The sequence below is a fragment of the Mandrillus leucophaeus genome, unplaced genomic scaffold, assembly GCF_000951045.1.
Source record: "Mandrillus leucophaeus isolate KB7577 unplaced genomic scaffold, Mleu.le_1.0 Scaffold1777, whole genome shotgun sequence".
NCBI classification, from domain to species: domain Eukaryota; kingdom Metazoa; phylum Chordata; class Mammalia; order Primates; family Cercopithecidae; genus Mandrillus; species Mandrillus leucophaeus.
Genome location: NW_012101784.1, coordinates 1 through 65,885, shown reverse-complemented (window position 1 = coordinate 65,885; position 65,885 = coordinate 1). Strand labels below are relative to the sequence as shown.

The window sequence follows — 65,885 nt, the reverse complement described above, 5'->3', positions numbered from 1 at the left end:
ACAGGTTTCTATTCATCTAAGTCTTCTTTGTACCTTCCTGAAAGATCTATATTGGAAACTTTTATAGTTAAAAACAAAAGCGTTCCCTGCTCATTTTTAGTTGAATTGCACTGGGATCAAAGAATGCAGTCGTCATAGTTCTCTCTGCCTTTGGTTTTTGTTGGTAGATTTTATGTAGATATTTTGATGGTTGATTATTTGGCCAGTGTATTTCAGGCATGTTGCAAAGGAAGGCATGTTTTTGTTCATACAATTCAAGGTTTTATTGCATGTATTCATACTTGCCCTTCTCACTTCTCTCTCTCTCCATACATACATACACACCCAAACACAATGTTATTAACAACATATTTAGAATAGTTATTGCCTGCTTTTTTGCCTATTTTGGTCTATCAAGATTGTGAGAAATAAATTATAGTCCTCAATTAGAAGGGTATGTTCACAAAACTCACTCATAGTTCTGAAGGTTTTTACTTTCTATATTTAAATGCTATGTAACTTGGTACATAAAATGTCATGACAGTTTGGTTCTCCTTATCCCATGCCATGCTTTTTGTCTTATATACTACTGAATCTGGAATTAATATTTGGCCCATGCTCTCCTTCTGATTTTATGTTCTGGTATGCTTTTTTTTTTTTTTTGAGATGGAGTCTTGCTCTGTCACCCAGGCTGGAGTGCAGTGGTATGATCCCGGTTCACTGCAACCTCTGCCTCCCCAGTTTAAGGGATTCTCCTCCTGCCTCAGCCTCCTGAGTAGCTGGGATTACAGGTGCCCACTACCCTGTCTGGCTAATTTTTGTATTTTTAGTAGAGGCATGGTTTCACCATGTTGGCCAGGCTGGTCTCGAACTCTTGACCTCAAGTGATCCACCCGTCTTGGCCTCCCAAAGTGCTAGGATTAAAGGTGTGAGCCACTGCACCCAGCCATATTCTGGCATACTTTGATTTTTTAGAACTTTGCTTCAGAACATCTCTTACGAATAGTATTCAGCTTGATTTTGTTTTACTCAATATGAAAAGATGGACTTTAATAGGGCTTGCTTTAGACTTACTGTTAAACAAAAAGTTAAAAAACTATTGTAGTTAATAATTTCAAGCTTCCTTCTCTCATCTTTTCTGATTTTCTGCTTTTTGCCCCCTTCAGATTCTGTTGCCATTTCACCAGATTTTTATGTACTTCAAGGTTTTAGAAAGGTCATGTATTCTATTCTTAGCTTCAACTAATTTCAGCTTTTTGGACACATTCTAACCCTTATGTTTCTGGCTGCCAGATTCAAGAGTAAAACATGGCATATATTGAAGTCCTCCTGTTTAAGACTACTATTAGGATATTTTGGTTGCAAGAGACAGAAGTTCCCAATGAAATGGCCTTAATTCCAAGTGGAATGCATCAGCTCCCTTAAGTGCCGAACCCAGGAGTATGTCAGCTTCTGACAAGGCCACTCTGGGGCTCACCTTTAGTGACGTGCATTTGTGATCGTATAATTATCTGCTTGGCTGTCTGTCCCCCACCGGTGGTGGGCTTCTCGGTGAGCCTGTCAGGAATGCTTCTGGCTGACCAGCAGTGCACTCAGGTGTAGGCATATTTGATGGTCGTGTAATAGCTGTAAATCAGGAGCCAGGCAGTTGTGTGGGCCTGAGTGAAGGAACTGTTTACAGAGGCCTGGACAAGATGCCAAGGACTCACCAGGGACAAGGAGGCACCCAGAAGTCAGCAATGCTGCGAGCTGTTGCCACTCCAGGCCTGAAGGTCTAGGAAGGAAACAGTGTTGCCAGAGCTCAGGGGAGGGGCCTCAGACAGAAGGTGCCGCTAGGAGGGAGGGGTGCAGCCTCTCCAGATAAGGGTGCCCAGAGCAGGGAGGGATGCGAGCCAACACCCAAGCCTCTTTTACTTCCCTCCAATCTCTCTCCAGCACCCACACTGGCCAGTGTTGCTGCAAGGCAGCCAAACTGGTTGGAGTCTGCAGGGGTCAGCCTTCTAAGCCCTGCGTGTCTGGATGGGTTATGGAGAGTAACCAGCCGGGGTGGCTTCAGAGAGCTGACAATACCAGAGTGCATGTGCCGGGTATGCTGGCTCATGCCAGCACTGTGGGAGGCTGAGGTGGCCAGATCACTTGTGGCCAGGAGTTCGAGACCAGCCTGGCCAACATGGGGAGACCCCATCGCTACTAAAAATACAAAAATTAGCCAGGTACGATGGCGCATGATTGTAATCCCATCTACTTGGGAGGCTGAGGTGGGAGGATCCCTTGAACCCAGGGGGCAGAGGTTACATTGAGCCAAGATTGTGCTATTGCACTCCAGCTTGGGTGACAGAGCGAGACTCTATCCCCCCAGCACCCCTCTAAAAAAACCAGGGTCCATGTGAGTGTCTCTGCCTTCTCCTGCCTTCTCTCCATGGTGGGGGGAATGCCTGTCACAGCTCCAAGCCTCCCACACTCCTGTGACACACTCGCACCCAGGGAGACGTAGGGTGGGCATGAAGTCCTGCCTGTGTTATTGTGTGTTGCACTAGGGGAGAAGCTTTCCCTGAGACCCCCAGCCAACTTCCCCAGGTAGCGTTGGCCACAGCTGGGTCACAAGCCCACCACACTTTCCCAACTACAGGTCAATATGATGGAGTGCCCTGATCACCTTAGACCATGGCGATCCACACCAGGGCTCTTAAGCCACCCTCTCTGGCCCAGGCTCACCGAAGGGTGCCGCAGGGTTAGCAGTTCTCAGGCCCCATCCCTTACCTGCCTGCAGGAGTTGACATGATCACTCTTCTCTGTTGTTTTTCTTAAATTGGTTTTATTGAGGTATAATTTACATACAGTAAAATGCTCTCATTGGAAATGTGCAATTTAATGAGTTTTTACAAAAGCACTCACACTTGTAACGACCACCATGGAGCCACAGAATACTCGCATCAGCCCAAAAAGTCCCCTAGAGCCCACCTGCAGTCAGTTCCCACCCCAAAACCACAGCCCTGGGGAACCAAAGCTCTGCTTTCTGTCACTAGGATTATTTTGCATTTTCCAGAATTGCATATAAATGGAATCCTACGGTCTGTGTTCTTTTGTGTAGAGCTTCTTTTGTCAGCACGATGGTGTGAGAGTCACTGGTGTTGTGGCTCGTATCAGCAGCTAATCCCTTCTTACTGCAGAGTGGCTTTCCGCTGCACGAACCTATCACTGCTGTTTATCCACTTCTTCCATTTTGATGCAGTTTCTTGGCTTCTAGAGAAACCCTCCTTTTCTCATTTATCTCCTCTACCTTACCTCTTAACTTGGGGGCTCCCAGGGTTCAGGCAGGTCCTTTTCTTGTACTCACCCAGTTTCAGGGCTTCACATGCCTCCTAGAGGCAGACCCCCAAATCTCAGCCTGCCACCGGTCCTCATAACTTGTGCACACAGATATCTTCTAACAGCTCCCACTGCACACCCCTGCATGAGTTTCTTCTCCCTGCTGTGACAAATGACCACAAATCTCACTGCTGAAGCAAAACAAATGTGTCCTTTCATAGTTCTGGAGGCCAGAAGTAGTGGCGTCAGGGTGTGGCAGCTGGTTATTCTGGAGGGAGGACGAGCTTCTAGAGGCCTCCTCCGTCCTTGGCTCGTGGCCCCTGCCTCTTTCTTCAAAGCCAGCAGCGTAGGTCCCTTTCTGACTCTGACCCTCTGGCCTCCCTCTTATAAGGACCCACTTTGTAATCACATTGGGCCACCTGGATAATCTAGTATAATTTCCCAATCTCAAGATTCATAACTTAAAAAACCTGCAAAATCCCATTTGCCACAGAGGTGATATATTCTGGGGACTGGGATAGGGGTATCACTGGAACTCATGATTCCACCTTCAACCAGATAAAACCCTAGAACTCTGACCTTCCTTCCACCGTTTCTTCCCATCTAAGATATTGCCCCGGGCTGGCCTGACCTCCCCTCACCCTCACCAGCCCATCAGTAACGTCTATTGGTCCTCTCTCTGAAATACACCCAGGACCCAGACACTCACTCCTCTCACTGGCGCTGGCCCAGACCTGCACAACTTTCTCCTGGGCTAACGTGCTAGCCTTCGTTGGCCTCCCTGCATTCCAGCTCCTGTCTCACTCAGAGTCAATGCCAGGGCCTCAGAGTGGCCTGTCCAGCCCCACAGGGGTGGCCTTTGCGCCTTTGGGGCCTTCTTTTCAGCTCCCTCCCATCCCCCACTGAACTGGGCAGGCGGCCCCTTGCTCCTGTCACATGGTGCTCCTTCTGCCTGGAGCCCCTCACCTCCTCTCAAACGGGCCTTCCTACTCCACCCCCACCGCTGCCTGCTGGCGCTGGTCCCTCCCCTGCTCTGGACTGCTTTCCCCAGCACCAAGCTTCTCATGCACGTGTCCTCTGCTCACTCCCCTTCTTTCCCATTAGAAGGAAAGTCTCATGAAGGTGGGCTCGCCACCCGTGTTGTTCACCCGTGTATCCTGAGTGGCACGCAGCTCTACAACATGACAGGGGCTCAGCACACGTTCACTGAACCAGTGAACCAGGGGAGCCAGATCTCAGGGGAAGGCGGGCGGCACAGGCTTGCCTTCCTGGTAGGTGGGGTGAGGACAGGGCTTCCTGTGGGGAGGAGCTCAGTGAGTGGGACGGTGGTCCTCAGAGCTGGGCTTCTGCTGGGGTGGGGTCTGGATGGGAATGAGGTGAGACTGGAAGCAGGAGCTGGGAGAGGGAGGCTGCCCTAGGCAGCTGAGGAGGAGGGAGAACATGCTACAGGGCTGGGATATTGGGGGCTGGGGAGGGGTCTCTTCACGACAGCTGTGCTGCCCACGGTGTGTGTGTGAATGGGTGCCTGTGGGTGCCTGTGTGGACATGCCTGTGGCGGGGGAGCGTCTGCTCACGGTGCCCTGAGGTGTGCTTCTGGCAGTGTGTGTCTGGAGGTATGATTTGTGTGCATGTGTGTGTCCTTGTATATTTATGAGTATCTGTGTGTGTGAATGTGTGTCTATGTCCATGTTCATACGTGCATTCATACATGAATGTGTCTGAGTGTGCCTTCGTGTCTGGGAGTGAGTGCGTCACCATGCATCTTTCCATCTGGATATCTGTGCACATGTATAAATGTGTGTGTGTCTGGAAGTGAGCGTGTGAGCGGGTATGGCTCTGATTATCAGGTCTGCATGTCCTGCTGTGTCCCCGGGCTGGGCATCTGTATATGATGTGGTGGCTAGCCGTGCATGGTCATGTCTGGCCCCACGCGTGGCCCCGGAGGGTGCACACTTGTATCCATGCACCCGGTGCCTCTGCAGCCAGGCCCTGCCAGCCCGGTCCCCTCCCCCGTCGGGCTGACGGCTGCCTGGGGCGGGTCTGAGGAGCCAGAGAGCTCTTCGCCCTGTCAGTGTTAGGGAAATCTGTGTCATCACGCGCAGGATTGGAAAACAGCCAGCGCAGGGAGGCCCTTGAGCCCGAGCCCTCCCCTCCCGTGCTGTCACCAGGGCCACTGGGCTCGGGTTAACTGATCGCAGGGAAAAACCCATTAAGCGCCTGCCTCTCCCAGTCATCCGTTATTGTGCGGACGGTCGCCGTCCCGGCTGGCACGCGCTCGCTCTTCTTCACGTAATTGGAGAAAGTTTTCCCATTAACCGCTGTCTCTGCGAGGCGGCTCTCCCGCCCCCGCACCCTCCCCGCGGCCCCTTTGCCGTCACGCGGGTTCTTTTCCTCCTCCTTAAGAGGCTGACCTAATTTCCACTCTTTGTCATTTTCTCCCGACCAAACTCGGAGTCGGCTTTCTCCAGGAGCTGCTGGGAGCCTGGGCTCCCACTGAGCAATCCCGAGCAGGATGAGTTCGTCCGAGGTGCCTACAAGATGAGAAACAGAGCGCCGGGTGCAGCGCCAGGCACCGAGCTGGGCTCCTCAAAGGCAGGCTCCAGTCCCTCTTCCCTGATTCTTTCCGTGGGAAGGCAGAGGTGACTGTGGTTTCCAGAGGGGCAGCAGCAAAAGCGAAAACCTACTGTCCTCCTCCAGCGGCTGGGTCCTACCTGGGGAGGGCCTGTGCTCTTCATCAGCTCGGCCCCCAACCCCAGAGGGGAGCCCGGCTGGAGGTTTTCTCTTGCTGCCTGGGTGCCTGAAGTTGGCAGATTGGCCTCCCAGGTACCTTGCTGCACCCTCACCCTGCCTTGAGTCAGCCTCTGCACCTCTTAGCGTCCCTGAGAGGAACCCCCTTCCTGGCACCCATCATGCACACCACAAACTGGACAATGTCCCAGCCACCCTCAGCTCTGCTCCCTGTGAAAGGCACGGACCAGGCGTGGTCCTGACTGGGGCTGGGTTCCCTGGGGTATGCGAGTGCCCGTGGGGCCTGTGGCAGGGGGTGTCTCACCCGGTGCTTCAGGCCCAGAAGCCAGGGTAGAGCCTCAGTGGACACAGCCTCATGGCAGAGGAGCTGCAGGAATGCCCTTGGACCTTTCTGCTTCCCGAGGCAGGCAGACTTAAGGGGAACTGAGCTGGAGAAGGCCTCCATAGCTCAGTTCACCCCCTGATGCCAGCCTCCCAGGAGGCCCTGGTGGGTGAGACCCGAGAGTGCAGGTTGCCAGCAATTTGGGAGCTTTCTTGGGATTTCATTCCGCTTCCCCCTGACCTCCTAACCTTCTGATTCCCTGACCCTCTGACCCCTACCTCCTGGACCTTGGGTAACCATTGCCACAATCCCTGCCCTGCAGACCTCCACACCAGCCTCTTTCCACCCCTGTGCCCCGCTTCCCTGCACTGCCAGAATGATGCTCCTCGCCCTGGGCTAGGAGATGGCTTTGGTCATGTCCACTTGTGACTGGACTTGCTAGTGCCCCTCGATTCTGTCCCTCTGGGGAGGGTTAGTCACGGTTCCTCTGTCCCCCAGCTCATCCTCACCTGGTGCCACCTCATGCCCATTGGCACCCACAGTTTCATTCCTAAACTTGGAGCAGGAGGGCAAGCTGCCCCCTGTGGGTCCCAGCCCATTTGCAGATCGCTTATTCTCTTTGGAGAATTGGTTTCAGCTTTGCTTTTTGACGTTTCTAAGTTCCATGTACTAAGCCTGCAATTTTTCATGCACATATCCACATGAGTGACATCATCCAGGCCCAGAGAGAGAACACTGTCTGCACCTGGGAGGTCACTTGTGGCACCGCTAGGGAAATATCTGCCCCTACAGGCCAACCACTATTCTGATTGGAGATTAGTGCTACCTACCCTTGACTTTCATAGATGCGGAAGCAGCCAATAGAAGCTCATTTGTATCTGGCCCCTCTCACCGCACCTCATGCCTGTGAGCATCCCTTCTGGGTCAGTGCGTCAGCCATTGTGTGCTATGGTATTGTTATACAATATTGCAAGGTAAGCATACGCTCTGTAGCATTGTGGAAAATTTTAATTAGTTGACAACGCTTAAAATTCAAGAGATTTTACACAAAAATACAGATATCTGACTTCTATGGAAATATTAAGAGCTCTGGCATCAGGGTCTGCATTTCTGTGCTACGGCAGATGGTGGTGCTCAGTAGGGCGGCCTCCCAGGTGAGCCACAGTCCCCACCTTGCCCTATGGTGGGCCACAGCTGGGAAGGCTCACCCACATGCATTGCCAGTCCAGGCTCTAGTAAGCATCAAACAGGAAGCTGCTGCAAGGGCTCCCTTCCCTCCCTTGCACTTCCTGTGATGCCCTGACCCAGCTGGCTGGATGCAGACACCTGTGGCTTGTTCTGCTGTTTTCCTTGGCCAGCTGCAATCCATTATCAGTCCCTGGCTGGCCATGAGTGTTCCTCTGCTTGGACTTTGCTCTCCTCTGCCTTTAAAGGGCTGAAAGCTCTGAGGAAGGACAGAAAGAGGGATCCAAGTGAGGTTCTGGGGTGCAGTTCATACTTTTCTTAATTTATACGCATTTTTTTCAGCCAATAGCGCTAATGCTAAAGAGGAAATGCCAGATTAGAGGAGAAGGAACAAGGGAGCACACACAAGAAAGGGTTTTTGCAGCCAAAATATGACTGCACTGAAGTTTGTTACCATAAATGCCAACGGAATTAGGACACTGTTAGCTCAAGAAAAGGAGAATCTTACAAACCATCAAATCATCAAGGTCAATGTAATCCTCTGGGAAATTAGGCTGGGAAGGCTTAAAAATATAGACATATAGAGGGAGAAGGTCTGCTGACATATTTATGACTAGTTGAATCTTAAGCACATATGAATTGCTTACTCACAAATGAGTACCATAACATTTGCTGACCAGGATTGGCAAGATACCTTACCAAATGACTATGTTAGTAAATACAGTCATGCATTACTTAACGAAGGGGATACATTCTGAGAAATGTCCTTAGGTGATTTTGTCACTGTACAAACATTATGGTGTACAATTACACACACTTAAATAGTACAGCCTACTACAAACCTAGGCTATATAGAGTATGGCCTACTGCTCCCAAGCTACAAACCTGTACAGCATGTTATAGTACTGAATACTGTAGGCAATTGTAATGCAATGGCAAGTATTTGTGAATCTAAGCACTTATCATGAATGGAGCTTGTAAAACTGGAAGTTGCTCTGGGTGAGTCAGTGAGTCAGTGGTGGGTGAAGTGATGGGTATTGTACGCTATAGTAGACTTTATAAACACTGTACACTTAAACTACACTAAATTTATTTAAAAATCTTCATAAATTAACCTTTCGATTTATGAACTTTTTAACGTTTTGACTCTTGTAATAACACTTAGCTTCAAACACGTACAGCTGCACAAAAATATTTTCTTTATATCTTTATGAGCTTTTTTCTATTTTTGATTTTTGTAATTTACTTTTTAAACTTTTTTGTTAAAAACTGAGATACAAACAGACACTAGCCTAGGCCTACACAGGATTAGGATCATCAGTATTGCTGTCTTCCACCCCTACATCTTGTCCCACTGGAAGGTCTTCAAGGACAATAGCACACATGGAGCTGTCATCTCCTATAACAGTGCCTTCTTCTGGAATGCCTCCTGAGGGATCTGCGTGAGGCTGTTTACAGTTAACTTTTCTTTTAATAAGTAGAAGTACAATCTAAAATGACAAAAGGATAGTACAGCAAGTACATAGTTGTTTATTATTATCAAGTATTATGTACTGTACATAATTGTATGTGCTATACTTTTATGCGACTGGCAGCATAGTACATTTGTTTACACCAGCATCACCACAAACGTGAGTAATGCGTTGCACTCACAATGTTATGATGGCTATGACATTACTAGGTGATAGGAATTCTTCAGCTCCATTAATATCTTTTGGGACCACTGTTTTAATTGTGGCCTGTTGTTGACTGGAATGTCATTATGCTGTGTGTTACTGAACTGAATTCTTACCTAACAATGCTTAAGAGAAAGGCCTCTCTTTAAAATTAGATGGGATGTTACTTACACTTTGAAAAAGGACACTATCTTGACATCCTGAAATAAAAGATAATGCAGAGAATATTCAATTTGAAGGAAAGCACTTTTAAATGTTTCATGGACTTGTGCTCCCAATTGTAAATCCAAACACACACAAAACAACAGAACTACCTACACAAAGCCATAGATTAATGCTTACGTTCTGCCCAACCTTATAGGCATAAGGACCTTGCATCAGAAATAGGTCCAGGACAGACCCCATCCTGTGGCAGGTGCTCCTTACCTACTGCAATCCTTGGGCATTAGAAAAAAATCAGTCCGGTTACCATTTGGGCCCATTTTAACACAATTCCCTGAAGGGCTTCTTTTGGGTCTACATGCATTAAAATCACTTAAAAGGGACTGGAACCCCCTAATGGCATAACCTAGGTAGTTTACCAACAGTCAGTCTAATAAGACTAAAACTAACATTCAGACAAAATGACAGTTTAGGACTTATTTTTCTTTCCAGAGTTCACTGGAATTGATTTTAACTGATCGATTTCAGACAGATCAATTCCAAATTGGCCAACATTGATTGTATTGGTCAGCTTGGCTGCAGTAACAAACAACTCCAAAATCTCAGTGGCTTGCCTTTCAAGAGCAAATGTTTCTTTCTCACTCACGTCTATCAGCAGAGGTAGGTCTGCTGCAGTGGCCCTGTCTCCAGGTGTCTGAAGGACAAAGTGTTCTCATGACAGAGGGACACAGCAAGAGGCAGAACTGAAACACAATCATTCAAAAACTTCTGTGCATACAAGTCAGCTGTCACATCCTTTCAGTCAACACAAATTCTGAGGCCAAACCTGACTGCAGGACATGGACATATCTCCACCTGCGGAGAGGTGCAGCAAGTTGCATAGTCATAAGCAGGAATATAGAATCTTCTTTCAGGGAAGGAAGTGAATAGTTGGGAACAAGAATAAGATCCCCCAGGCAGCTGAATCCCTGAGTGAATAGAGGCTGTGTAGCAAACCCAGATGGAAGGGAAATGGCTGTGCTTTAGTCAGGAGTAGGCTAAGGCGGCCTTCCGGTGCAGCATGAATCAGCAGGTTTGGAGCCCAGGTGCACAATCCCGCATGTCATGTAACCATGCCATGTGAGGCACATAAGATGATCACCCATGTGAGCTCGCACTTGGCTCAGAGCTGCTATTGTCTGTAAAACGTATAATTACCCTGCTAACGCTGTACATACAGCTCACTCGTGCCCAGAGAGAGAGTAAAGTCATGTCGAAACTGTCTAAAATTCCTCGAGTGTTTTTCCAGCTGCCTGCCACTCACCCACCAACTCCCCTCGGACTTCAGTTAGAATGTGACAATTGGCATCACAAACAGGATCCTGAGGTGAGTGAGCCTTTGGTCCCCTCTGATTCTGGGTTGGCCATGTGGCCGCAACATGGGTTGTGGTAGCCGGTGGCAGCTGTGCTGCTCAGACAGGTTCCAGTGGAAACCTGGGAGGCAGTAGACGGGTCTGCCATGAGCATGGAAAAGGCGCTGAAGCAGTGAAAGAGCAGAGCACCAAGAGGGAGCAAGCTTTTGCCTGCAGAGTTGGATAGGCATTTTTAACTGTGCTACGAGAAGTACACACCCAGTCCCTGAGGGATACAGCACTGGTAAGGGCCCTCCAGGCACAGGCGGGGCACCTAACACCTGGCTACACAGCTCAGAAAAAGAGTTAGAAGCTACCATGAATAGGGACTTCCAGGTGCAGATGGAGCACTTGGAGGCCGGCTACAGAGCTTGGAAAAGTAATTAGAGGCTGCTGTGAATCCCCGCCTGGGTCTGTTGTCTTGGCTGAAGACCCCCCACTGAGTCTGATACCGAGGAGGAAGAATCCCCGTTGTGGGCTTGCCCAGTGGTTCATTAGAAGGTAGATCATGAAGAGCCGTTGCGGCCCCAAGGGCAGGCTCAGGGACCCCCCGCCATAACACAACATACTTCATATACTGCCTGTACCCCAACTGAGTTGCAGGAATTAGGCAAGCAGTGTCACAGCATCCAGGGGAAACTGCCCACATGGATGCTTTGTTTGTGGAACGAGGGAGCAGATAGTATCTCCTATTCCACGTCTGAGTTGGAAAAGCTAGTCTTTATCATTATTCACTCCTCTCTTTGTCAGCAGCTGCAAGCGAATAGGTGGTTGGCACAAGGGCAAGGTGGCCGCACCCTGACTGAGCGGCTAAGGGCAGCCATATGCACTGTGTGGAATGATGCCCGTGAAATACCCCAAACCATGAGTAAATGGCAGTCGTATACCGATTTGGTGCAAGTCAACTGGGAGATGGGTGTGCGGCAGGCTGTGTTTGGCCTGAATACTCAGGGGCCAGATGATGAATGTTTCACCTCCCACATGAGGGATCTCATATTGGGTTCTGCCCCCCTGAGTGCCTTTGGCTTCCTAGCTGCTGTCCTCACCCGGTACATAGGGCACAGCATACATGAAGTGACCACTGCTATGGCAGCTCTCAGGGAAGCTGAAGGCCATCCACAGGACTAAGGAGTCTATGCCATAAAGAAGGGGAAGATGCTCCACCTGAAGGGCACCCCCCATAGGAGAAAAGGGGACCCCAATGAGCGACACACTCAGGGATGTGGATAGATTTGATTTTGGCCAGGGTTGACTGAGGGAAAATCCATAAGCAGCCCAATGAAGGACTCTTAACTTTGTGGAGACAGTTGTCTCCAGAGCAGCAATTCCAAAAAATGTCCAAGGGAAAGAAGGACATTGCTGTGTGACCCAGTCCCACCAGGTGCTTCAGCTTAAAGACTACTTGCTGCAGCCAGGCAGACATGTAGAGCCTTTTCTCTTCGATTAGGGAACCGGCCAAGGTGCCCAGCCTGGGAGGACACCAAACAACCGGAGGCCACATGTGGAATTAGTGATCCAATGTACAGCGGGTGCCAGCACTGGTGGATACTGGCGCAGATGGCAGCCTTGTTTATGGGAACCCGAATAAGTCTCTGGGCAAACCTGCTTACATTGATGGTTATGGAGGCTGGTCAGTGGCAGTGAAACCTGTATCTCTGTACCTTGGCGTTGGCCGTTTGGCTTTCCGTTTACATACTGTGTATGTCTCTCCCATACTTGAATACATTGTGGGGGTGGACATTTTACATGGCCTGGTGTTACAAAGTATGGCCGTGGAATTCAGACTCCGAGTGCATGTGGTGAAGCCAGTGCTGCATGGACATACGCATCACCAGCCTCAGGTCCTGCCACAACCCTGATGGGTTACTTCCACCTGTCAATACCATTTGCTGTGTGGGCATACAGAGATAACTGAGACAATTAAAATGCTGGAGGAGGTGCAGATAGTGCGTGGCACCCACAGCCCCTAGAATTGTCCAGTGTGGCCAGTTAGAAAGCCTGATGGAACTTGGCAGATGGCGGTGGACTATCAGGAACTGAATAAATTAACACCCCCTTTGCATGCAGCTGTACCATCAATCATGGATTTGATGGACCATTTGACAATGGAACTGGGACAGTACCACTAAGTAGTGGACTTGGCCAATGCATTTTTCTCCATAGAAATCTCTCCAGAGAACCAGGAACAGTTTGCCTTCACGTGGGAAGGGCAACAGTGGACTTTTACAGTGTTGCCACAGGGCCATGTGCACAGCCCCACCATATGTCACGGTCTAGTTGCCACGGATTTAGCCACCTGACAATGTCCAGAGGGGGTCTGCCTATTACTGATATTAGGTTAACCTCTGCTTCTCTTGCAGATTTACAAGTGGTGACGCCCCTCTTGCGGCAACATTTGGCAGCGTGCGGTTGGGCTGTCAATGAATCCAATGTCCAAGGGCCTGGATTATCTGCCAAATTCTTGGGAGTTATCTGGTTGGGTAAGACAAAGGCCATCCCAGAGGCTACTAGTGATAAGATTCAGGCATATCCCCGGCCCACCACGGTGAAGCAGCTGTAAACTTTTGTGGGTCTCCTAGGATATTGTTGGACATCTGTGCCGCATTCAGCTCAAATGACAAAACTGTTGCATGGTTTAAAAAAAAAGAAACCTACTTGGGATTGGGATGATGCAGCTGAGACAGCCTTCCTGGCAGCCAAATGGGCTATTCAGCAGGCACAAGCCCTATGGGTAGTTGACCAGGGGTGCCTGTTTGAGCTGGATGTGCATGTGACCACAGATGGCTTCGACTGGGGCCTCTGGCAGCGCACGGAGTGCTTGAGAATGCCAGCAGGCCTTTAGTCCCAACTAAGGAAGGGAGTTAAGCTCTGGTATTCCTTGATAAAGAAACAGCTAGCAGCTGTGTATGCCGTCCTTCAGGTTTGTGAGAATGTGACAGGGCAGACTGCAGTCATCATGCAGATGACTTACCCAATAGCAGAATGGGTACATTCATGGGTAATGACCTCCTGGACTGGGATGGCACAGACATCCACTTTGCCAAAGTGGGGTGCATACTTAGAGCAGTGGAGTACATTGAGTACAAGTCCCTTAGTAGCAGAGTTGCAAGAGGTCTTGGAAACTGTAGTCCTAATGTAAGATAAGGCCATGGGGCCTAAGGCGCCCCTAGACCCTGAGCCTTCACTATTTAGGGAAGGGTGTCCCCCTATTCCCAATGGGGCATGGTACACAGGTGGGCCTAGTCGAGGTGCTACTGCTGCTTGGACTGCTGTTGCAATTCAACCTAGTACTGACACCATATGGTTTGAAACCAGGTATGGACAAAGTAACCAATGGGCTGAACTTAGAGTAGTATGGATGGTGATCACCAGGGAGGTGACACCTATAGTAATCTGTGTCAGTAGCTGGGCAGTCTATCAAGGCTTAACCTTATGGTTAACTACCTGGAAAATACAGAAAGGGTTAGTCAGCCACTGACCCATTTGGGGCCAAGTCATGTGGCAAGACCTTTGGGAAATGGGTCATCAGAAAGAGGTAACTATTGATCATACATCAGGCCATACGCCTTTGGCTACCCCTGGCAATGATGAGGCAGATGCCTTGGTTAACGTCCGATGGTTAGTTGGCACCTACATGAGATGTAGCCTTGTGGCTACACTGGAAACTAGGACATGCAGGAGGTAAACTGATGCAGTGGGTCAATAAGCATTGGGGTCTATTCCTGCCCAAGCAAGACATTTGGGAGGTTTGTCAGAAATGCCCAGCATGTGCTCATAATACCCTAAATGGAGGTAGCTACCCAATGTTACACAACAAGCGACGATAGGGTGACTGCCCACAAGTAGATTACATTAGGTGGCTGCTGAAGTTGCAAGGGTATACACATGTGTTAACAGCTGTGGACACAGTCATGAGCCTGTTGTTCACCTACTCTTGCAAGTGGCCAACCAACAGAACACCATCCATGCCCTGCAACACTTATGGGCCCTGTATGGTCACCCTCTGGCTGCTGAGAGTGATAAGGGAACACGTTTCACTGGACAACAGGCACGAAAATGGGCATAACAAATGGACATAAAGTGGGGATTCCATGTACTATACAACCTGCAAGCTGCACATATAATTGAGTGGTATAAGAGGCTCTTAAAGAATGGGTTACGCTTGCATGTCACACCCCTGTCTTTGTGGGGCTGGAGTTCCAGGCTGGACCTGGTACTTCAAATCTTGAATGAACAGTCACAGAAAGTTGACCTGGCCCTAGTGGAGGCTTTGTTACACTGGGCCACCATCCCCATCCAGTTGCAGGTACATACCAAGGATGACCTCCTCCAACCAGGTATGGGGATGAACGGTAAACTGTTGTTACCAACCCCAACGCCCTTGAAGGCAGGGGAACAGAAAACCTGGCTGTGGCCATGGACCCTCCAAGCCCCCTACTGCCGGTGGTTGGCCAGCGTGACTCCCTGGGGGTAGGGCATACACCATGACTTGCATGTCACTCCTTGGGTAGTCAATACATGGCCCCCACGGTTGACTGTTTTGTAGGGGAATGGCCAGGGAAGGAACCCTCCTCCAGGGAATATATGTATTGCTTGTGTGACCTATTATGAGTTCCCCCATGACTTTGGCACAGATACAGGACTCAAAAGAACCATGGGGAGCTGAGAAGATGTGGTATTATTGCCCAGGGCAAAATCCCTTGATGGTTGCATTGTTATCCAGGGATGAAAGGTTAGCCTGTATTTTGCTTGAGAGATGTGATTTACCTCTGTTAGTACCTGTGCGTGCTCTGTCATTTCAACCATAGGTTAACATGCTCCAACTGCATCGTGAACTGGGCCCACACCTATGCTGTGGTGACCAATATTTCCAACTGTTGGATCTGCACCACCCTTCCAGCAGCAGTTGCAGACAACTTGCTTGGCACATGCATTCAGCATCTGCAGAGAACTGTACATGGCTGGAGACTTGGGGTCCCATGGATGACACCTGGAACGCAGTGTGGCAAGCTTCGGACAAAAGACACTACAAGACCCACGGCGCACCTACCTCTGGCTGGCCCATAGCATTTACGATGAGTGGGGCTAGCTAGTGGGGGAACATGTAGTACCCCTAGCCCAGGTGCCACGGTGCATCGAGCAACACTGGGATAACACCACTGTGGGATGGGTACCTGTCATGGCCTGTGTAAACATAACACATGTCACCCCACTGAAGTTATGGTAGGCATTCCTGGGCTCTGGCCTATGCTGGGCCCTAACAGTCATAAGTAGCATAACTGGGATTCTAGTAGTGAGCTGTTGCTCTCCGTATTGTTGCTGTGGGCTATGGATTCAGGGCTCTGCCCTATGGGCGTGTGTCCCTGCCCAGAGGATGCCCTCAGCCTAGGGGGTGGAGTGTAAGGGAAATGGCTGCGCTTTACTCAGAAGTAGGCCGGGGTGGCCTTCCAGTGCCGCATGACTCACGGGTTTGGAGCACAGGCGTACAACCCTGCACATTATGTAATCACACCACATGAGGCATATTAGGTGATCACCCATGTGAGCTTGTGCTTGGGTTGGAGTGACTATTGTCTGTAAAACATATAATTACCCTGTTAATGCTGTATATATGGCTCGCTTCTGCCCAGAGAGAGAGTAAAGCCATATCAAAACTGTCTAAAATTCCTCAAGTGTTTTTCCAACTACCCACCACTCACCCACTGACTGCCCTTGGACCTCAGTTAGAACCTGACACCAGGGCACCCATGTCCTTCTCTTTCCTCAAATTCATGTCAGACATCACTAATTGGTACTCTTCCAAGCTGAACCCAGATTTAGCCTTAAAATTTTCAACATATTTGCCTATATAACCTACCACTCAGAAATGGCACTAGAAATAAAACTTGTTAGCCATCCCTGGGCTGGAGCAATAGTTGTCAAACCAGGTTATTATCACAATTGTCTGGGGGAGAACCTAAAAATTATAACTTCTCAGGACCATTCCAGAAAGTACCAGAAAACCTTAAAAATCTCCTATAAATCCCTGACAGATAGCATATAGCACTGTAAAATCTAGTTCTTCCTCCTTCCTGGAACTTGGACAAAGAGAATGTGTGCGTACAGCATGTGTTTTTCAACTGCACTGGCAGATAAACTAGCTGACCTTGAGCAAGTAAGGCAATCTCTATTATCTTATGCATCAAATGGGGTAAATATAGCATTTACACTATTCTGAACACCAAGGGTTCTGACGTCAGCTTGGCTTAAATCTCCCCTTCACCCTTTGGTAAACATGTGAACTCAGACAAGTTACTGAACTACTGTTTCTTCACCTGAAGTATCTATTTTACAGAGTTGTTATGAGATTTAAACAAGATAATTCATGTAATCTGAATAGAAGAGCACCTGACATAAAGTCCTCAAAAAACACAGTCTATCTAATTTTATCATTTTTTCTATAATACTTATCTCTCAGAATAGGTATGAGCATTTAATGAGAATATATGTGAGTATATGAGAGGTATCTGGGCACATAGTAGATGCTCAAAGAGTGGTAAGATTGTTATTATTCAATGTGTTTTAAAAAACTTTTACCAAGGGATATATTATTTTCTAGTATGGTAAACGGAGCACAAAATATTCCATTTAATTATTCATGTATATGGCATCACATAGAACACCCAGAGGACTGGTGCTAAGGAGGTGCAGGGTGGGCTTAGCGAGCTCCTCATTCAGCTCTATTATCTCCCTTCAAACCACCCCTAATAAACATACGCTAACTAAAAACAGCTTCCAGATACATCCCTAAGCCATCCCTAAACCATATGTCATCCCTTAACCCCCTCTTCCAAGCTGATTGCCACCTCAAAGTCTCTCCATCGTCCAATTCCATAATTACCCTTGGGGGCAACTGAGAGCACTACAAAAAGTATATTAAATTGATATATATGAAAAGAGCCTAGAATAATTACATCTTTTAAACACCTGTATACACACACTGAATAGTCACAATTAGATGTTATTGAATGCAGTATCGCTCAACCATTGAAATTCTCATGTGGGGAAATGAATGGAGAACTGATTTTTCTAAAACACTTCAGTGCATGTAAAGTACGCAAGCTGGTACTGCTTTCCTTCATCACAGACACCTTTAAAGGTGAATCATCTCGTAACACAATTCTGAGCAAGACTTTTTATAACTTTGATCACGGGCTTTGGGCACCAGCCTGCCATGGAAACCAAACTGGGTGCCTTTAAACACCAAGAACCCAAAACAAGTAAACAGCTCTTGCCAAGTTGTTTACACAATTCCCACTCTAGAAAGGTCCTTGATGCCCAAGTTAGTCCCAGCCAGTTTGCCAGGAACTGTCCCAGTTTCAACACTGAAAAGTTCTTTGTCTCAGGCAAACCAAGACTGTTGGTCCCCCTAGCTAAAGCAGAGACAGCAAAGTAAAAGCCAGTAAGTATGATTCTGAATTCCTCCCCGTAAACACAAACACAGATACAAATAATGATTAAGTGGCCTCTGCATGTCAGGTGCCTTACAGAGAAAGGCCTAATTATTTTGTAATTAACACACTTCCGAAATGTGGGGGAGTGTACAACTCCAACTTTAAAAAGAGGAACCAAGTATTTCTTGAGCCAAGGCTTTTATAAGCTAAAATAAAATTTTTAAATGAGAAATTTCAGGAATTCAAGTCACTGAACTATGCTGCCCACCTCTTTCTTCCTGTTTGATCTTTGAAGATTAGCGTTCAGTATTTTTCATGACATTTATATTGAGGAAGGAATATAAGATTATTAAAAGCAGAGAAACTCAATATTGGGAACTCACATCAAAAGGTCTTCAAGACAAAGAAGAGATCATAGGATTTGAAACCAGAGTTACTAGAAGCATGTGTGCTGCACTTCATTTTCTAGTTAACAACATAACCTACGTCAAAATATGATTTAAAACACTTCTCACAGCTGAGTTGACATTTGGCAATCCCCAGCCTTCTTTTGCTCTCGAGGATGGGGGTTCAAATCCACACGACGTTAGCACTTTGTACTGCTACATATTCCTGGTGAAGGAGGAAAACAGTCTTTTAGTTTAAGTAAAATGAAAACATCTGTTTGAGTCCTGAGGGAAAGAATTATTTTTACATAGTGGAGAGAGGATGCCTGGTTGTTAAAGCTGGAGTCAGCCTCAGTAACATTACAAAAGGGAAATAGTTACACTGTTAGTTGCCTTCCCTTGCTCACTTGCCTTGCTCACTCTGTCCGTCTGAACCGGGCATGGCTTGACTAGATTCTCTATACAGGGTCTTACAAGGTATTGGCTGGGTTCTGCTGTGATCTGGAATTCAGGTACCTTTTCCAGCTCATGTCGTTGTGGCAAAATTCAGTTCCTTGGAATTCTAGGACTAAGGCCCCAATTCTCTTGCTGGCTGTCAGCCAGTGGTCACTCTCAGCGCTTGGAGGCTACCGACATTCCGTGCCATGTGGCCCCTTCCATTTCCAAAGGTAGCAACAGAGAGTCTCCCTTACATAGAATCCCTCTCATGCTTTGAGTCACTGATTTCAGGAAGGGTCTAGTCCCATTTAAGGGCTCACCCGATTAGGTCAGACTTACCCAGAATAACCTCCCTTTCTTCAAGTCGAATGTGCTACATATAACTTAACCACAGCAGTAAAATCCATCATCTTCACAGTCCTAAGGATTGTACTAAGGAGCAGGGATCCTGGAGGTCACCTTAGAATCCTGCCTACCATAAAAATACAATGCAAGATTTTTCTTTTCAAACTTGTAGTTCTATTTTTAGAGGGAAGAACTGGGAGAGAAAGTCCAAGAAAGCATATAGTAAGACTTAATTAAATCTACTTTCCCTTAAGGGTACAAATTTACTAAAAGTTAACATTTTAAAATTATTTTTATAAATAATAATAGTGGTATTTTCTGAGCTACATAGAGAGTACTATAAGTGTATTCATAAGTTGCAGAGGTCAAACTCAGTTCTCAAGATATTTACAATCTAAAAGAGAAGATAGGATACACATTTATTAACAGATATGTATTTGGGCACTGTTTTTATTTTTTAAGTTTTCAGACTTTATTTCACAGGGTTCAACACAGAAATGTACTGGAGTTAGTAATGCGGTGCCCAGCCTTCCCGCCGCCTGCTTTATCTGATCCTGCTCCTAAGGTGACTGGGCTGGGCCTGGAGATGGGATGGGGCATTGCAGTTTAAGGCATTTCTGGCTTAGGAGCCATCCCTGTCACCCCTGCACCTTCCCCTTGACCTTGGTCAGACACGGGCTGGCCCTTGGTTATTCTGAGACAAGGACGACCATCACTGACACTGGAGGAGGGTTTGCAGTGAGGCAGCTCTCTGCCGCTCTCGGCCAAGACGGGAGAGATGAGACCCACCACTCCAGGGGTCAAATACAATCAACACATGAAGAACACGGCTGGTGGCCAGGCCCAGATACCCAGGCAGGCAGCAGAGGTTAACGCCATGGTATAGTGGGCTCCCCTTGGGGACTCCTCACAGGGCCTGGGGTGTGACAGAGGGACAGAGCCGTGTCCAGGGTGGCTGGGTGACTGGGCAGGGCCAGCTGAGGGTCAGGGTACCCAGACTGGCCCTGATCTGGCCTCTGTTCCCCAGCAGCCTGGGGCTGACGCAGGCAGCACGGGGAGGAACATAGAGCTGCCCAGCAGTAACATTGTTTCTAAGTCACAGTATTGGCATAGGAGGCTCAGCCAGGCCCCAGGGTCCAGCCAGCCTAGGAGAAGGCCAGCCGAGGATGGGCGCTATTTTATACAGCAGTGGTCTGGCTTTCTTGGGTTTACATTTTAACGGCAGGTAGAAATGCAGTCACAATAGTCAACAAAAACAAAAATAACAGCTGGACAAAAATATTCTCACAACTATTGAGAGCAGCAATAATTTACTGAAGAAGACCAGAGAGCTCACTTAGTAGAACATGAGTTCTACTCGTGAGGCAGGGTAGCTTAGTGGCTAAAAGTATGGACTTAGGTTTGCATCCTGGCTCTGTTGCATTCCAGCTGTGTAACCTTGGGCAAATCATCTAGTGTCTCTGTGCCTTGGTTTTCCTCATCTGTAAATTAGAATCCTAAGAGTGCCTACTGTACAGAGCTATTAGTGAGGATGAAATTAATTCCCATACAGCACTTAGAACAGCATGCTCAGCATGTGGAAAGTGCAGGTGTTGGCTATTACTTACTCTATGCCAGGTGTGACTGAGTCATTGGCAGGGATTATATCTTTTAATCCTCATATGATCCTGCAAAGTAAGTATTACTATTGGCTCCAAATTACAGATGAGAACATTTGTAGGTACAGGGAAGTTAAGTAACTTCTTCAAGATTATCTTTATAGGTTAATAAGACACAGAACAGAACTCAGGTCTGCCTGCAAGGCACATTCTATTTATCAACAGACTTACTAATAAATTAAAGCAGTAGAAGGACGGAAGATGGGACTTTATTTTCCCATTTGAGTTGGTTTGTCTAACCTACAACCAAACACAACAAAGCTGATGAACAAGGCAGAGAAAGACAGGGCTCAGGAGTGAGAAGTGACAAGAAGATCATGACAGCAATGATATCATGTATGTGAAAAGTTTACTAAAACTAACATTTGTTGTAATAAATGGAAGGTGATACCATGCAGAGAAAATATTTTCAGATGGGCCTCTCCTTATAAATTTCCAATTTTGAGTGACTCAGATGGCTGAACAGCTGATGCTATTCGTCTTCAGCTCCTGCTGCTATAATATTAATTGTAGGAGGCAAAGCTGGCTGGTTGCTACACAGATGCTAGATGCTAGGCACACACACACATGCACACATAGGATAAGATATGCTATGATTGCGCCAAGGCACTCCAGCCTGAGCAACAGAGGAAAACTCTCTAAAAAACAAAAAGAGAGAGAGAGAGAAATACAAGATGCTGGCCAGCCAGTGAGTACATCTGTGATCTTGTTTAGTTAGCATCTCCAAACACAGCAGTGCCAAACCCCCACATTGGCAGGAAGCTATTTATTTCTCAAAAAATCCATTCCCAAAATATTTCTGGAAACCTTAACCTGTTTGTCCCCTCAGCCCCTCCGGGTGCGGGACCTTCGTAAGTGTCTTTCCCTTCCTTTTTGGCGACCTGGGGATTTTGCTTATAATCTGTGTCCTGGCTGCAGCTCTGCAGCCCCTTCTGCTCTGGTGGCTCTTGCTCTCAAGGGTGCTTCTGCTTCACTGTCTACTCTGTCACTGTCCTCCAGATTTTAGCCTCCTATGTGTCATGGAGCTGGTTGAGCTTCTCTGTATCACCCAGCTCTTCACATCTCTGCAACCCTCTTTCTTGGCTTATGCCTAGTTCTTTCATGGAAGGTCACTCTCCTGGCCTCAAAACTTTCTATTCTGCTAAGTTCAATTCAATCAGAATATACTGATACCGCCTCTAAGCCAGATGCTTGGTGCTGGGAACGCAGCGATGAATAAACAGGTCTCCATGGCCTTAAGAAATGATACTCTAGTGAGGGAGAAAACCCCATAAACAAATAGTTTCAAAAGAATGTGGTGATAATATACAAAGATGAACCCAGGTCAAATGAGAACACAACCCATTCGGGCAGTTCAGGATGGCTCCAAGGAGGCATTTATGTCTTTCAGGATGTGTTAACAGTTTTTAATTAGATTTAAAAAGAGGAAGAAAGGTCAGGGAGAAAAGATGATGAGCCTAGGCAAGATGGGTACATACAGGAAAAAAGATACACAGTTTAATGGAGTGAGTACCTCAAGTATGAAGCAGAATGAGTGTCAATAAAAGTAGGGATAAATAGGAAAATATTATGGAATGCTCTGCTTTGCCATGTTAAGAAACTTATATTTAATTCTGTAGTGTGTGGTTTATCAAGCAAAAAAAAAAAAAAAAAAAAAAAAAAAAAAGGGTTGCAATCCTATACAAATGCACAGACAGACCCATATAAAGTTGCCCGTGATTTCAGCCATCCCACCTACACCCCTGGAAGTAAATCCACATGTTGAAGATGGGATAAGCTGGGATGAAGGGAATCCCTTGAAGTATTTTAAGTAGAGAATTTCATGATCACATGTTAGTTTAAATACATTACCATCAAGTTTCATGACAGGCAAGTCTGGAGTCAGGGAGTACAATACAAAGATGTTCTGTATCTAGGCAAGAGATGACAAGGCTATGAAATTGTGCATTAGTGGTAAGACTTGAGAAGAAGCTATGACAACAGCATGTCTTGTGAGTCATGGAGAAGAGGAGGAGTCAGAGATGACTTCGAATTTCCAACTGGGACAGAAGCTTGGTTGGGAGAAACAGTAATTAGTTGATTTCAAACGTTTGAGTTTGAAATGTCTTTGGGACAAGACAGCTGGGTGATAACCAGGCAATATAAATTAGGAGGCATATTAGTCAGAAGTCCCAAGAAGAGGTCAAAGCTATTAATATAGGTTTGTTGTGGGGAGAGACATATGAATATCTTCCAACTTGATTTTCATTGTGCTAAAGTATCGTATAAATTCCATCTTCTAAAAATTCACAACAAAGAATGTTTTTCCTTACCTTAATTTTCTTTTCCTTTACTTACTTTTATCTTTCTCTTACTTTAACATAATTTTCCCTAGAATGAAATTTTAAACAAAAATGGAGGATTCTTATTGTATGACATGATGGCTACAGTTAATAAAAATGTGTTGTATCCTTGAAAATAGATGCAAATAGATTTTAGGTTTCCTCAGCATATGAGGTAATGCTTATGTTAGTTAGCTCAATTTAGCCATTCCATAATGTGTACATATTTCAAAATATCATATTTTCCATATTAAATAAATATATATATATATTTTTTTAAAATACAAAAGATTCTGAATTCATTATCACAATAATCCATTAGGGTGGAAGAAAGGACTGTGGGACCACAGTGATATGGACAAACCTAGTTAGGATCTCCAAACTGGGTCTATTCCCTTCTCACTGAAGGTCTATTCCCTTTACTCATGTTCACCTGACATTTCCAGTCCTACACAAGACCATGTTAAAATCTTATGGGATGGAAAGAAGAGCCAAAAAATTCAATCCCAGATACTAGTTGATGTTTTCACAGGAAAAAATCCTTTACATTTAGTTATATGAAACATAGAATAATAGCATTTTATTGTGCCAACATTTTAGTACAGTTAACATGTTTTTGGTGATTTCTAAGCTACCATACCTGGAGATGAAATTTACTGTGGGATCCTTCCAGGTGGTCTCCCCAAAATTCATTCTTCGTAGAGCAGCCAGAGTAATCATGTAAATATAAATCAGAGCATGACACTCTCCTGTTTAAACCCATCCAATGGAATCCCATATCTATTCAAATAAAGCCCAAACTTCCTACTGTGTAGTCCCCCAACTTTATCACACCCCTCCCAGGCTCCTCCACAACCTCCCCGACCTTCCCTTCCCTTGTTCCCTTTTCAAGACAAGATCTTTCCTGACTCAAAAATATCCTGTTTTCCTCTTCCTAGAGCTCTCTGCCCTCAATATTTCATGTAACAGTCTCCTTCTCATCTTTCATGTATGAGTTCAAAACTCCATTCCTTACAGAGGCCTTCCCTGACCACCATTTCTAACCCTTAATGACCTACCCCACTCTCTATCATGTTACTGTTTTATTATTGTCCACATAACGTTTATCACGATCTGAAATAATGATTTTTGTTTTGTATACTTGTTTATTGTATATTGGAGCCATAAAGACAGTTACTTCATTTGAATCTTTCACGTAAAAGAAAGTATTTAATAAATATTTGTAAAATGAATGGACTAAAGGAACATCCGGATTCCATAAAATAAGTAAGTAAATAGTAAGTAAAAAAAGAAAACACTCTGAACCAAGATGCCAGGCTCTGTAGTTGGCGCTGGCAATGGAACCGTGTCTTACAGTAGTTCTCACTTTGGTGAAAACAATAGACAATTGTGATGCCGTATGACAAATGCTAACTAGGAGGCAAATAGAAGGTCCTGTGGGATCACAAAAGAAAGGATCCCTTAAAGAGTCGTTAAAATCTGAAAGATGAGTGAGTGAAGGGGAAATGAGTGCTGAAGGGGTGGAAGGAATGTGGTAAACACCTAGGTAGCAGGAACAGCAAGTGCGAAACTCTGTGGGAAGAGATGGGAATCTGAGAAATTTTAAGGAGTTCCCTGTTTCTGGAGCACTTTCCTAGGATGATCGTAAGATTTGATAACATAATAGCATGCACCACTACTGTGAATGGTAACTCGCCATGTAAGTTAAGATATTGTTATGAATAAGCGCAGACCTGTATCTACCAGTCACTTATTATATCTTTTGATATTCAAAGAAAAAGGAAGGGTAATTTCGAAGGGGGACATTGTGTGATGGCTTCTGTGACTTACACGCTGGGTCCTGGGAACTCAGCCCATCCTCTACATTAGTTGTGTAGAGTGCATGTTGGTGGGCTGAGAAGGCGTGGTGTCGCCTTGACCACGAATCTCATTGGCCTTTCAAAGGGGAAACTGTTGTAGGATTGGCTGTGGAGAAATCAAGAGGCCTGCCCCCTGCTGCTGATTGGGTGACAGTGGCCAACCCCCTGCCTCTGTCTCGCGGCTGCCCCACGGGGGCCTGTTGCTTGGCAACCGATTTGCTTCCTCCTGTGAGTGGCTGCGGGGTTGCACCTGTGAAGCGGAGACAACCTGCTAGGATCTTGGTAGGCGTACACCGCTCACTCCCACTCAAGCGCCGACGACTCGGGCTTGTCTCCGTTGCTCATCCAAGTTTGTCTTGAGACTGGGCTTTGAGCTGGCACTGCAGTGAAACGCCGCAGATGAGGAAGTGTCCAAGTTTTCCTTCGGGAACTGCTCGTTTAGAGGAGTCAGGAGAAGAAGTCATTGTTATATCCCAAATTTAGAAGCCACTTATCTTGGGAGCGTTCCGAGTCTAAAAAGCAAGTAACTTATGTCAATTTACTAAGTGTGGGAAAGTGACCCATAACTTCAAATATCCGCCTCAGAGTAAACCTGAGGCATTTGGGGACAAGTGCCAGACCCTCCGCTGCCTATCATGCACGGCAGAGCTTACCTCTTGCTGCAAAGAGACTTCTATGATCTCAAGGAGAACAATTATAAGGTAAGTACTGGGCACGTAGAGGGATGTGTTTCATTGTGCAACAATTTTTAAGAGGCAGTTTAACCAATGTTTATTCTATAAGTGATAATTTAGTTAAACCTGATTTGCAACTACAGTATCGTTATTTAATGAATCCATTTCACTAAAGTAATGTATTTCATATTAATAACAATTATTATTACTTCAAAATAATAATACTTAACTTTATCGAACATATTATGCGGAGTAATTTAGGTGGATCTAGGCACTGAATATCAGGGTCTGTCATGTAGCTAGTGACTAGTAGGTGCAGGCTTATGCTCATTGATTCTAATACTATACAATAAGTAGTATTTCATTTTACCTACCAAAAACCTAAGCCTCAGAAACATTCTGTAAAGATTTGACCCCATGATCCCATTATAGGGTTTTCGGACTTCAAAGCCCTAGTTCTTAATTCTTGTGTTCCACTACTTACTGTCTAGTGCACTTTTACCAGCATGACACATAAATGCCTTCCCTTTATAGTTTTAACACAAAAGAAGCAACGTCCTTGGCCTTAATGCCACCAATGAGGTTATCAGTGTCCATGGGTGCCACAGGATGATTTACGGAAAATGAAAAATGGAAGAGGGGGCGAAGAGGGAGTGCTTAAGGGAAATAATAGAAAGAAAGCTGTCCATGGAAGGTATAGAGTGCTTCCCACAGTTCCTTCAGATGTAGCTCAGTGGCATTGTTCAGTTTTTACCTGTGCTATAAAAGTACTGCCTTCACTGGAGATGTTAGGAACAATTATGGAGTCCAACAGCGAACATTCCAGGGGCATGGACCTAACATTTGATATTGTTTCTGCTCATCCTGAGCTTTGTAGTTCTTTGTTGAAAGAGAATCCAATGAAGGAATATGTAAATGTAGATAATGGAGAGATAGTGCTCACCCAGACAAGCACTAACATACTTAATAACTATGTGGGTGCTCAGAAGTGTTTTTGTGTGTATGTAAATGTGTTACTTAACATAGTTCATAAGGTTTTCTATGAAATACATTCTTGTCCCTCCATTGGAACAATTCCTCAAGTATAGAAAAACTTCGCTTTTATATACAAGTGTAATTTTGGATTTTTTCTTTATATACAAGTGTAATTTTGGATTTTTTCTTAATAAAAATGTTCTCACTTCATGCCTTTCATATAGCATTCATATAGCTATAAAATGTTTTGAAGAAACATGCACTTTCCAACTATTTCTTTCTTTTAAAATTTGAATCTTAAGTTGGTTATTGATTTATACAAACAGTATATAAGCCACATATCCTAACCTTGACTTTCTAGTCCCACTTGTGATTTCCACACTTATGATTTATTTTTATTTACTATTGTATATGTTTTCTTGGATCTATATTAACTTCTGTGTAATAAGACATATAACACTTCCCCAGAGCAGCAAATAAATAAAGTTATCAAGAAAATTAGAGTTTTTAGAATTCAGTGTGACCTGGTATATGATTTTCAAAACTTCAATAAATGTTTAATAAGTTTTACCTGATTTAATTTTGTTTTTAACTTCAAGGGCATCACTGCTAGGCCTGTAAGTGAAGACATGATGGAATGGGAAGTCGAAATTGAAGGTCTACAGAATTCAGTCTGGCAGGGTTTGTATTTTCAAAACCAATCTATTTTTTTAAAAGTCTTTATACCATTATTAGCCCATCCTCTTTTTATGTAGGATAAGGTTGCATTATATAAATTTCCTGAAATTCTTCTTTGTATGCATAATAAGTTTGTATTATACCAGTTGTCTAAAATTCTAAAAATATTCCCATTATTTTTTCATTATGTGACTTTTTTTTGCCATGTGTCAACATAGATGGAAATTTGGGGTATTTTTCTTTATGCCAAATCTTAATTTTATTACATTTTTAAGAAGCAGACACAATAAAGCGTATCAATTGAGAATATCTTCTGTCTTCCATTAGCTCAGGTACTAACTATCAAAATTCCTATTGGCTTCGAAACCCCGCAGTTACTTCTCATTTTTTCCTTTATGACTTTCCCCCAAATTTTCATAAATCAAAAAATCTCAAGAACACTAAGCCACTATAAACTTTAATGATCATGTTTTCTTTCAATCATGGATTAATAAGATAGATTCCTCACTCAAGGAGTGAGGTAGGGGAGAGAAACACATCAGCTGATAATTACAATAAAATATACATTTTATGGATTTTGAACAGAATGCCAAAAAGGAAGAGGATTAGTTAATTATGCCTGAGGGAGTCAGGAATGTCTTCCCAAGGAGATCACATTTGAGTTGAGTCCTGAAGAATGTTTAAGAGTCTGCCAGGTTCAGAAGAAGGAGAAGGAAATTCGGGCAGAGTAAACAGCACAGCAAAGACTTGTAGACAAGAAAGGGTGTAGCAGATTCTGGGAATGTGAGTTCAGTCAATACGAGATACAATAGAAGGGGTGGATGTTAGAGGGACAAAGGTAGTAAATGGAAAGGACTAGTGGGAAAGAGACTGAAAACATGTGATTATAATAGATTGTGAAGTGTCTGTTATACTATCCAGAGGAGTCTGTGCACTCTATGAATCAATTTACTTAAAAATAAAACTGTGCAAAGACTAAACCATATGGAGAAACTCCAGTGTTAATCAGGTTACAGTTAATCAGTACAACATGACACTTTATTAAAAATGTTTATTTCTATATTATAGGTTTAGTCTTCCAACTGACAATACATTTTACGTCGGAGTACAACTATGCTCCTCCAGTTGTGAAATTTGTAACAATTCCTTTTCACCCAAATGGTAAGAACTAAATGACATTTTTATCATTAGAGGCTTTGTCCCTATTATCCTTGTTTCTTATAATAATCATGTTTCTTTTTAAGAACTTTATTATGATTCTTAAAGTAACAACTCTCTTTGGGGAAAATATGAAAAGGCTGGAGAAAATTAACAATCACCTTAAATCCTAATACAAAGAGAAAATACTGTCAACATTCTGCCAAATTTATTTTCTTTTTTCCTATGTATGAGTTTTTTCTATACAGTTGAGGTATTACACATGAATTTTTGCCTCTAGGTTTTTAATTTTATTTATTTTATGGTGTTTTTTTTGAGACAGAGTCTTGCTCTGTCGCCCAGGCTGGAATGCAGTAGTGTGATCTTGGCTCACTGCAATCTCCACCTCCCAGGTTCAATTGATTCTCCTGCCTCAGCCTCCCCAGTAGCTGGGACTACAGGCATGCACCACCACCCCGGATAGTTTTTGTATTTTTAGTAGAGACAGGGTTTCACCATGTTGGCCAAGCTGGTCTTGAACTCCTGACCATCCTCCCGCTTTGGCCTCCCAAAGTGCTGGGATTACAGCCATGAGCCACTTCACCTGGCCTAGGTTTTTAATTTTAAAACTACATGTCTTTTTGCTGCACTATTAAACATTCTTCAAAAGATCATCTTAAATGGTTCAACAATACACTTCACCATTCCTGTACTGTTCAATATTTTAGCTGGATCTAGTTTTTCATCATTATAAAAAAATGATGCACTGGACAGATTAACTTTTTTTTTTAAAAAAAAAAGGTAAGTTAGATTGCTACTTAAAGTTATACACAAAATGAATTCCTGAAGGATCAAAAATCTAAAAATTTTAAATGCTGGAAAAGAAGGAAATCTAATAGAATTTTTATGGGCTTGGTGAGGAAGACCTTTCTCTGCATGATAAAACCCAGTAACTGTTTGGAAAATATGACACATTAAACTGCAAAACCTGTTAAAACTTCTCTACAGCCCAGGACATCATACTCAGAGGTCAAAGACACTGACTTTTGCAAACTGAGGGAAAATATTTGCAATGCACATAACAGAATATGTATATCATATGAAGAACACTTGTCAATCAATAAAAAACATAAAGCAATAAAAAAATGGATAAAGGCTATAAACAAGCACTGGATAGAATAAACAACAAAAATAAACATAAAAAGATTATCAGTCTCACTAGTAAGAAAATAAAAGCAAATTAAAACTAAAAATATTGTTATTTACCACATATTCCTAAAATGTCAAAAGATAACATACATATTTAGTAGGCATGGGTAGACATTGTTCCTCTGATATAATCATGACCTTTTGAGGAAGTAGTGTGACAGTTTCGAATCAGATATAAAATGCATATATCCCTAAAATCCCATAATACCATGTTTATAAACTGTTCTGTAGAAATATTGGCACAAGTGTGCAAGAGTATGTTATATTTAAAGATGTTTATTCCCACCAGGCTCAGTGTCTTATGCCTGTTATCCCAGTGCTTTGAGTGGCCGGTGGGGAGTATTGCTTGGTTCCAGGAGTTTGACACCAGCCTGGGCAACATAGTGAGACCTGTCTCTGCAGAACATAAAAAAGTTAGCTTGGCATGGTAGCATGTGCCTGTAGTCCCAGCTACCTGGGGGGCTGAGGTAGGAGAATTGCTTGAGCCCACGAGGTCAAGGCTGCAGTGAACCATGATTGTCCCATTGCACTCCAGCCTGGGCAAGAGAGCAAGACCCTGAAGACCCTGTCTCAAAAAAAAAAAAAAAATGTTGATTCTCAATAGCAATGTGAGAAAAATGGAAATAACTTCAATCTCCATTAACATAGGAATTTTAAGTGAAATATCCTACAGTTACATGTATTGCTTCTAAACAGAATGAGGAAGGTCTACGAACCTTTTAGGTCTAGGTCATTGTTATATCTTTAGAATCTTCACTGCCTGGCATATAGTAGGTATTCAGATATTTTTTGAATAAATATTTATGTCCAGAAATATGTTGAAAATACATTGTTAAGTGAAGAAAGACTTTGAACAATGCAATTTAAAATATACTTCCATTTAATAAACACACACATATGGTTGTGTATACATATATGTGTTTGTGTGTATATTTGTATAGACCAACTCGTAATACTGGTCTTAAATAGTAGAATTAGTAGGCAGGGGAACATTCACATTTTACATTAGATTTTTTATGTTATTTTTTCCCAAGTACATTATTTTATTGTAATTAAAACCTATTTTTGGCATCTACAACACAAAATTAATTACATACATGTGCTTTTATTTGTTTAAAATAGTTAGAATTATTGGATTAAATTTAATGCGGGGGATATTCTTATCCCCTAGTCCTCATCCCTCCCACTTCCATAAAGTAGAGGGAAGTTTAGTCTCTAGGAGGGAAGGTATAGGAAACTTGTGACTGCTCTTTTTTTCCTCCATCACTCCTCCCAGAAGTCACTTATCTAATTAGGGAGATGAAGGAAAGAATTGAGCATGCGCGGCCCAGAATTTTCTCAACACTCTCTCTTTCTAACCATCCTGGGTACGGTCTCTTTTTCTCCAGGCAGGAAACTTAGGCAGGCCTTCGGTTTGGGAGTTAGGTTCAAATCAGGGGGACTTTTGTGGCGCCTGATTAAAGCCATTCATCAAGTGCATTCTCCATTTCAGTCTTATGTACGATGTAGCTGATGTTTTTACTTCCACCTTTCAATACTTTGATCTATTTCATAATTACATATGAACTTGTGGGGAGAGAGGGGTTAGTTACTAGCTTTCAAACACCCCCCCACCCCACAAAAAAAGATGGCTATGTACAGTTTTAAGTCTTTATATAAAAAGCTAAATTGCCTTTCGGTGGTATTTATACTGCCACCAAAAACTATATTAAAGTTCTCATTTTAGCACCTTCCAATTCTGGCCATTGAAACTTTGAAGAACATTTGTTTGCCAATTTGATAAGAGTCTTGCTATTATTTTAATAAGCACTTCTTTGAATACTAGAGACGTAAACATTCCCCACATTTGTTGATTCTTATTTTGTGACTTATATGATATAATTGACAATGTTATCACATTGTCCTAGATGTTGCAAATTTTCCTCTAATTTGTCATTAGAGATTTCCTCAAAATTGTCATTAATTTTCAATTTCGTTTATGCTGTTTTTTCACATCTGGGATTTAGAGATTTTTGTGATTTAAAATCAATTTATATTTAAGATATATTAGTCTTGTCCTTTGAGGTTTTTGCAATTGTCTTTCATCTTAGATGATCCTTTCCCAAAAGAAAATAAAAGTCATTTTAAGTTTCTTCTAGTCATTCTAGAGTTTTAATTTTTCTTATTTAACTCTATTCTTTTATTTTTTCAAACACTAAATTGATTAACTGTGTTAGGGCATAGGTCAAGCTCCTGTACATCTTTCCAACTTAATATAACAGGCCAAGGCTGGAGGGAAGTTGTGCCCATCCTCAACGTGAGGATTTCATTTCTGGGACTAAGGCATTTACTGTTTGTCACCATTTTCAGTCAGGGGGAAGGGGGGAAAAAAGAAGGAAAACCAGCTTCCTTTAAAAAATGACTCAGAAATTGCACACTTATCCTTATATCCCACAACAAAAACTTAGTGCCACAAGGCCACATCTTGCTAGAGCAGAGGATAGGAAAAACAGTAAGGGCACATATGTATTCAGCTAAAACAACATGGTAATGGGTGGGAACCAAGGATGGGTATAGTGCTTCTCATTACAGAGAGAAGAACTAGGAAAAAGGAAGAGTAAATGCAGATAAATTTTCTGGCTTATCATTTTGATGTTTGTAAGTTTTAAATAATAATTTATTGTGTATGCCAATATTAATGTATTATTTTAATACAGTAGACCCACATACTGGTCAGCCCTGTATAGACTTTTTGGACAACCCTAAGAAGTGGAATACAAACTATACATTGAGCAGCATCTTACTTGCCCTACAGGTAAGGACGGATTTCATATAATCCTTGTTTTAATACTTTTAATTAATTATTCAAACTATAAGGATTAAAATATGCAATGAATATTTAAGTGTTTAAAGAATTTGAGATGCTTATTTAAATCCATACTTCTATATGAAGGCTACAAAGTGGAACTTACTTAAATTATAAAGACTATTATTTTAAAATGAAATAGATAATTAAGGTCCCTCAAGACCAAAGAATACATATCTTATAAAAGAAGAAAATAATTATTTAGATGGTTTCAATTCTGAAAAATATAACCTTAGGTTTTCTTTTGGCTCCTAACTTCACTTACTGGTGTTGAACAAGCCTCTTAGATTGTTCTTCATTTACAGGCCTTGCCTTCCTGAGAGAGGTGGATCCAGTGACTACAACTTAAAACGTTCACTTTTGTTTTTAGTTTCTGACAGCGCTAGTTAGCTACTTTCTGTCTCATTAGTGTTCATATCAAACCCAGTGAACAATTATACTAAGGATTTTCTCCTCTTCTCAGATGCCTGTTTCTCAAATGCCACATTTACCCACTGGACCCATGGTCCTTAAAAGCATACCTCAGTGTTGTACTATTTCTTTTCTTTTTCTTTCTTTTCTTTCTTTCTTTTTTTTTTTTTTTTTTTTTTTGAGACAGGATCTTGCTCTGTCACCCAGGCTAGAGTACAGTGGCACAATAATGGCTCACTGCAGCCTCAACCTCCTGGGCTCAAGCGATTCTCCCACCTCAGCCTCTCAAGTAGCTGGGACCACAGGCATGTCCTACCATGGATGGCTAATTTTTTAAATTTTCTCTAGAGACAGGATCTCACTATGTTGCTCAGGCTGGCCCTGAACTCCTGGGCTCAAGTGATCCTCCCACCTCAGCCTCCCACAATGCTGGAATTACAGGCAGGAGCTACCACATCCACCCAGTGTTGTGTTGTTTCTGATCCTTAAAAAACTCTTCTTTCTCATCTGATGCTAAAATGAATTATTTCAGTGACACTTGCTTTGACCACTTAGATCTAGCGTAGCAATAATCTATTCATGGAACTACTTATCACTAATAATATCTGGAGATAGATAATTGCATTTTGATTATCTAGAATACTTGGAATATAAAATATTCTGGCATCATTGAAATTTTTAATATGGAATTATAATATAAATTGCATTTCTTCTATTTCTTATATTTGAAAATAAATAAAATAAAACTTTTCTGGCTAGTCATCTTAGCATACTAAGTAAAATATAATCTTTAGGAAAGATTCAATGTTCAGTTCATTCATTCATTCTACAAATATGTATTGAGGATCTACTTGTGTGAGGCTGTGTTCTAGGAAAGAGACATTTGAGCAAAAGCTTTAAGGGAGTGAGTGAGTGTGATATGCAGAAATCTGGGGTTAATCCTTTGAATGCCTTTAAACTGAGACATACTCTGATTTCATCCACCTAAACTAGAGTCTGCCCTAAGAATAGCAAAATGATCCCAAAATGTAATGAGTAAGGGCAAACTAGAATGAGCTGGTGAAAATTTTGAATTGAAGAATATTTGATAAAAAGAAAGTATGGGGCTCTGAGTTAAGATTGCCTGGCTTCACATCCTGGTTCTGTCACTTGATACCTTTGTACCATTGGACAAATTTTCCCACTTCTCAATGCCTCAATTTATTCATCAGTAAAATGGGGCTGTTGTTACCTCATGTAACCTGTGATGAGGAAATCAATTAATGCATGTAAAGAATTCGAAACTGTGCCTGGTCCAAGAAAATAACTCAATACAGGTTGAGTATTTCTTATCTGAAATGCTTAGGAATTGGGAATTTTTCCAATTTTTGAATATTTGCATTATATATACTTACCATTTGAGCATCCCAAATTTGAAATTTTGACATCTGAAATGCTGCAGTGAGCATTTCCTTTGCACATCATGTCAGTGCTCAAAAAGTTTTGAATTTGGGAGTATTTAGGATTTCAGATTTTCAGATTTAGGATGCTGAACCTCTAGTTAGTTAATATTATGATTGTTCTTACTATTAAACAGTAATGCAAAGTGACACCAAAGGGTTACCAAATATATCATGGAAAGCCAGTAGATAATACAGTTTTGTCTTTTTATTTTTCAGAAACATTAATAAAACAAATATGCCCACATTACAAAAGATTTTTAAGATAATGGGAAGGAAAGGAAAATCACTGATAATTATGAAGAAAACCCTTAACTCTACTGTTACTAGGAAAGAGCTTTCTGCTCTTTTCTCCTATGTTTCTGTTTGAAATCTTTTGGTGGATCGCACCTTCTCCACAGGTGTAAGCTCTAGTTCTGTTGCATATCTAATCCTCACACCTAGACTCTCCCTAACACACTAGGCAATCCTGCTCATACTTATATCTTCATGCTTTTCTGCACTCACATTGCTTGGTTCAATTCAGATCAAAAAACATCCATAGAGTTCTAAAGTTACCTTAGAAACGGCCAGTCTCCAGCTCCTCTCTGCCTGGCAACTCATTTTCTCCTCCCCTCTTCCTCAGTCTGTCCAGCAAGCAGCTGTTCATGTTGTTGTGAGAGTTAGATCAAATGAGTCTTCCTCTAGGATACCTTTTCTGATTTATTTTCCTAGGCAGAATTAATAGCTTTGGTTTTGAGGGAACTTCCTTTGCCACACACCCAACAGTACCCTGAGCAGATTTCTATAAGAATGCTAATACTATAATGCACACACTGCTTACATATCTGTCTTCCCCATTGGACTACAAGCTTCCCCAAATCAGGAAACAGGTCTAATTCATCCTTGATTTCCCAGAGCGTATCAAGGACAATGCTGACATTTGGTAGATATTAAATAAAATGAATGAATGAATGAATGAACCTGAATTTTTACATGGCTGCGATTATGGTGTGGATATTGCCACATGCTTAACAATAAGAATACATTCTGAGAAATGAGTTGTTAAACATTTCATCATTGTTTGAAAATCATGGAGTGTACTTACACAAACCAAGATGGTATCCCCTGATACATACCTAGGCTATGTTATAGCCTGTTGCTCCTAGGCTACAAACCTATACAACATATTACTGTACTAAACACTATAGGCCATGGTAACACAATGGTAAATATTTGCGTATCTAAATGTAGAAAAGGTACAGTAAAAATTTGGTATTATTATCTTACAGGACCACCATGATATATGCCGTCTGTTGTTGAGTGAAACATTATTATGTGGCACATGGCTATATAAACCGTATAGCCTGTTTGTTTTTCACTTAACATTGTCTCTCAAGTAACTTCCATATGGTTATAATCAATATTTTAATATTGACCTTCAATATTCCTTTGAAGGTCATTGCTGCACAGTAGAACTTTCTGCATTAATGGAAATGTCCAATATATCTGCACTGTTCAATACAGTCGCCACTAGTCATATGTGGCTACTGAGCACTTGAAATATTGCTACAATGACTAAGGAACTGAATTTTTAATTTTATTTAATTTTAATTATTCTAAATTTAAATAGCCACCTGTGACTGTACCTACGGTGATGGGCAATACAAGTTGAGACCATAATTACTAACTACTTCTTTCTCAATAACAAATGAGATACATTTTCAATTATCACAGTTATTCAAGGGGAATGTACTTGAAAAGTTGTTTAAAATATTTTGAAGTTTAAATACACTAACCACCATCAACTAAAATTTTTATAATCTTAATTTAAATTCAATTTAAATGTATATGATAGGAAGGAATAAGTTACAGAAAGGAGCTTGTAACTTTTTTTTGATCTATCATAATTTTATACAGTACATTCATGAGCCTAATGTTAGGTTTCTTGAGAGTACAGACTATGTCTCATGTTATTTTTAAATCTATCTCCAGATCCATACTAGTAAGTATTTAATAAATGCGTATTGAAAGTTGTATATATTGGTTTGTCTTTTTGCTCTAAAAAAGTTTACTTTTGAAATTATATGTTGTCTGTGTTTTTCTATAGGTTATGCTTTCTAATCCAGTGCTAGAGAATCCAGTGAATTTGGAAGCAGCCAGAATACTGACTAAAGATGAATCTCTGTACAGAACAATTCTAAAACTTTTCAACCGGCCATTACAAAGTAAGAAGTACCTACTTTTGTCAAGTGCAGTGGCTCACGCCTGTAATCCCAACACTTTGGGAGGTCGAGGTGGGTGGATCACCTGAGGTCAGGAGTTTGAGACCAGCCTGACCAACATGGAGAAACCCTGTCTCTACTAAAATACAGAATTAGCTGGGCGTAGTGGCGCATGCCAGTAATCCCAGCTACTCAGGAGGCTGAGGCAGGAGAATCGCTTGAACCTTGGAGGCAGAGGTTGCAGTGAGCCCAGATCATGCCATTGCACTCCAGCCTGGGCAACAAGAGTGAAACTCCGTCTCAAAAAAAAAAAAAAAAAAAAGGAACTAGTTTTTGTTATTTGGCAATTATCAATTATACATCAAACATTTATAGCATAGTGATCTAGGAAATAGTTGTTATATAAGGGAATATTTGAAATATTTTCTGTATCCATTTTCAGTAATGAAATGGTATTAAGATCTCTCGTACTGTAACTCTTTGTCAAACCAACCAATGCGATCCTCTTTTAAAGATCATCAAAGATCTTAAGCTGAGTGTCTTTGACTGCTATGGTCATATGTATGGATGGTGCCAAATGAAACTAGTCTACCTATCATAAAGATATGACATCTAATTTTAACTCTTCAATCTGTAATGAGCCTTTCCCAGACTTCACCTATATACTCCAGATCCTACTGATTTGCACCACTTTTCTTCTTGATTAGCAAGATGTCAACTTTTTTTCTCCAGAGAGTTCCCTCCCCAGGAATTCCTTCTAAGAGTCCACGTGGAAATAGAGCCTGAAGCTCTTCAGTCTTTCTGCTCTACTGGGCAGCGTTTTCCTGATACCCTTGGTGTCCTGCCAGCAGCTTCGTTGTGACTCTTAACTCCATTGCCTCCATGGCCCCTGTGCTCTCTCTGTCTCTCTCTCCAGGTAGTAGAGCACTGCTTCTGGCTTCTTGTGCTCAGAAGGGTTTCCCACAAATGACAGCTGGGGCCCTACTGACATAGTTATTTCCTCTATATCCTGCCCCATCTTCTTCTGGTAGCATACAGCAACCTTGCAGAGTAGCTGGTATCATTACCTTCCCAATCAACAGGCCTTGATTTCTTACAGTACTTTTTCTCTCAGATTTCCATTGTTTCTTTCTCTATTTCCCTTCCAGGACTCCCAATCCATTAGCTACGTCTGTATAATAGTGACCGAGCTCATTTGCTCCTCCTCCTCAAGGTTTTTGGGTCTGATACAAATCAAATGGTGTTGACCAAGCATCTTTCCAGTACCATAGAACTTTATTCTATGACAAAGTTCTTGAGGGAGCTATTTGATCACAAGCTTAATGCAAAGCAGTAATAGAAAATTCCTTTCTTCTAAGTATGTGTTATATAATAATTTAACCCTTCTCTGACTTGGTAGGCTTTCATCTGGAATACAGTAGGCTCCACTTGGAGCCTCGCGTTTCTAAAGGCTGAAGAAACTGTATATGTTTAGCCAATGGAAGAAAAGATAAAGGGCAGTTGTAAAAGCTGTTTTCAAATATTTGAAGGGATTTCCTATGGAAAAAGGAGACTTCTTTTGGGTTGCTTGAGAAAACTAACACAGGACAAACACTAGAGCTACAAGTCAGTCATACTTTCCCAGGCCTGCTGGGATGTAGCAGAACTGAAGTTCAGAATACGCAGGCTTGGCCCTGCCTTGTGTCAGAACATACCTTAAATATATCAGGGACTTTACTACATAATCAGTTGTCTGGAATTAATTTTATTGTCCTATGTCTAAGCCTGGTATGTGATATGCAGACATGTAAATGTCGCTCATTACCCAAACTTTTCCCCAACATTTGTTATGTTTGCCTACCCTGAACAACTAGGTCTTTGCCTCGGTGTGTTGGCAAGAAGACCAAGTTCTAAGCTCAACCCAGTGTGGAGGTCCAATGACCTTCCCGTTTCCTGACAGCCTCCTTTCCTTGTGGCCTGGCCCCTTTTCCTTTCTTAGGGTGCTCACATACTCCAGACTGCCTGAGAACAGTCCTGGTATAATTATTTCCAGTACCTCCTTTCACTTACAATGTACCAGTTTGAACAAACAATTATATAGCCAGTTGGGTGGCCAGCTGATCTTTCCTAAAAGCAAATGACTCTATAGTTGTGCCATTCTCAATGGTAAAGTCCATCCTGGTCCCCAGTTGGCCAAATATGAGGAAGAATTGTTTTAAACAATTCAAGTTGCTTAAAAGAATGGACAAGGCCAGACTGGCAGTTAGTAAACTCTCTATTACTAAAGGTGTTCTTTTGTAACTAGTGTTTATTTGATAGAGCTAAATGACCATTTTTCAGAGATGTTATCAAAGGGCTCTGGTGCCAAGAATTGGATAAGGGGACCTTTTAAATACCTTCCAAAGTATTGTTCAACTAGTTTATGAAAACTCAGAGGAGGAAGGTCTGGAGACAATGTATAACAACTGTTTGCCTCATAGATTCTGAGTATTGCTACTTACTTTCTAATTTGTTATGAGCTTTCATATGAGGTTTCATGTGAGCAATTATCTGCCCCTTTTTTCAGTTCATCTTTGTGAATTTTGATTTCTGTATAGTTGTATTATCAAGTAATATTTACCTTCTGTTTGTCATAGTTGTTTCCATAGTTTAAAACAGAAGTTTCATATAATTTTTAAAACCTTTGGTTGAAGAAAAATACAATAGTATAAAAAGAGTAAAGCTGAGTGATGGTAGCTAAGCCTGAGGTAATTTTTTCCTAGCCAAGTATATTCCTATAGTTTTTCATAAAAAGGAGGATCATCTAATACATTTCAGATGCTTATCTAAATAAGCTATAATTGACATGAGTCATAATACTACAATAAAGGAGAATATAGAAATATTAGGGAGATTATAATACTAATTTGTGTGATATACTTTTTAAAAACCTGATAATTCTACAAATACATCACCTTCTGCTTGTGATTAGGAGAATGTTATGACAGACATTTGATTCTTCTCCAATTCAAGCTCCCAATTCGTTCACTGGGTTTTAAAAAATCCTTTTAATAATAGAGCAATTTTAAAGCAAATTGTCTCTACAATTGAAGCAGGTGGTGTCTCATAGGATTCCAGGCTGCCATTTCTTTTTAAAGTGAGTATATTTCTTTGGTTAGGTGTAGGAATACCCTTCCCCTGAGAAATACACTTTCTGGGTGTCAGGGGAAGACAAAATTTAGTCCAGTAGCATTGCTCACTTGTTACAGAACTTGAGCTTTAGCACCACCATTCAGAACCAGTTTTGTTGTTGATGATTACAGTTTTGTTACAGATACTCTGTTACTTACAAATGTCATAAGATACTGAAAAACTGAGTTTAACAGCGTGGCAGAGTGTGGATCTATTTGCTTGGGTTACATACCTCTTTTTTCCTGTTGCATTTCGCTATACCAGATAGTCCAGTCACTTTTCAGCAACGTTTCTAAGTTGCTAGTTTTAACGAGAAATGTTAAGTATTTATTTTCTATCAAAAAATATATGTTTATAGTTTTAGAGGACACATAATAGGAATCTTTTTTTTTTTTTTTTTTTTTTTTTTTTTTGAGACGGAGACTCGCTCTGTCGCCCGGGCTGGAGTGCAGTGGCGCGATCTCGGCTCACTGCAAGCTCCGCCTCCCGGGTTTACGTCATTCTCCTGCCTCAGCCTCCCGAGTAGCTGGGACCACAGGCGCCCGCCACCTCGCCCGGCTAGGTTTCTTGTATTTTTTAGTAGAGACGGGGTTTCACCGTGTTCGCCAGGATGGTCTCGATCTCCTGACCCCGTGATCCGCCCGTCTCGGCCTCCCAAAGTGCTGGGATTACAGGCTTGAGCCACCGCGCCCGGCCCAGGAATCTGTTTTTAATGAAATATGTCCTCTATCCCTGACTGTTGCCTGCCAGAGGCAACAATAGCTTTCAACACATTTAGCTGTTTGGTCTGGCATTTACCACCACATTTCTAAGTTGATTCTATACTAATATTTGTAGACTTTTCGGTTTTAGATATTATTTATAGACTTCATCTTATAAAATACAAAGATTTTGCTTTTATACTACCATTCCTATGCACATTTCCTCTCCCCCATTCTCCTAATATGAGTTGGCTACATTAATATGACTTTATAAATACTTGTCACAGATGAACCATAAATGGTTATCTTTCTTTTCTTGTACAAAAGGTCTGATTTTACATTCCTTTGTTTTTTTGTGTATACACTATCTTTTCTTCTTCTAAACTTCCTGAGAAAGCTGGAACATAGCTCCTAGGCATTCAATCAGCATTGAGCCTGTTTTGTTTTTGGAGCCCTCTTTCCTGTGGCACTCCATCCTTCCTCTTCTTTTCTGAATTGGCAGTTCTCTTGCAGGTGTGCTGGGATGGCCTTTTTGGTGCCTGCTGGGTAGGAGCTCCTGCTGGCTGCTCAATCCCCCATTTTCCTTGTGGTTGGTTTTGCTCCTTCGTTTTGTTGGAGCACATCTTCTAGGAGCTTCCTAGTACGTGGAAGCTTAACCTTTTATAACTTCACATGCCTAAAAATGTAATTACGTTACTCTCATATACTCATAGTTTGGTTAAATTTTAGTTTGGAAATAGTTTTCTTTCCAAATTGTAAATACTTTACTACATTTTAGTTTCTAGTGTTGCTCTTGAGAAGTCTAATTTCATTCCAATGTCCAATTTTTCACCTGTGATTTATTCTTTTTTTCTGGAAGCTTTTTAAACCTTCTTTTTATTCCCAGTGATTTGAAATTTTGGATAATATTTCTTTTTGTATCCTCCCCTTCCCTGCCTCCACATTACATAGGGCATTTGATAAACTATTGAAATCTCAATCTCTAATCGTTCAGTTCTGGAAAACTTTCTTATGTGATTTCTTTTATAATTTCTTCTCTCTTCATTTTCCCTATTGTCTCTTCTAGATCTGCCCTGATTTGAATGTTGGGTCTATTGATCTGATCCTCTAATTTTTTGAAACGAAATTTCTCCTATTATCCATCTCTTTGTTCATTGTATATTCTGGAAGATTTTAAGAAAAATGTTTCTGTTTCCTATTTTTCTCTTTTTTGTGGTTAGGATTGTTCCCTTTTATGGTATTGACCTTGCTCAAAATATCTAGTGATCTTTAACTATTCATTCTTATGATGGACATGTGATGAATGGACTATTAAAAAGACTGAAAGTTCTGAATACAGGCTGGGCTTGTTGACAGTTTTATTTCATTGTAGAATTATTCAGTGAGAACCTGGCCATTTCATTAGACTTAACTATTTCTCCTGAGAGGAATCTGTCAGTCCTGTGGGGGGAGGGGGGGAGAGAGAGAGAGAGAGAGAGCACAAGTACAAGCGAGAGAGAGAGAGAGCACTGCTAATACACTGACAGCTGGACGAGGGGATAGAATTAGGAGTCTTGTCTGTTCAATATGATTTATTCCATTTTCGGTTTCTTATCATACTCCTGTCCTGTTTTGTTGCTACTGTCCTCCAGTCCTGAGTCTCTCTGGCCCAGTTTTTCCAGAGGTTAAATATCTTCCTTCCTGCCTGAGCAGTGGTCATCATCTGGTCGCACAGGATGAGGGTATAAGTCTTTGGTATCTGTGTTCTGCCTCTCACCCCTCCTTCCAGAGGTATCTGGCACCTTCAATTCGTGTACTGTTTCTCAGGTTCTGAAGTGTGAATCCATTTACTTTTTATTGGTCTCTTCTCATCATGCAGTTTTTTGTTTTCAAATTTCTATGGCCTGCTAAGACAGTTACCACTTGACATCTGCTTTCTATCTTGAAAAATTTTCTTGTCATCTTTCTTTTGCTCTCCTTGAGATTTTATACCTTATTTTTATTCCTTTATTACCATTTTACTGAGGCTTTGGAAATAGTGCACATAAAGCCATATATTCCATCTCCAAGTAAACCAGAATCTTTTCATATTTTTTCTTTATAGTGAAAGATGACAGCCAGGAGTTACCTAAAGACCCACATAAATGTATCGGGTAAGTTTTTCTTTATACAATTTTATGTTGATTTATTTACCAAAAGGACTATTTAAACTATGTTTTTCATCATAATTAAATCTTTGTTTTTAACTTAGAAATATCTTACAATATCTTTTTAAAATATTGTTTTCAGAAAGAATGTGGAAAATTTTGAATTCTTTCTAGTTGAATTAAAATTAAATGTAACTATATGATATATGATCTCACCTTTTTTTTTTGAGATGGAGTTTTGCTCTTCTCGCCCAGGCTGGAGTGCAATGGCTCAATCTCAGCTCACTGCAACCTCGGCCTCCAGGGTTCAAGTGATTCTCCTGCCTCAGCCTCCCAAGTAGCTGGGATTATAGGCACACACCACCATACCTGGCTAATTTTTTGTATTTTTAGTAGAGACGGGGTTTCGCCACGTTGATCAGGCTGGTCTTGAACTCCTGACCTCAGGTGAACCACCTGCCTCAGCCTCCCAAAGTGCTAGGATTATAGACATGAGCCACCGTGTATGGTCAATCTTGCCTTTTTTTTATTTTTGAAAAGAGAAGAATGTATTGTTAACAAAATCAGCACAGATCATTATAGATCACAAAAATTCAAGCAGTTTAGGAGAAGATAAGGTCTAGATAAAAATGGTAAGAGTTAGGGCTGAAGCCATTGTATCTTTTGGGAGACAGCCTATAAATATGGCATCGGTTCACCTTGAACATCTGAACAAGGTATAGGCCTAGAAACACACATATGGTTCTGCGGCATTTAATTTCTTGAGCATTTCCATCAGCTTTATCTTGATAGTTAATCAGATTTAGACAACAACCAATTAACTAGTGTTGTAACAGTGTTTACTTTAGCTCCTATTTCCTTGACTAGCTCTGTATAAAAGTTGAGTAAAATTAGATAACATGGCCGGGAGTGGTTGCTCACGCCTGTAATCCCAGCACTTTGGGAAGCCAAGGTGGGCGGATCACGAGGTGAGGAGATCAAGACCATCCTGGCTAACACGGTGAAACCCTGTCTCCACTAAAAATACAAAAAATTAGCCGGGCGTGGTGGCGGGCGCCTGTAGTCCCAGCTACTTGGGAGGTTGAGACAGGAGACTGGCATGAACCTGGGAGGCAGAGCTTACAGTGAACTGAGATCACGCCACTGCACTCCAGCTTGGGTCACAGAGCGAGACTCCCTCTCAAACAAACAAACAAACAAACAAACAAACAAACAAAAACTTAAGTGGCTTATCTTCATGAAAATATGTTGAAAAATTGCAGAAAGGTAAGCATAATCTAGTTACTGGTACACTAAGTTGGTATTCAATAGAAGGCATTGCTGCCCCTTAAATGCTTCAATGTGTTTGACCATCCTGGCACAAAATAGGCCTATGATAAATAGTCATTCAATGCATAAAGGCGGGTTTATCACCTAAAACATGAATGTCCCTAGATATCAAAAGTTATTACTCTTTATGGTATAGTTATTTGCAGTTCATAAAGATACAGTGCCTGTGTTTACTAATAAGGCAGCAAGAACACAGCAGAAGACCTTCTGTGGTTTCAGCTTCAGCAGGTCCTCTGAGCCAAACCAAGGATAAATGGTGCTAGAGTCAGGTCTGATTTGTGGTATTCACCTTGTGCCAGCCTGAACTTCCTAGAGAAGACTTACTAGTAGTACTTACTTGAGGCAATGCAGCCTAGATTTCAATGATACTCTAGACTCATGCTGTGTATCAGGCTGCACTTTATTGTGTGTCCGTGAATTCTAATGTTTACCCCTGGTACATTTGCTCTGAAATAGAGCTCAGCTATGTCTAGTTCTCAGTTTTTGAATAATGCATTCACAATGAGGTCTTGCAGAAATTATTCAAAGAAAGATGCCGCTGTTAATATTGTGTATCTAGTGCCATATGCTTAGAACTTTGCGTTACTTCATTGGCTGGAAGAACTGGCATGGCTGTAGAAATGTATTCCAAAGATATATCCAGGCAGTTGGACGCCCTGTTTCTAAAAGACATAGTAAAACTCAGGCAAGGTCTATTCAACTGGGTGCAATATAGTTGGGGGAATCTAGTTGATGTTCAGGAATTCAGGGTGACTTGAATTTGTGCTAGTCATCTGGGATATTTGCAGGGTCTATAGGATACCACTTATAAGCAGGTTTTCAGTCCTTGGGAGAACAGCTACTTATCCATGTACTTAGAATGAATTCACTGAGCATATGCTGTATGCCGGGGACTGTGCCCCAGTGTGAGGATACACACCTGATTAATATGTTATCCCTAACATCACAAGATTTATATTCTAGCATTGGAAGGCCTCTTCTTTTTTCCCCATTCCATAAATGCAAATTATTTGTTTTATTTTGTATTAATTGTTGCATGGTATAAGAAGATGTTCCTCTTCTGAAAGGAAGTCAGTGCAAGAAGTAGGCCTGTCGATCCATTAGGTCAATGTAGACAGTATTTGCCACCAGAGAATGTAGTTGGACGACCACAGGGAAGGTATCAAGATCGTGGCTAAGGGAAGAATGCTGAGGGCAGATTGAATCATATCTAAAATGAGTCATATTTAGCAGAAACCTTTTCCCATGTGGCTTTTATTTTTTCTAGGCTTCCTTCAGAGGCCTTCAGTTTTTCACTAAGTCATCCATCTCTGGAACCACCTCTAATAAATAACAGCCTCTTTTCAATGCAATCAACATTTTATTGGGTCATGACTGTTTATTGTTGTGGTACATAAATATAATATAGTAAGTGCTGTGATAGAGGTAAGATCAAGATGCTGGGGGAGCACAGAGGAAGAAACATCTTACTCAGGCTTCCCAGGGATTGGGAGAGGAATACATAAAGACAAGCTTTCGGAGGAGGTCATGCCAAAGTGACTTCCAAAGGCAGAATAGGGATTCACCTATGCACTGTGAGGCCAGGGGATCCTAGACGGAGGGAACAGTACATTCAACAGGAATGGAACTACAACAGGACACCTTCCCAACAGCCTGACCCAGGGGAATGCACTTTGACAACCTCAATAAAAAGTTAAAATAAATCATGAATGCCAGGGGCAACCAAAATAAGATTATCAGGACCTGAGATAAAAACTAGGAGAGGGAGGGGAGGATTGGTTGCTCGATAATCAAGAGAGGAGACGAAAATGAAACATAGCTGGTGAACATGCTAAATATACAACTGTGTGAGAGTGGCTAAATCATTTAAAGGGGCAGGCACAAGACAAAACTTGAGGGACACAGACAGAAGAGTGTAACATTTGCATTTCCTATTAAAAATCCTAAGACAAATGTGTGCCTTCAACACAGCATTTCCACTTCTAGAAACTTTTCTTTAAAGATATATTTAAACAAATATAGAGATTCCAAAAATGTTCATCATACAATTACATATCATGAGAAATTGAAAACGAAATGTCCAACAAAACTGACTGATTAAATAAATATTGGTTTAGGCAATAATGTCCAAAAAGCAGCCTTTGGATATGATTCTGGAGACATATTTGCTAACGTTAAAAGTAAGTGGGCCGGGTGCAGTGGCCTGTAATCCCAGCACTTTGGGAGGCCAAGGCAGGCGGATCACCTGAGGTCAGCAGTTTAAAACCAGCATGGCCAACGTGATGAAACCCTGTTTCTACTAAAAATACAAAAATTATCTGGGCATGGTGGCGCATGCCAGTAATTCCAGCTATTAGGGAGGCTGAGTCAGGAGAATCGCTTGAACCCAGGAGACAGAGGCTGCAGTGAGATTTCGCCATTGTACTCCAGCCTGGGCAACAGAGCGAGACTCTGTCTCAAAAAAAAAAAAAAAAAAAAAAAGTAAGTGAAAAGTTGGACACAGAAATTCAGTGTTGCAAGATGAAAAAGTTCTAGAGATCTCTTGCACAATAACGTCACTACACTTAACACTACTATACACTTAGAAATGGTTAAGAGGATAAAGTTATGTGTTTTGCCACAATAAAAAAGTAAATGAAAAGAGTGCATTATAAAATACCCTATATGATATTATCTCTCTCTCTCACACACACACACACACACACACACACACAACTGAAAGGCATTTCTAGAATAACAAGCAAGAGAATCCCAATTCTTCCATTCACTATGTAACTAAGAAAAGTTAATTTCTCTGTGTCTCAGTTTCTTTATATATTAAATGCTGGTAATAATAGTACTGATTTCATAGAATTGCTATGAAGATTAAATTAGTTAAGTACATAGAAAGTAATTATAATAACTTCAGTCAAAGATAAGTCAAGAACCATTATGAAGTAAACTTGTAAATGGTATTGTCTTGAAAAATCAAGTTTTGTGAAATTGAAAGGAAAAAGGAGTAAAAAATTGGGAGAGTAATGTGAAGGCCCTAACTTGAGTATTTGCATGGTGTGGTAGAGAATCAGTAAGAAGGCTGCTGTTGCTAGAACACAGCAAGGGGGAAAAGAGAAGAGAGGTAGATGGAGGTAAGAGAAGTAGGCTGGGCCAAATCACTTAGGATTTTATAAACTGTGTAAGGAATTTAGATTAATTTTATTATACCAAGTAAGGAAATTGGGACACTCTTGAACAACTTTTAGGAAAGGGAGAGACAGAATCAAATTTAACTTTTAAAGGGAGTACTTTTAACTGCTATCAGAGCAATGGTTTGTGAAGGATCTAAGGTGGAAGCAAAGAGAAGAGTTATTAGGTTATTTTGGTTGATCAGGGGCAAGACAGTGGTGGTTTGGTCAAGAGTTTGGGCGTAGGTATGGAGGAGAAGAAATGAGTGGATTCAAGGCTTGCGCTGAAGGAGAATTACTGATTCAATGTGGGGTGTGAGAAAAAGTGGGACCAAGGATAATTACTAGATTTGGGGTTGAACTGGGTGGATTCTGCTGTTATTTACTGAGATGGAGAAGATTGAAAGAAGACACCATTGACTCAAATTAAGATGAATAATTCCATTTGTTGGTAAAGATATGGAGTCATTGGAGCTTTCATACATTGTTGCAGATCTTGTTTTATCACTTTACATGCCCACAACCAGTTTGAAACACAGTTTAAGTTTCTTATAATGTCAAACATTACCTTTCCTATAATCCAGTAATTCTACTCCTATTTACCTAAAAGAAATGAAAAATATATGTTCACAAGAAGACTTGAACACAAATGTTCATAGCAGCTTTATTTATAATATCTCAAACTAGAAACAACCAAAATGTCCATCAACAGGTGAATGCATAAATAAATTGTGCTGTATTAATATATAGAATACTATCAACAAATAAAAATGAATTAATTATTGATGCATGCAACAATCGGGAATAAGTATGCAGGCATTAAGCTGAGTGGAAAAAAAACCCACAGTAACAAAAGAGTATATACTGTATGATTCAATTTATATGAAGTTCTAGGACAGGAAAAACTAATCTGTCAGACTAATCAGATCAGTGATTGCCCAGAATGTCAAGGGAGATTGACTGGGAAGGGGCAGTAGGAAACTTTCTGGAATAATGAAAATATTCTACATCTTATATGAGGTAATGGTTATGCTGATGTACACTTTCATATCAAAACTCATCAAGCTGTACACTTAAAACATGTGTATTTTATTGAGTGTAAATTATGCTGCAATAACATTTATTTTAAAAAGCTATTCAAGCCAGGTGAGATGGCTTGGGCCTGTAATCCCAGCTATTTGGCCAAGGTAGAAGGATTGCTTGAGCCCAGGATTTCAAGACCAGCCTGGGCAATGTGGTGAAACCCATCTCTTAGAAAAAGAAGAAGATATTCAATTATCTTTAAAACTGTCTTATATTTCTAAATTTGTTTCAAAATAAAACTTTTTTTTTTTAAAAAGGTATTCAAACCTTTTCAGTGAGTAGAGAAAATGACTATATTTCCAAACCTCCAAACTCAGATTCTAAAATCTGAGATTACTACAAGAAAGGAAATTATAGGTCAATACCTTTTATTAGCATAGGTGCATAAATTCTAATCAAAATATTAGTGAATTGAATCCACTGATAAAATGGGATAACAATGACCAAATGGGTCTGATTATAAGAAAGCAAGGTTGGTTTAATATTCAAAAATCAATTTGTGTAACACATTTACTAGCCAAATAAAGGGAAAAGCCATAAAATTATTTCAGTGAATCCGGTAAAAGTATTTGTTAAAATTTAACACCCATTCATGATAAAAATTCTTAGCAAACTGAAATAGAAATTCCCTTATTTCAGTAATAGGAATCTACAAAAGTCCAACAGCCAACCCCCTAAAATGTGAAATGTTGAATGCTTTTCTCCTCAGTTTAGGAATAAGGTAAGTATGTCTACTACCACCACTTCTATTCAACATTGTACTGGAGGTCCTAGCCAGTGCAATGAGGCAAGGAAAAGAAATAAAAATTTTAAAGTTTGGAAAGGATGAAGCAAATTATCTTTATTCATAGATAATACGCTTATGTGCATAGTGAAATCCAAATGAATATTTAAAAACTTGAAAATTCATTAGTGAATTTAGCAAAGACTCATGGTATAAGATTAAAGTTAAGATTAAAAATTAACTATGTTTCTATATACTCATAATCAATAGATAGAAACTGAAATTTTAAAAATACCACTTACGGCTGGGCGCCGTGGCTCATACCTGTAATCCCACCACTTTGGGAGGCCAAGGTGGGCAGATCTTCTGAGGTCGGGAGTTCGAGACCAGCCTGACCAACATGGAGAAACCCTGTCTCTACTAAAAATATAAAATTAGCCAGGCATGGGTGGTGCATGCCTGTGGTCCCAGCTACTCAGGAGACTGAGGCAGGAGAATCACTTGAACCTGGGAGGCAGAGGTTGCTGCAGTGAGCCGAGATCGTGCCATTGCACTCTAGCCTGGGCAACAAGAGCGAAACTTCATCTCAAAAAAAAAAAAAAAAAAAAAAACCATTTACAACAGCATCAAAATGTAACGAAACATGTACAAGACATCTATACTGAAAACCACAAATATTTCTGAGAGAAAATTTAAAAGACCTAAAAAGTAGAAATATCCAATGTTTGTGGCTTGGGAAAAACTCAATATTATTATATTGTCAGTTCTTCCCAAATTAAACTGTAGATTAAATTCAATCTCAATCAAAATCTCAGCAGTTTTTTTTTTTCTGGAAATTTTTAAGCGGGCTCTAAATATATATCTAAAAGTGCAAAGGACGTAGAAAAAGAAGGCAATTTTGAAGAACAAAGTTAGGGCATTGATGCCCCTAGATATTAAGATGTACTAGAAAACGACTATAGCTTTGCTCTAATTGGATCTTTTCAGGCCAAGTTCCTGTTCCTGAATTAGGCACCATGGTCAGACAGCCCTGAACCCATCAGGCTCTAATTTGGAGCCAGAGGTGGGGTCAGTCCCATCAGAGTGTATGGTATCTACATAATGGGGGAAGAATGCAAGAGCTGTTGAGGAGGCAACCACAGTGTCCACTATGACAACCTTCAGATGCAAAATATTTTTACTGGACCCAAACTTTGATGAATAAGAGTTTGACAGGCACAGAGGAGACGAGTCTCTAGAACAGCTTTCACGGAAAGAGGAGTGTAATACCATGGTATGCTTGGATTAGTAGGGAATTCTGTGTGATGGAGCCTCTGGATGTGGGGATGGATAACAGAAGAAAAGGATGGAAATGGCCAGATGGTGAAGAGCCTCAAGTTCTATTTGAAAGTATTTAGATGTTTTCGTATAGAATTACATAACCAAATATGGTTTTCTTTTTTTCTCTCTCTTTTTTTAAGACAGAGTCTTGCTCTGTCGCCCAGGCTGGAGTGCAGTGGCATAATCTCAGCTCACTGCAACCTCCACCTCCCAGGTTCAAGCAATTCTCCTGCCTCCGCCTCTTAAGTAGCTGGGATTACAGGCATGTGCCACCATGCCCAGTTTCTCTCTCTCTCTTTCTCTCTCTCTCTCTTTCTTTCTGAGTCGGAATATCACTCTGTCTCCAGGCTGGATTGCAGTGGTGCCATCTCGGCTCACTCCAACCTCCGACTCCCTGGTTCAAGCAATTCTCCTTCCTCAGCCTCCTGAGTAGCTGGGATTACAGGCATGTGCCACCATGCCCAGTTTCTCTCTCTCTCTTTCTCTCTCTCTCTCTTTCTTTCTGAGTCGGAATATCACTCTGTCTCCAGGCTGGATTGCAGTGGTGCCATCTCGGCTCACTCCAACCTCCGACTCCCTGGTTCAAGCAATTCTCCTTCCTCAGCCTCCTGAGTAGCTGGGATTACAGGCACGCACCACCATGCTCAGCTTATTTTTGTATTTTTAGAAGAGACAGGGTTTCACCATGTTGGCCAGGATGGTCGTGATCTCCTGACCTCGTGATCCGCCCACCTCAGCTTCCCAAAGTGCTCAGACTACAGGCGTGAGCCACCACACCTGGCCTAATTTTTGTATTTTTAATATAGACGGAATTTCGCCATGTTGGCCAGGCTGGTCTTGAACTCCTGCCCTCAGGTAATCCTCTCGCCTCAGTACCAAATGTGGTTTTCAAGCAGAGGTATGATAACCTAGAATAGGAAGAGTCAGGGGTAGAAAAACTACAAGGAAGCTGTTTAGAGTTAATAGAGAAATGATGAGGTACTTATCAAGGCAATGGAGACCAGCTGACACTTAAGTGCTGAAGAGGCGCTAAACTTGGCTCTTTTCATGCATGATTTCATCGAATGCTCACAATAAGCACTTGAGAAAGTTTTATCTCCTGATTTTATAGATGGGGAAACAGACCTGGAGAGGTTAGGTAACTTGCTCCAGAGCCACACACCTAACAAGTTGAAGCGCCAGAGGGTTTTAACCCAGGCCAGCTGATTCCAGACCCTGTACTCTTATCAATGATACTAAACAACTAGGTCATGATAGACAGGAAGGTTCCAATCACAGATATTTAGGCGTTTAATTGTTAGGCTTTGGTTGTGGCTGGGATGTTGCTTCCATGAAATAGTACTGCCATGATTTTCTTCTTCCCCTGATGAACCTTTCTCTTTCCTTCACTGGCTCCTCTTAATTATACGTTGGTTTCTGCTCTTTCTTTTCAAAATACTTACTAACTTTTTTGGAGATGGATTTCTCTAGTAGCTTCCTCTATCAGTGATTTTGTTGATTTGACCCAAATGTCTTATTTCTAATCTCAGTGTCTTAATCACACTCCTGAAGATCATTTTGACTTGTCTGTACTATAATCACCTGAAATCTAGAGCTAAAATTAAACTCATATTTTACTTCAGTTTCTCTTGATGCTTTCTATTAACAGCAAAACTAACCAGACTTCTGGGCTTTAGAAGAATATTTGACTGTAATATTTCTTCACTTTTCACACACTGTCAGGCAACCAACCAGTCCAGTCAATTTTTTAGCATTGCCTTCAACTCATCTCCTCCCTTTCATAACCTTTGCTGCCACTCTGCTATTAGCTTTCAGTAGCTCATCCCTGAATTACTGCGTTTGCTTCCTATCTGGTCCCCTGGTATTTAATCTTCCTTCTATACTCCACCCTGTGTATTACTTTCAAGGAAAAGTCTTGCTCCAACATGGATTTCATAATTTACTTGCCTTATTTGAGAACTACTGATGGCTATTACCCAACAAATCAAGATCAAGATTACTAAATCAACTCTAACCCGTTCTCTGCCTAAATTTGTGGACCCTGCACTGCCCAGTTTCACTTATTTTATCAATTCCAACTCCTGTGAATTTGAAGTCTCCATTCTAGTCAATTGTCCTTTTACTATAATTTCTTCCCCCAACATCCTCTGTATGTACATACGCACACGCCATGCTCTCTTCCATCTGAACAATTACTCATACTCTTCCCTTGGCCTATAGTGCCCCCTTATTTTTTTTCCAGACCTGTATCCCAAATGACTGTTTCCCTGACGACTTAAAAAAAACTTACCTCTCCCTCCTCCGACTTCTTGGCTTATTACCACTGCCAGAGGAGAGAAGTATCTGTTCTTGTATTCTCCAAATGTCTCCGTTAAACCATATGACACTTTATCGTGTTAATAAAGTTGTTTAATTCACTAGTCCAGGTATATATCTTATTTTTTCCAACAAGATAACAAATTCTAATGTTCATTTTAAACTTATGTCTTCTACCTTTTTGTATTCATAATGTCAATGATAATACTCAGTAAAATCCTATCACTGGTTGAAACTATAAACACATGTATTTTTATGCTGCATGTATCCCTGTAAGCTTACTTCATCTGAATAATAGTAAAATGTAGTTACTGTTCTCTTTTTTTAAGGGGCTGTTTCCTTTATAGAATTGAAAATTCAAATACTCCCAAATGTGTAAGACATTTTGCTTTGTATATTCAAACCACACTAAAGTTATACCTTTTAGGGTAATATTTTTAATTATTATGGAGCAAAAAACAGAAAGCCCCTGAAGGCTAACAGTTTGAAATTGAACAGGACACCCTGGGAAGGGAAAAGGTCATGGGTCGTGGTCAAACAGACAAAAAACAATGGAGACGATTGTGCCTGAAGATGGTGTATTTTTTTTCACAAGACAGTGTGTTGACAGTTTCCTTCCTCTTGAGTCATTGTTGTCTGCTAAATGATCTGTGACAGCAAATTGATCACAAGCTTTTTCATGCAGGAGATATAATGCAGCCTTTCATTTTGTTACCTCTGTTGCCAAATGCTGAGACATTTCATTGGCAAATTCATGTTAGTTTAGTATATCATTTAGTCGTCTACAGCACAGCATGCAGCTCTGGAAACAATAATAGTAAAGATTAATTTATCTTCCTCAAGTTTCAAATTTCTACTTAAGTGTGATTGTAAAAGTAATAATACATTCGAAAAATGTTAGTCTTAAAATTAGGTATGCATAATTGTTATTTAAATAAATTAGTGAATTAACACATTAAATAATGCCTCATTAATTTAAAAGTTGAGTCAAATAGTTAATTTAAGGTACCTATGATTTACCTATAAAAACTAATGCTAATATACTTGTTCTGACTGAAAACTTGCTCCTTCTTCCAAAGAGCTAAGAACTTAAATTGGAAAACAGGCATAAGGCATATTGCACTGGATGTTTAAGCATCTGTTACAGCCAGTTAATTAGTGATTTCACATGTCTGAAAAAATACACTAAGTAATGTTTTGTTTATAGAGTGTTGAGAATCTCTGCATTTTAAAAGTTTGTGGGAAAAATGCTTGGAAATGCAGTTATTTAAGGGACTGCTTTATAGTTTTCATTTAACACCTTATAACAACCTTTGCTCTCCATTAGGACATAGTAATATTAGCACAGGGAGGGGAAAGTAGCAGCCAGGAGTATTAGAAAAGAGCTGTTTTTCTCCTCTTTGAAAATAGCCAGATTCTCTGTAAAAACTAAACTAATCGCAATTCTAATACTTGTATTCTGTCCTCATTATAAGAAATCAGGGCTTTTTTTTACTAGAATTTGGCATTGAATTTCAAGAAAAATGTTTATTGTTTCTTATAGAATGAGAAATTGAAAGGTATAATGCTTTGCTTAAAGTTCTTTTTTAATGTTAGTCATGAAAGGCAGATGTCTTAAACCCATATTTTTCTTTTTATAATATGCACATGGGTCCATATTTACATTTATTATTGAAAAGTGGTTGGGACATTTTCTTTTTCGTTATTTGTATTCATTATTGGTGGAATTAATATACTGGATACAATTGTTAAAAATACATGTTACGATTTGCAAGTCAGTTTAATATCTTGTGACAAGATGTTATGTGAACAGTCGGTATAGCAGTACAATAATTTTAAAAAGAAAATTTACAAACTGCCCATTGTCTGATTTTTATTTATATTTTCAGACCAACTAAAACAACCGCATTTAGTGATTACTACCAGGCATGGTCCAGAATAGCTACATCAAAAGCCACAGAATACTACAGAACTGCATGTAAGGTGAACTATTCTTATCCTATGTCCTTTTGGTATATGTTAATCTGTTAACATTTATCTTGCTTTCAAAGACTAATTGACACACATCTGCTATGTAAGAGTGATAAATTTCTCTGTAGGCTGTATATACTATTCATTCAACAACTATTACTTTAGTTCTTTTTTTAAAAAATAATTTAATTTTAATTTTTTGTCTTAGAGACAGGGTCTAACTCCATCATCTGGGCTGGAGTGCAGTGGCACAATAATAGCTAACTACAGCCTCAAACTCCTGAACTCAAGCGATCTTCCTGCTTCAGCCTCCTGAATAGCTAGGATTATAGGCAAAAGCCACCATGCATGGCTAATTTTTTTATTTTTACTTTTTAGAGATAGTGGTCTCACTATGTTGTCCAGGCTGGTTTGGAACTCTTGGCCTCAAGCAATCCTCCCGCCTCAGCCTCTCAAAGAAGAATACAAAGTTCTTTTGTATAGAGCCCTGGACTGAAGTCTGATTAAAAGCCAGAAAGAAAGATATTCAATTGGAAGAATAACAGAAAAGTTCTCAATCTTATGAGGTTCACTTTACTTCCTTTACCCTACAGAAAAGCTTTCACACCAGAAAGAACCTTTTTATTTCTCCTCTAAGCCACAGGAAATATTAGGTAGAAATTCAGCAAGAAAACCTAAGAACATAGGGCTGTTCAATTATATCCATCGAAAAGGAAAAATCATCTGTTACCATCATACATCAGGAACTAGAAAGACAGAATGAGAGAGCTGGACAACTTTCTGGCTCCATTTAATTGGATCTTTAGAGTACTATTTCATTATCTGGATGAAAGTAGGTTGTCCAGTCTGCATACACTTACTGAAATATGACTTTGCTCCAGCCATCCTTCTAAAATGGTGCATCCTGTAGTGGCAGAGACTTCTGAATTCCCAGATGCAGTGATTACGTTTTAGTCCTCTTCTTACTTGCACTCTCATTCGCTGTGCTCTCCTTGATTTACATGATACCATACATCCATGGCTTTTCATTTCTCTTCCTAAGCACTCTGCTGCCTCTTCCCTTGGCAATATCTTCTTCCTTCAGTCCTCTCTACTTACTCTCTCTGAAAGACCTCTTCCACTACCATGGTTTTCATTTGCCTACAGGCCAGTGATTCCTAAAGCTGCATCTCTAGCCAGACCCCTCTTTCGAATTTTACATGCATATTTATAACTGTGCAGGGGACCTCTCACCTATTTGTATTATAGGCTTCTCGTATTCAAGATGTCTCAAAGTGAATTCATCATCTTGCCCCCGAATCTATCCTTCTTCTTTTATTCCTTCTCTTAGTTAGTGGTAGATCACCATTTTTACATTTTCTTACCGAAACCAGAATCTTAGGTGTTTCCTACATCTCTTTATCTCTCTCATTAAACCTTATTGATTTTATCTCCTGCAACATTATGAATGCTTCCACTCTACTACACCCCCATGACCACTGTCTTAATTTGAGGTCTCATTATATTTCATCTCATCATTATGATAGTTTCCTATCATGAAAAATAGTGTCAACTTTTAAGGTACAAATGAGGGCAAAAAATAGTACTAAGCTTAATAAATATCCTTAAAAGGTAAATTCAATCAATAACTTTTAAGAAATCACATGTTCTTTCAGGAGGTTGGCTATTAATTATTTTGTGATTATATATTACCATCCTAACTCATAGGTCAAAACAATTTAAGGTACATCGAGATCTACAATCTTTAGCAGCTCTCTCAGTATAAAATATTAATTATTTTTGATACCAGAGTATTTGAATGGTTAATTCAGATCAAAGATTTGTTGTTGAATGCTGCCTAGTCAATTCAGCAAACACATCTGCTGTGTGTACCTACTATGTATGAGGCACTGAGCAGCTCATACAGGCTGCAGGGGCAATAACCCTTAATTACACAAACACTGTGTTGAGAGACATTAATTGGCACACTCTAGGGAACCACTCAGAATCAAACTCCTTCCACCAAAAAACAGATTGTTGCAGGATGGTGCTTTCTAGAATAACATGTAAATATATAGGGCCACTTGGAAACTCCAAACTGCTAGAGGAAAAGAAAAAACCAGAAGCATGTGCCAAAACTTAAAGAGATTTGGAAATAACTGTCTTGCAATAAAGAATAATTTTAAAATGGAAGGAAATAATAAGGCACCACTGACCACGGTTTCTTCCTCAAAAAGAGTTTGGCCCCCAAATGTTTAATTTTGTTGTTTCTACATCTTTCACTAACCTCGTATGTAATTGATCCCTGTTTGTAAAGGCAATAACTAGTCATCGTTATCACTAGCCCAAATGAATTTCTGAGACTTTGAATCTAGCACTTGGTGAATGATTTCACAATTACCCTGCCTCTTCTTCCCCTAGGGAATTGTTATAAGAATGTTTCAAGAGCTTTCCCTGAATAATAACCAGCACTTAATTTAAAAAAATTAAATGTAAACTTTACATGTGCTGCTGGCCATTTTATCTTTTGATAGTTCAGCTGGATGAGATCCAACACTATCTTTTTTAATGGCCTAATTTCCTGGCAATAATAAAGATGAAGCTTTTAGATTATAGAATGCTTCTTCAACAACTCAGAAATAAAAGAGAAACTTCTAATAACTTCATTTTCTACAGTTACATTCTTAGCATTGGAAAGATTATTAAACTCTTGTACATATTTTTAAGAGCTTTATCTTTTATGAGTAGTGGTAAGTAGTTAAATTTTGATTTGGGGCATTAACTCTTTTCCCTATCTTGTGCCAAAAATCTATACATAGTCATTGGCATCATCATAATAGTAAGTTTATTCTTGTATAATGCAGTTTATGAAGTATGCTCATATATACTTTTAGGCATTCCAATCTATCATTGTTTTATTCATTTATTCAACCAATATTATTAAACACCTAATATATGTCGTGCACGGTGGTATATCAACCCTACGTGCCAGGCACTATTGTTATTATCACTTTGTTTTAAGATAAGAAAACTAAGACCAGAAAAGCTAAGTAATTTGCCTAAGGTTACACATGTGAGGGGAATATCATATGTTGGTAAAGAATATACATCCTGGAGTCAGACTGACCAGAGTTTCATCCTGGCTCTGCCATTTACTAGCTGTGTGACTTTGGTTGAGTTTCTTAACCTCTCTGTGTCCCAGTTTTCTCATCCATACAATGAGAATAAATAATCACAGCACATGCTTTATAAGGTTGAAGCACTGTAGTGAGTTCTCAATAAGTGAACAATAAGTTCTCAATAAGTGTGTTATCAATTAATTCGGTAGGCTGTGGTCCAGAGACTTGAATCACATCTTCTCACTGCACGTTTGTTGCTCTTTCGCTGATACTCTACTGCCTCCATAATATGACATCAGATTGTTATCTCTGTATGTATGGGATTTAAATTCAAACTTGGAAGTACAGGCAGCATATTTGTAAATAATTTTAATTTTTAGTTCATAAGCATAGGCAATCGTATGGAAAATGTACCAAGAATCCACTGTTCTCTCTCCATTGCTATAGAACGGCAAGTAAAATGTTTGGCAGAGAACATGCCAATACATATGGTTGTGGGCAACAGAGCCTTAATGACAGAATATGATCCCCATAAGGAAATGTTTATGTTAGAGGAAAAGAATTCCTCCAGACCAGTGTACTCTGTAATACTGAGCCTAGGCTTCCTGATGTTTGTTTGCTGTCATCAAGACAGACCAAACAGCCTGAAGCATGATGGGGATGTTTTCTTCACCCTAGGAGACTTTTATTCTTTGAGTCTTTAAGCCAGCAGTAAAGGCAAGTGTCTCCAAAACACATTTAGATGCAAGAAGCAGTATCATCTGACTCTAATGCAGTGGTTCTCAGTCTTGACTGCTCATTAGAACCACCTGAGGAGCCTGTAAAAATTTCAATATAGAGGGCTGACCCAAGACCAATTACATCAGGATCTCTGGGAGTAGGACCAGGCAGTAGTAGTTTTTAAAGCTCCCCAGGTGGCTACAATGTGCAACCAAGGCTGGGAAGGTCCTAGTGGGAAGAGCATGATGTCAGAAGTTAGAAACTCCTTAGCCCTGTATCAGTTTTGCCACATGAAGATAAGTGAATTTAAGGTAGTCACCTAACCCTTTGTACTTTGGTTTTCATTTCTATTGATTGACAAAAATATTCCATCCTACTGTATGTTGCTCTGTGGTTAGCATGAGATAGCATGTGTGAAAATAGAACATGCTGAGGCAAGTTGGTGCTATTAATTTTTTTGGATGTGACCATCCTAGCAGTGGGAAAAAAAAAATTCGGGGCAACCTCTACAGATGTTGGATGAGAGGTGTATCACAGGAAAAAAGAAGCAGAGTAGAAGCAATGCCCTGGAATCTGCAGAAGGCACAACAGAAAAGGAAGAACTATATTGTGGATGCAATAGAGGATGCTTTCCTACCACAGATCAGTGTCATTCGTTGAGCACCTTCTATATCTAGACAATTGGCTGTGTGTGGGAGACAAGAAGACACATTGTGGTAAGCTCTTCAAGGAGTTTACGGACAAGTGATAAGAGACAGATGAGTGAAAAAAAATCATAGGGATAAAATATGAGAAGTGTTAAAAGTTTGTACAAAGTACTGTGGCATTTTCATCTCTCGGATGATGGAGAAAGCAATGAAGAAAATGAGTCCATGATATAAAACTAATGGGACTATTCAGGAAAGATGACCGTGTCATTTGGGGTTTCATAATGTATAAGGAAGAGACAGCCATACATATTCAAATGTAAAATGAGGAAAGGCAATCTCAAAAAGTTTAAGAAAAGATGTGAATTATCCTTAAATAGAAACCTCAAAAGGAAATAGCATTCGTGAGAGATTAAATTTTGAATTTTGGCTAAGAGTAATGAAGAGTCCCAATGAGAAGACATTACTCAACCTCTCTATGTCTGCTTGACCATCTGTACAGTGGGTATTCTAACAGTAACCATATCTATTTTACGTGTGCCCAGCGTATAAAAAAAATTCTGGCTGGACACAGCAGGCTCACGCCTGTAATCCCAGCACTTTGGGAGGCCAAGGCAGGTGGATCAATTGAGGCCAGGAGTTCGAGACCAGCCTGGCCCACATGGCAAAACCCCATCTCTACTGAAAATACAAAAATTAGCCTGGCATGATGGCGCATGCCTGTAATTCCAGCTACTCGCTGGTTGAGGCATGAGAATCACTTGAACCTGGAAGGTGGAGGTTGCAGTGAGCCAAGATTGCACCACTGCACTCCAGCCTGGGTGACAGAGTGAGACTATCTAAAAAAAAAAAGAAAAAAAAAGAAAGAAAGAAAAGAAAAATCTGCTAATGTTAATTATTATAATAATCTAAAGGACATAATAAGGCCTCACAAGAACTCTGGGGAGCTAAGATTTACTTTTTTAATGGAAGGGAGGAGCATATATCCAAATACCAATAAAAAGTATTAATAAAGTCTATAAGAATATGTATGTATATGTGCTTACATGTGTTTGAAGCAAGAAAATTAAGGAACAGACAAAAACATTGCTGGTGAAAATCATGTAAAAAAGGAAACTATTCAGTTAAAAAAATTTTTTTCTATCAATGGCAAATGTCATCAAGCTAAAAGGGGTAAATTCATCATTATTAAGAAGAAACCCCAGGCTGGGCACAGTGGTTCACGTCTGTAATCCCAACACTCTGGGAGGCCAAAGCAGGAGGATTTCTTGAGCCCAGGAGTTTGAGACCACCCTGGGCAAAATGGCGAGACCCTATCTCTACAAAAAAATTTAAAATTAGCCAGGCATGGTGTCGTTTGCCCATAGTCCCAGCTACTTGGGAGGCTTGAGTCGGAAGATCCCTTGAACTCAGGAACTGGAGGTGGCAGTGAGCTGTGATCATACCACTGCACTCCAGCCTGGGTGAAAAAGTGAGACCCCCATCTCAAAAAAAAAAAAAAAAAAAAAAAGAAGAAGAAGAAAAAGAAGAAAGCCCCAGACAAGGGCAAGACTGGTGGACAGCATCTAGCTGGTTAAATAGTTCAAGACTATAAGCTAAGCCCAGAACAATAATAAGAAATAGGAAAATAGATAAAGTATGTATGGGCATATGATCTGGCCTAATAATATTTCATGTAAAAATTAACAGTGACTTAAACATAGTAGGTTTTTATAAATTATTATACTTTAAGTTCTAGGGTACATGTGCACAACGTGCGGGTTAGTTACATATGTATACATGTGCCAAGTTGGTGTGCTGCACCCATTAACTCGTCATTTACATTAGGTATATCTCCTAATGCTATCCCTCCCCCCTCCCCCCACCCCACGACAGGCCCCGGTGTGTGATGTTCCCCACCCTGTGTCCAAGTGTTCTCATTGTTCAATTCCCACCTATGAATGAGAACATGCGGTGTTTGGTTTTCTGTCCTTGCGATAGTTTGCTCAGAATGATTGTTTCCAGCTTCATCCATGTCCCTACAAAGGACATGAACTCATCCTTTTTTATGGCTGCATAGTATTCCGTGTTGTATATGTGCCACATTTTCTTAATCCAATCTATCATTGATGGACATTTGGGTTGGTTCCAAGTCTTTGCTATTGTGAATAGTGCCGCAATAAACACATGTGTGCATGTGTCTTTGTAGCAGCAGGATTTATAATCCTTTGGGTGTATACCCAGTAATGGGATGGCTGGGTCAAATGGTATTTCTAGTTCTGGATCCTTGAGGAATCGCCACACTGTTTTCCACAGTGGTTGAACTAGTTTACAGTCCCACCAACAGTGTAAAAGTGTTCTTATTTCTCCACATCCTCTCCAGCACCTGTTGTTAAACATAGTAGATTTTTAATAAATCTTACGTGAATTTGATTGAAGGTGTAGGCTTGTAATTAACCACAAAGTTAAGAGCCAGTGGTGATGTAATGTGAGTTCCAGAAAATACTAATGCAGGTCTGAGCTGAATTGGTAGTGCACAGAGCAAGGGAGGTAGTAAGCACATTTGCATCTTTGCTTCAAACCAATTCAAGGTCCTGATGCAGTTCTGGACACAAACTTTTATAGCAACATCAAAACAGTTTATCACTAGGACATTAAGGATGGTTAAGTATCTAGAAAATCATATCCTAAGAAAAAGTTGAAAGAACTGAGGCTTCCCCGTGAGCTGTTAGAGGGCTCTCTCTCGTAGGAGAGGTATGAACTTAATATTGCTCCAAAGGTTAGAACTAAGGCCAGTGGAAACTCACAGCAATCAGATTAAGGAAGGACAATGTAACCCTTATCTGCCAATGGAATGGGCAATCTCCCAGCTACAAAGTGGTGCATTTTCTGTAGTTGGCAAGTAATTGGATGATCATCTATTGGAGATTCTTGCTTTGTGGAGGATCAAGCAAGGTCTTTAATGTCATTTCCAACTTCAAAATTTCAATTTTCTACTTGAAAAGTGCTGAATTAGAATTTTGTTAAACTATGATGTCTGGGTTTTATATGAGTTATTTCAATACTTTCTTCATTATTGTTGCTAAAAACAAAATTTCTCTTTTTAAATTTTTATTTATTTATTTTTGAGACAGGGTCTTACTCTGTCACCCAGGCTGGAGTGCAGTGGCGCAATCTCAGCTCACTGCAACCTCTGACTCCTGGGTTCAGATAACCCTTGTGCCTCAGCCACCTGAGTAGCTGGGATTACAGGCATGTGCCACCATGCCTAGCTAATTTTTGTAATTTTAGTGGAGATGGAGTGGAGATGGAGTTTCACCATGTTGGCCAGGCTATGTTTCAACAAATTTAAAGATCTAATTGGCTTGCATTAGTGATTCATGAATCAGGCAGCATGTCATCTTAAAAATAGATAAGTGGTCTACTGAGCATGGCAGAACAGTTAGTTTTTATAAGGTAGCTAGAGCAGGAATAAGAAAACAGAATAATACAAAAAATGGATTGGTTAACATAAGGTACTTCAGTTACTTTCCTTGTAAGGGTTAAAGCACAGGGGACTTCCTTACCATGCCACTTCAGGTTGACTGGGCCCCTTCTGACTGGTGGCTGTGAATCTCTTCTTTTGAAAAAACTGATCTGTTTAAGATTGTCCTGCTTCCTTAAAGTTTCAATTTTATTACATGCCACTTAGCGTGACTGACTCCATTTTGGTTTGGTCTGTTAATGCCTAGGGTAGGCGCTCAGTCCAAAACAATGGTCTCCTATAAATTTTATTTAACATGATAAAGTATATATAATGTTTTTCATTATAATGAAAATAACTTCCAAGTCACAATCTACTGTTTCAAACAATATCTAATATTATGATGTTCCAATAAAAGCAAGTAATTTGGAAAGTTTCTAAGCGTTGTAATAGGACTTGAATTATATAGTGTATGTTATTGCCACATATCAACTTAGTGAGAAGTGAATGATTTTTAACTTTTAACTATTATTAAAGAATGTATGCATAGCTTCTTTTTTAATATTCTAATTTCAGTGCTCAAAGATCCACATTTCATTGGACAGTATTACAAATGGAAGAAAATGGATCTACAGCATCATAAAGAATGGAATTTAAAGTAAGAAACATTAAGTGCTTTGAATGTGTACATTAACTTGAATTGTCTATTATTGCACTTTCTACTATCCAACTTGGAAATAACAGAAGAAACCCTTGGAAATAACAACTTACACCCTTTTATCAGTATAAGAACAAGAACAAAAGAAACGATCATTCCTTGCTTTCACATGAACCCAGGTAGGCAATATCTCTGCTACATATTTGCTGCCAAAGATGGAGATAGAACATGATCCACAGTGGAGAAATCTCATAATATCCTCCCCATTATTTCTCTTACTCTCATTTCCATCATCCTTATCAACATGTGACTTAGAAATGGCTTTCTTTAAAAAAGAAAAAAAGCAGTAAACTATATATCATCAATTAGCTTTTCATCCTTTTTTTTTCCATCCTTTTTGTAGCTCCAAACATTGTTTCTTCTCCCACAGATTTCTCATTCAAGAACCAAATATATTAAATGTAATGAGGAAGGATATAGTAAAATACAAACAAAAATTAGTATATCTTTAGAAGTCATTGACTCTTAGACTACATTAAGGAAGGAACCTTAATCTCATCTTTGGTCTCTTGACCCCTGAAGGCAGTTTTTCTGCTTCATCATGTTAGAGCAAAGATGCCATTTCAGTTCTGTGGTATTGGCTGTGTTGTGCTAGTCATTTGTTCTGGTGTGCTTATTCCAAGGTACTCAATGAGTGTGCTGCCATAAAGATAGGGGAATTAAAGATCCTATTCTTTGCATTTGTCTCATTTATCTCAATTTTTAACTCTTCAATTTACTGTTAACCATGTGCCCTCTTTTCTAGATGGAAATACATGATGAATAAAGATAATGTGCTGTATTTTGAATTTGTGAAGCAATTGAGGAATTGATATATTACTTTCACTGAGTATATTAAAATATACTTCCCTATCCTTTAACATCATATAGTTCAGACTGAGTTTTTCAGTTGTATTTTCTTTCTTCTGTTGATTCTGTAACAACTTTCAAGCTAAAGTAAAGAAGAGCTTTTGCATTGGATATACTTTTCTGCTTTCAGTGTAAATTACAGGGAGTAGGAAGTTTTTATCAAGCAAAATTTGAAGGAGTATAAGCATGTTTTTTTTCTTGAAGGCATGTTTTAAGTTTCTTTTAGAGTTGAAGAAACCTACTTAGAATATAAGGTTAATTTTGCTTTGACGTGACTTTCTTTTTTATTTCCTTTAACAGAACTGTTTTATTTGTTTGATCATCGATTCATTATGTAATGCCAACATCCCGCAGAACCCCAAAATTTAGAAAAAGTAGAATCATGTCATTTTCAATTTATCCATCCACTTCTACATATGGCTAAAATAATTGTGAGTTGTTTGAGTGCTGGAACATTTTTCCAAATACATGATTTCAAAGTTACAGGTCAAATTATCATGTGCATAGTGACCCTGTCAAAATAAAACCCTCACACCTTATGCCATCTGGTGGTTGATGAGAATATATTTAGATCAAATGGTATTTGCTGCTTCAAAACGCTGGTGTTGATTAGTCAAAAACCCCACTATTTAAACAGTTTTAAAAATATATTACATGCATCTGCATTTTATTGTGGCACAAATATTGACTATGCAAATGTTTGAGGTATGGTAAAATCTAAAAAAATCTAAAGAATGGCAAAATTAAACTTCTTTTCAAATTATCAAAAGTCGTGTTCGTCAAAATACATGGGATATGATAAAGAGGACAATTCATAGAGAATCAAGTAGAAAATGTCTGGGGATCTATGCACATGAGTAATATTCTGCATGCCATATTATGCATCTCTCAGTTTTTAATCTTTGAAAATGCTTTTCTGACGCTGCAATTTCCTATTTCACAAAAACAGGAAATGTAAATTGAGAACCCTTTCTTTGCATAGCATTGAAGAAAAAGAGAAACCTGTCTCTCCTGCTACTTCCTTCCCTACCCTCATCAATCAATACCCTATTCTTGAGGCACACTGAATTCTCTTTTCTCACAATTACTTCGGGACCTAAGACGTCTTTACCACTTTGTACCTTCTGCCTCGGATCAGCGAGGTCTTTGCTGCTGGTCTAGAGCTAGGATTTGGTTAGTTAAAAGGTGGAATGTGGAGCTCTTAAGCGCAGGGGCACTGGAGCCAGACTGTCTGGATTTGAATTTTGGCTCTGCCAATTACCAGCTCTGTGACCTTGAGCAAGGTCACTGATTTTTTTGTGCCCCAGATTTATCTGTTAAGTGGCAGTAATAAGTGTACCTACCTCCCAGGGAAGGTGTGAGGATTAAATAAATTAATATATGTAAAATGCATCAAACAGTATCTGGTGCACGGTAAGCACTCATAAAGTTCGTTATTATTCATGCTTTTAAAACTTTACTGTGGCCCTCATTCAATTTTCAGATGAAAAATCTTTCTTTGGAAGCAGGATAGGGGAAGAGCATGAGCTTCAGAGTCAGACAGATCTTGGAGAAATTCTTTCCCAATCCGTTTTCTTATCTGTTAAATGGAGATAACCTTACCTACCTTGCAAAGTTGTTTTGCATTTGACACTTATTATTTTATATATAGATTTCATTCAAGAGATATAAATATGTGATTTCATTCAAGAGATATAAATAAAAAATTATATATAAATATATAGAATTATACATTAGTATATAAGT

The 65,885-nt window shown here is 40.7% G+C and overlaps 1 protein-coding gene across 1 annotated transcript; it reads left to right on the top strand.

Moving 5' to 3' along the window:
* Positions 1-24,808: 24,808 nt before the first annotated feature.
* UBE2U (ubiquitin-conjugating enzyme E2U (putative)) lies at positions 24,809-63,234 on the top strand. The gene is made up of 8 exons (XM_011977292.1): positions 24,809-25,913; positions 27,461-27,542; positions 28,608-28,700; positions 32,582-32,679; positions 36,670-36,787; positions 42,719-42,767; positions 54,584-54,672; positions 63,149-63,234. The coding sequence occupies exons 1-8, from the start codon at positions 25,848-25,850 to the stop codon at positions 63,232-63,234; spliced, it is 681 nt and encodes a 226-aa protein (XP_011832682.1). The 5' UTR covers positions 24,809-25,847.
* Positions 63,235-65,885: the final 2,651 nt, after the last annotated feature.

Excerpts from the sequence above, each read along its gene's own strand:
- UBE2U (XM_011977292.1), top strand. The coding sequence starts at position 25,848 with ATGCACGGCAGAGCTTACCTCTTGCTGCAAAGAGACTTCTATGATCTC. Across the intron at positions 27,543-28,607 it reads ACAGAATTCAGTCTGGCAGG|GTTTAGTCTTCCAACTGACA; the intron begins GTTTGTATTTTC and ends TCTATATTATAG. Across the intron at positions 54,673-63,148 it reads AGAATACTACAGAACTGCAT|TGCTCAAAGATCCACATTTC; the intron begins GTAAGGTGAACT and ends TTCTAATTTCAG.